The 72,089-nt window shown below is 45.1% G+C and overlaps 2 protein-coding genes across 2 annotated transcripts; one reads left to right on the forward strand and one right to left on the reverse strand.

Moving 5' to 3' along the window:
• Positions 1–27,928: 27,928 nt before the first annotated feature.
• LOC311226622 (putative G-protein coupled receptor 132) lies at positions 27,929–28,972 on the forward strand (the record flags this gene model as incomplete). The annotated part of the gene is made up of 1 exon (XM_084312040.1): positions 27,929–28,972. One exon carries the CDS (start codon positions 27,929–27,931, stop codon positions 28,970–28,972), a length of 1,044 nt encoding a protein of 347 aa, XP_084168166.1.
• Positions 28,973–45,322: 16,350 nt separating this feature from the next.
• fabp3 (fatty acid binding protein 3, muscle and heart) lies at positions 45,323–55,450 on the reverse strand. Its single transcript, XM_084312902.1, has 4 exons — positions 55,295–55,450; positions 52,669–52,841; positions 46,650–46,751; positions 45,323–46,018 (listed from the first exon to the last, which is right to left on the reverse strand). The coding sequence occupies exons 1-4, from the start codon at positions 55,362–55,364 to the stop codon at positions 45,968–45,970; spliced, it is 396 nt and encodes a 131-aa protein (XP_084169028.1). The 5' UTR covers positions 55,365–55,450; the 3' UTR covers positions 45,323–45,967.
• Between the last annotated feature and the right edge of the window lie 16,639 nt (positions 55,451–72,089).

Raw genomic sequence — 72,089 nt, forward strand, 5'->3', positions numbered from 1 at the left:
GAGTGCATCCGAACGGGAGGAGGGTACTCTTAACTGGAAGGAGGTTAAAAGGGTCAAAGCGATGATAACGCCAGTGCAGGGCAAACGATACCTCCTGGTAGTAGAGGACTGCTTTAGTCGCTGGATTGAGGCCATTCCATCTAAACACAAGAACGCGGACACAGTGATCAAGTTCCTGTGTCGCGAGGTCATTCCGAGATTTGGAATTCCCACGATATTACAAAGCGATAATGGCCGCGAGTTCATCGACAAGGTGGTTAAAGGGCTGATGCAGAAATTAAGTATAAAACAGCGCCTTTCCTGTGTCTATAGTCCCGGGTCGCAGGGAAAGGTGGAAAGGGCCAATCTGGTCATTAAAAACAAACTGTTGAAAATCTGTATGCAAACTAAGCTTAACTGGATTGATGCTTTGCCACTTGCTCTGATGGCTATTAGAAGCAGCGTAAACCGCCAAACACAGCTAACACCGCATGAAATGCTTACAGGCCGCAGCATGCCAGCACCGCCATTTAGACACCTGGCTAGGGGCCCGGCATTAGATATTTTTGAGCAAGATCTGAAAAAATATCTTCAGCAAGTGACTAAAATACATGAAGCTGTGTTTCGACAGGAGCAGAGAAAGGAGAAAAAGGGGGTGAAGGAGGCGGAGAAGGAAGCCACCAAACCGAGGCTGATCCCTGGGGATCTGGTCTTCGTAAAGGTCCACAAGAGAAAGTGGTCATCACCCCGGAGAGAGGGCCCGTACGAGGTGATCCGATCGACTGGAACGGCAGTCCAAGTCAAAGGATCAACGACCTGGTTCCACTTCAATCACTGCATAAAGGCCAGCGGCGATCTCTTGGGGGATACAATCGATCGCAATCAATCGACACACATATGCTGCACACGCTCACACTATGGTCACTTTACACAATGAAAGGTCACTTTAAAAACAAGAACAGGAGTGGTTCTTGTATATTAAATAGATGGATAGCAAGCTAGCATAAGGACACATAGTATAACTGTAGATTGTATAGTATAGCATTGTATAGTAGTGTACATAAGACCCAGTGCCCCATCCGTAGCTAACAGTGTATTGCACTATCACAGGACCAAGCATGTCTTACCATGCTTTTGAAAAACGTATGTACATAATACCTATGTCTTTACTCTTATGACTTGTATTATTGCACAAATGTCGCATTCTCATCCCTTGGATTCTTATTCTTGTATTATTGTATTACTGTACTATGCACAATCGTTGCAGGCAAGACCCCCCCGCATTTCACTGTATACTTGTATGCCGTGACAAATAAAACTCTTGACTTGACTTGACTTGACATTTATTTTTTATAGTTAACCAATGAGGTCAACAGGCTACTACCGGCAATTCATGTCTGTAATAATAATAATAAAACAAGAATAAAAGAAAAAATAAGTAATTACAAAAACTTTTTTTTTCTTTTTTTTAATCTTAAGGGAGCTAATATTACATTTAAGGGGGCTTCAGCCCCCCTAAAACGGGTCTAGAACCGCCACTGCTCCTCAGGAAGAACAGCCTGCTCTGTCCCTTCCTGTAGAGGGCCTCTGTATTGTCTGACCAGTCCAGTTTTTTGTTCAGGTGTACCCCAAGGAACTTATATGACTCCACCACCTCCACCTCCTCCCCTCGGATGGTGATGGGACTCTCCAGAAGTCCACCACCAGCTCCTTGGTCTTACTGGTGTTGAGTTGGAGGTGGTTGTGTGAGGTTCTCCTCTCCCTGGACCTTTAATTCCTGTTCCCTGTACTTTAATTCCCTGTCTCCTCACTTCACTAGCCCCCACCCTCGCGTTCGTTTGCTCTTCAGCAGCCACACCCTTGGACTACCTGTCATTATGTGTTTGATTGGTCTGGTGCCGAACACACACTTCTAGTTTCAAGTATCAATTACCTTCACGCACCTGACGTGTATTCTAATTAGTTCCCCTTTGGGCTTTAAGTACCTCGCTCTTCCCCTCTGGCCTTGTCGGGTCGTTCCGTATCATATCTCTATCACCAAGACTCCTTCGGGAGGTTCTCTGTCTAAAGGCTCCTACGGGAGTTTCGGTTTCTGTCTGTTATGCTGTTTTCATCTCCGGCGTGAGATGCGCTCAAGCCTTCGCCTCCTGTCGCCGTTTGCCTGGAAGGAGACACTGGACTGCGCTCTCTAAACTTCCACGGGAGGTATTCCAGTGTTCCACTTCAGACCTCCGCGCAGCAGACGTCCAGACGCGCATCCAGACCTCCGCGCAGCAGACGCCCAGACGCGCATCCAGACCTCCGCGCAGCAGACGCGCACTTCACTCCAGACGCGCATCCAGACGCGCATCCAGACCTCCGCGCAGCAGACACGCTCTTCACTCCAGACGCGCATCCAGACGCGCATCCAGACCTCCGCGCAGCAGACGCGCTCTTCACTCCAGACGCGCATCCTGACGCGCATCCAGACCTCCGAGCCAGACGCGCTCTCCTTACCGGCGCGTACTCCAAACAGCCGCGCACCACTCAGTATTCCGCTTGGACAACCCGTTCCCCGTAGCGACGCGCTCGCCCTGTTTGATCCTGCTCTCTTTACGCACAGCGCCTGGGTGAGTTTTGCAAGACTGTCTTTTGACCCTATCATTTTTCGTGTGTGTTAAACACTGAAGAGATCCTGCTTTTGTTCAGACTGTCACTCACCCTGTGCCTGCTTTTTGGATTGTTCATTTGGGATAATATTTGCTTGAACTTTGCTCACTGTGTGATTTCACACCGAAGATATTTTCACCTGGATTATTATTGGGACATCGCTTACTGTGTGTATTCACACCGAAGATATTATCACTTGGATTATAATTGGGACTTCGCTCACTGTGTGTATTTGCACCGAAGATTCTATCACGTGGATTGTTGTTGGGACATTACTCGCAGTGTGTATTTACACCGAAGATTCAGTCACTTGGATTACTCTGTTTTGGGACAAGTCACTTCTCCTGTCACCTGCTCTGTTCCCAACTGTACTCTGAGCTAACCCGCTCTCTCTCTCCCTCTCTGTCCCGTTTCCACCTCGGAGAGCTGCCGAGAGGATTCTGCAGAGCGGCTCTGACGTCACTGTCAGATTCCTCAGACGAACCTTCCCGGGAGAAGCTGCAGAGCAGCAACATTCTTCTAATGCTTGTATTCCAGTCCTCCTAGTCCTCCTAGTCATCCCTGTCCAGTCCTCCTAGTCCTCCCAGTTCCTGCCCTTGTCCCTTGCCCTGTCCTGTTTTCCCTTAGCCTTCCCCTTAGCCAGCTCGCCTCTTAAAGGCACTGTGCCTTTTTCCCATTTCTTGTTTTCCAGTAATTTGTGTTCTCCCTTAAAGGGACAGTGCCGTTTTCTGTGTGTTTCAATAAATGCCCAGTTCTTGGCTTACTCTCATACCTGTCTTGTGTTGTGCGATTGGGGTCGGTTACAAACCATAACAGGTTGCTGTCGCTCCACCCCACAAAGCTCTCCACCAGGGCTCTATACTCCTCCTCATCATCGTCGTGATGTAGCTTACGATGGAGGAGTCGTCAGAGAACTTCTGCAGGTGGCACCCGCTTGAGTTGTGGCAGAAGTCTGAGGTATAGAGGGTGAAGAGGAAGGGTGACAGCGCAGTTCCTTGGGGGGCGCCGGTGTTGCTCACCAGTACGTCAGACTGACTGTCCTTTAGTCTGACGTACTGCGGTCTGTCAGTGAGGTAGATGTTGAGTACTAAACCTGGACGTATCGGCAGATACAGATGTTGAGTACTAAACCTGGAAGTACCGGCAGATACAGATGTTGAGTACTAAACCTGGAAGTACCGGCAGATACAGATGTTGAGTACTAAACCTGGAAGTACCGGCAGATACAGGGTACCGATCCCATCCCGTCCGTCACTTTAGCTGAAAGCTATGGACTTGGTTTGGGGTCACGAGACCAAAATCATTGACGTTTCCATTGTTCTCCATCAGAGGCGTCTAACAGGCTAGAAGCCAAACGTGCAGAAAATGAAGCCGCTTCGATTCGACATCAGACACACAGTACAGTGACGGTTGAAAGGCCAGATTTGAGATGATCCAGGATCAGCCTCTCGAAGTGCTGCGTGATGTTGGAGGTGAGTGCACCAGGGCGGAAGACCTCAAGGCTCTCTGCAGAGGAGCGTTTTTGGCACCCGCACAATGGTGGTTTTGAAGCACGCTGGGACACAACCGCCTGGACTTTAGTGACAGATTGAAGCATGTGCACACATAGAGCCCAAAGGGGGCTCGAGCACCTGCCCCTTTGTGCCTCATAAAAAAGTGCCCTTTTTATGCCAATCTTTTTTATTTTTTTTTGCAATAAAAGTGTCTTTCAAGGATAAGTGAGCTCCTGCAATGATTATTATAGTTCAATATTTGATCACCAAAACCCCCCAAAAAGCATAAAAAGGGACCACCCCGCACAGATTGAAGCACGATGTGGGACACCGCCTGGGCTTTAGAGACAGATTGAAGCACGATGTGGGACACCGCCTGGGCTTTAGAGACAGATTGAAGCACGATGTGGGGACTTCCGGTTTGAGATGTTCGGGTAAGCGACCATAGAAAAGAGCTACCGGCTATCTAAAACAAAATAAAAAGTGACAATTCAAGGATATAAGAGAAAAGGAAGGATGAACACGAGAAAAAGCTAGAGAAAAGAGACCCCAGAAGAAGTACAAACACCGGAAGAAAGTTATCGACACGAGGAGGTGGCGCTGGAGGTAATTCAAGCTAGCATGACGCAGGGTGACAGACCAGAGATGCCCACCTGGGTAGCGGAGCTACAAGCTAGCATACAGACTAGCATACAAGCTAGCGCAATAGCTAACCAAGCTAACACGCAGAACATTCAGAGCAACACCGACAGACTCAGGGAAGAATTAAAGAAGGGTCAGGACGAGCTCAGAGAAGAAATAAATAAGAGACTCGAGACAATTGATGGAAAACTACAGGAACAAGAGAAAGACATAAGGATGCTAGAAGAAAGGACAGCTGAAACAGAGGAATGGAATACAGAAATACAAGAAATTATAACGGCTCAAACAACAAAATATGTTGAGAGAAAAGCTAACAGACTTGGAGGGGAGGTTGAGGAGAAATAATATACGAATATGGGGACTGAGAGAAGGGATAGAAGGAGACTCGATGATGAAATATGTTAGAAGTGTCAGACCTCGCCAAGATAGAGATTCAAAGGGCACACAGGACCCTAGCACCGAAGCCACAGATAAACAGACCACCGAGAGCAGTTATAGTTAATTTCTTGAAATTCGAAGTCAAAGAAAACATTCTCAGAGCAGCCTGGCAGACGAAGATGGAGGTGGAGGGGACTATTCAACAGAGGTGGCTGTAAAGCGTCGGATGTTCAGATAAAAAAGACTCTGAAAGAGAAAGGAATCAGATTTCAATCACCAATGACCACGCTGAAGGTTCATTGAAAAGAAGGCATAAAGGTGTACAACGACGTGAGGGAAGCGACGAGGGACATGAACCGGAGAGGATGGAAGGTGCCGGGAGGAGAAGAAGAGAGACCGACGCTGATGCAGAGGTTGGAGAAGGCGAGAAGATGGACCAGGGTCGAGGGACGAGGAGGAGGAGAGGAGGACGGGACGGTGAAGGAGATCTGAACCGATTCAAAGCGGATCAACTGAGAAGAAAGATGAAAAGACACGGAGAAGGAGAACAGAGAGGAGACGAGAGGAGACACGGTGATCGAAGGAAGGATAAGTACAATACACATTAGACTGGTATACAAACATGGGACACACACAATACAAGTAAAGGTAAACATGAAAAGGACGTATACAATGAGAAGATGGTAAAGTACATACGAGATAATTATACCAAAAGTTATAAAAAAGGATATGGAGATTCAAGAGATATATTGAGGCGGATATGAAAGAACCACAGGATTACACGTGACACATAATACAAATAGACGGGAACATGAAAGTGACTAATGCAGAGCTTATGACCGGGAGCTCGGAGGTCGCACACAGAACGAGCTGGACATGTATAGTGCGCATTTCTTAGCCACTAGGGGGAGTCCTCTCACTAGGAGAGCCACTACTCCCCACCCGCCAGCGGGGGAAAGAGGGAGACGACTGAGTTCCCCCAACTACCATGGAAGTTTCAAGTGTTAATGTTGAAGTTAATGTTGATTATGGTTATATGTATGTAAATCAGACAGGGATAGGAGTGGCTACAACCACAAATATTATTTTATGTAACATGGGTAGAACGGGAGAACATTTGGAAAAGAAATATGACACAAGTTAAGTGTATCAAAATGATGTCGCTGAATGTGAATGGTATGAATAATCCGATTAAAAGGAGTAAGGTGATGACGAAACTTAAGAAAGAAGAGGCGCATGTTATCTTCTTACAAGAAACACATCTAATATCACAAGAACATGAAAAGCTGAAGAGATTCTGGTATGAGAATCTGTTTTATAGTTATTTTAAACAGAACCTTAGAAGAGGAGTAGCTATACTAATTAAGAACACAGTGAAGTTTGAAATGATCAGGGAAATAAGGGATAAAGAAGGGAGGTATGTAATAGTCAAGGGGAAAATGGAAGGTCAAATGGTAACACTAGTGAATGTATATGCTCCACCAGAAAGTGAGAAATATTTATTTGAAACAATCTTTGATATCATAGCGATGGAAGGGGAAGGGGTCCTAATCTGTACAGGTGATTTTAATGTAGTACTGAACTATGACATAGACACGACAAGCACAAAGAAATGGAGGACAAACATTAGCAAATATATGAATATACAAATGGCAGAATTAGGAATCATGGATATATGGAGAGAAATGCACACACTAGATAGAGAATACACACATTATTCGCATCCACACACAACATATTCAAGGATAGACTATTTTCTCATGACAACAGGGGACAGATACAGGGTATAAGACTGCAGGATAGGGGTGACGGACATATCAGACCATAGCGCAATATATCTGACAGTGAATCTTAAAAGTAGGCGGAGAAATACAGTTTGGAGACTGAATGTAGGACTATTAAATAACAAAGGTTTGGTTAATGAAGTAAAAGGAGACATAATTAGATACAGAGAAGAGAATGATAATGGAGAGGTAGACCCAAACATTTTATGGCATGCACTAAAGGTAGTAATACGTGGAAAATTGATAGCGAAGACGGCATTACTCAAGAAGGCCAGAATAGAGACATACCGGAACTTTATAAAGAAACTGAAAGAATTAGAGAAAGAACACCAAAGCTCAAAGAACCAAAAGACACTTAGAGAGGTAAAGGAAGTTAGAGGAAAGATAAACAAAGAACTACTGACAGAAATAGAGAAGAAAGCTAGATACATGAAACAGACATACTATGAAGGAGGACCGAGAGCGACCAGACTTTTAGCTAAACGAATCAGGACACAACAAAAACTGAACACAATACACACAATAAGGGACACAAACACAAACTAAATACTAAGAGAACCAGCTGAAATAGAGAAGACATTTGAAGAATACTATAAGAAACTATACACACAACCGATAGCGGCAGGAGAAGAGGAGATAGAGATTTTTTTAGGAAAATGAGATCTACCATCGATAGGGAAGGAACAGAACGAAATATTAAACACAGAGATTACAGAACAAGAAGTGGGGAATGCGATCAGTAAAGCAAAGAGCAGTAAGTCACCGGGTAGTGACGGATTCCCCTCTGAATTCTACAAAACATTTAGACAGGAACTGAGCCCCATATTAGAAGCAGCATTCAGACACACGATGAAAGAAGGCACAATGCCACCTTCATGGAAAGAAGCCATAATTACTACAATTCCAAAAGAAGGGAAAGATAGAGAACTATGTAGCAGTTTCAGACCTGTGTCCATACTTAATGTAGATTACAAGATGTATACATCAATAATATCCAAAAGATTTGAGACATTTATGACAGATATTATAGACGAGGACCAGACCGGATTCATTAAAGGAAGGCAGACACAGGATAACATAAGGAAGACAGTGCAGGTGGTAGAGGAGATACAAAAGGAAGGAGGAAGTGAAGTATTAGTTAGCCTAGATGCAGAAAAAGCATTCGACAGTGTAAGACCAGGGTGCGAACCATGGGTAAGCTGGGTGAGCCATTAGACATCAGCTCCCCTGAAAACATGATTTGTGAATTTTTGGGGGGTCTCTAAAATACTGACAATAAATGCTATTTTTGCCATGCATTTCTCATTTTTCTGTAATTTTCTGTATCGTCATCATCGTGTATAATAATAAAATTAGGCTATTTTGATGTATGATTAATGATTTGCGTGTAGTGGCTACTGGGACATAATTCACGGCATTCTAGCCTTTTGTGGTGTTTACTACATCTCCCATGAACCTTAGCGGGGGATGACGTAGTTAAAGAGAGACAGTAAAACGGTACAAATTCAACAACTTGCATGACTGCTCCCGTGACTGCTCCCACGGGCCGAATATTGCCCCGATCCTCGCGAGATTAAATCCACGGGTACCTCTCGGCGTGCCGAAGCTTTTCCTAAATCACTTCCATCATCGAAAACGAGGGGAAAAGGTTGTCTCGCGACCCTGAAAATGTCGCGTGATTTTAAAAACGCTGTATTAAGTGAGCCTATTATGGGCTCCACGCGAGCTTTCTACCCTGGGTACATCTGGGTGTCCCGCAACTTTTACTCATTCACATGTAGCCCCGAAAATGCTTAGAAAAGGAAAGCCGAAAGCGTGGAATAAACCCCCGAAAATCGTCGTATGGTTCGCACACTGTGTAAGACCGTATAGGAGCCAAAGCTATATAGGTTATTGTATTATATGAATGTTTATATGTTTATTTTTATAACCTTACATTGAACCGGCATTAGGAATATTGATTGGATTTAGATAATCATTGAACCGTCTTATTTGTCATAATAGAACATTCTAGAACATTTGTGATGTCACAGTATGATGTCATGACCGAACGTTCTGGAACATTGGTGATGGCACCGTATGATGTCATAACCGAACATTCTAGAACATTTGTGTCTCTATATGCCTTGAGCAAGGCACTTAACCCCCAACTGCTCCAGTGGAGTTGCTCAGTGGCCAATGGTGTCAGGCCCCGTCCACACGAACGCTGGGTTTAATGTAACCGTGATTGTATGTGCGCAGTTGCACTGTTCGGCCACACACAACCGGGGATTTGCTACACTGCAACCGCGGTCTTTGAAACCGGTGGCCAGGGTGGAGTTGTGCGGTTTTGCAGTTGCGTGTGGGCATAGCAACCGAGGTTATTCCCAGTGTTTACAGCAGAGCTGTCGCAATTATTCCCCATGTTCACGGCAGACCGCGGGGTAGAGAGATTAGAGCAGAGCCAACTACACCAGTGTTTACAGCAGAGCTGTCCCAAGTAGCGTTATATGAAAATGATTGTAACAAACTTTTGTTCAAAACGTATCGTCTGTGTTGAAGAGTGTTGTGATCGACTGATGTCTGTTGACGCTCAGAGTAAACATGTAGCTGCAGCTAAACTAAACTCATGTGTTGTCAAGTTATTGTTATAAGGAACCCAGTCCAGACTGCATCCCCTTAACAATTGTTTGTATTGAGCCGTATTGTATTGTACCCATTCTGCAATGTGTTAAATAACGTTTGCATCCATTCATTATACTAGCGTTAACGTTACATTATTACGTTAGCATTTAAGCTATATACTATACATAGAGAATGCCATTGACATTAGCATGTAGCTAACAACACCGGAGATCTTTTTTGTGAGACTAAACTATCCGCTCTTGGTGGTAAATTGTGTTGCTGATGGTTTTGTTTCATCAACAAAATGAGGCAGAACACAGTGAATGTATCCGTTTGTTTATTGCAGTTTCTTTCTTTGCTGAAAATATATGTTCCGTTGGCAAAATGATCAATAGGGTCCAGCTGTGCTTCTAAACAAGAAGTTTACTTCTTCTTCTTCAGTAAATTAATGGCAGATCGTGACCCAACAGGAAGTTTAGTGAGCGTTCAGTCTTTTCTGATTGGTTGAAATGGCCTTCATGTCTGAACAACATCGCCGCCTACTGCTTTGGCATTGTATTACATTGTACTAAATGTATCGGTTGCTGGGTTCCAGCTCTGCCCGTGAGTACGCAGTTATACACGGTTGTCCACCTGTGTTCACCGTGTGGACGGAGTTTTATTTTTTCAAACTTCGGTCATATTAAATCCAAACTCTCGTGTGGACAGGGCCTCAGACTGGTTGTACTGGGCAGCTCCCAGGTATGAATGGAACTGTGTGAATGTGAAGCAGGGCGTAGCTGAAAAAGAGCATCTGTGCTCAGCGAACCTACCCTGGGTAAATAAAGGTTAAACATATATAGTCCACAATTCTCTCAGAAGAGGCTGTGTGTAGCTTGAAACAGGACTGAACAGGACTGAACAGATGGACTAAACAACATAGACTGAAGCCTGCATTTCTCAACCAAGGTGCCAAGCCTACCGTTTTGCTGTGGAAAGATCTGGCAAGTTGATTTACGGCTTTCCAGTGTGGAGGAATTTTCATTTGTCGAGTCGGCGGTGATGAAGACTGGGAAAATACAGTTTTCTTACCTTGTAGTAGTGACGTGAATATTTAGGAAAATGACTTAGGGCCACTTCTGTAAAGAAAGACTTCGCTGTGGAAAAGAAATAAACCATTTGGATATCTTTGTTTTACACTGGAGTGGCTGTGGACATTATTTTTCTTTATCAACGAACGTACTACTCACGAGTAAGCAACTTTAACCAGTAGAGTGGAACGTCGGCCCTCATAGACCGGATTAAACTAGAGAGAGCTACCAGACAGGGTTGTTGTCTTTCGCCGACGCTCTTCGATGTATTCATCGAACCACTGGCTCAACTAATTAGACAGACCAAAGACATCAAAGGGGTGGAGATAAGGGGAACAGAACATAAATTGGGACTGTTCGCAGACGATGTGATAGTATATATGAGGCAACCAGACATAAGCTTTCCGACACTGATGGATTTACTGACAGAATATGGATATTACTCAGGGTATAGACTCAACGTGACGAAGACACAGACTTTAGCACTGAACTACACGCCAACGATAGAGATCAAAGAAAAATACTAAATTAAATGGGACATGGACGGATCAAGTACTTAGGGGTGAACATTACAAGAGGGGTGGAGGGGCTATACGAGGCAAACTATACACAGATTAATCAGAAAATCAAGAGAGACCTAGAAAGATGGACAGTAATGCCCCTAGATTTCAGCTCAAGGATCGAAATCATTAAGATGAACATATTACCAAGGTTATTATACCTATTTCAGTCTTTACCTATATTAATACCACAAAAACAATTCAGGGAATGGGATAGACAGATATCAAGATTAATTTGGGGGGGGGGGGAAGACCAAGGATCAGATATGTGACTCTACAACTACCAAAGAAGAAAGGAGGAATGGCAGTACCCAGTTTAGAAGGCTATTACTATGCAGCACAGCTTAGGACAGTAGCATGCTGGTGCAATGTGAATTATGAAGCCAAATGGAAAGATATAGAAACCAAAAGAGAGGGATTCGAAGTGCAGGCACTAATAGGAGATAGGGAGCTGTTCAGAAGACAGGAACAACTACTGGACCCAATTACCAAATTCACTATAAACATATGGAACACAATAGTAAAGAAATACAAACTAGAAAAAGAATCCAAGATACTGAGATGGATAACACACAACAACTAATTCAAACCAGGGATAGACAACCATGGGTTCAAAAGATGGGGGGGGGGGGGGTGCAATGAGAGAGAGAGCTTCCAATTCTTCTCAATCAGACACTGCCGGCTGCCGGGGAAGCTGCCGGCGATGACAGGGCGGAGCGACAAGCGGAGCCAGAACCAGTGCTGCGAGTCGATGTAAAATTAATTAGGTATATTGTTAGTAAATTAGCCATGTAATAAGCGGGATAATGTATAGCTATACTCGATCATTGTCGCAAAATAATGACCTTCACTGACGTTTAAAACACCTCGCCGAGGCGGCTCGGTATTTTAAACTCCGTGTCGGTCAATTATTTTGCGACAATGACCTTGTAGCTATACATTATCCCTTACATATATACATATATATATATATATATATATATATATATATATATATATATATATATATATATATATATATATATATATATATATATATATATATATATATATATATATATATATATATATATATTTTTTTTTTACCATTATTATTATTATTATTATTATTATTATTATTATTATTATTATTATTATTATTATTATTATTATTATTATTATTATTATTATTATTATTATTATTATTATTATTATTATTATTATTATTATTATTATTATTATTATTATTATTATTATTATTATTATTATTATTATTATTATTATTATTATTATTATTATTATTATTATTATTATTATTATATATGTATATTTCTTTCTACATATTTTTTGGTGTACTGTTGGTCTGTTTTTTTTTCTTTTTTTTTGTCGGTAAGTGTATGTATGTCACGTTCGTATTGTCTACTCTGTAATGTCTAAAAAAAACGAATAAAAATATATAAAAAAAAAAAGCACAATGTGGGACATGACCGCCTGGGCTTTAGAGGCAGATTGAAGATGTCAGTAAGATCTTCGTCAGCTGCTTAGCCTGGTTCCTGGGTACATGACCGGGATGCCCCCGGGGCCAGCTGCCTGACGCACGTTACTCCTGCACAGCGCGACACGCACATCGGTGTGGGGGGGGGGGGGAGTCCTGGTTGTTTCATTTCATTTTTATTTATTCGTACATGGAATTCTTACAGTCCAACAGTGTCTTTAATACATATAGTTCACTTAATATGATCCACTAAACTCCATGGCCGAAAGGAACAGGAAGAAGAAAACTCTTATTGTACCTGCCCCTGATAGACTGTTCATAGCGCAATGTTTACCAAACAAAATGTACATACTAATTTTGCAGAAATGAAAACATCAACACAATTAAATTAACATACATAAATACATTTTGTGTATCTATCAGTTAAATTGCATATTTACTTAGGTTCATTCATTTATACACACACACACATTTTATCTATATATTTATAGTACACTGTTCTATTATATCATGTATTATTCTATATTATACTTCTATATACTATACTATTATACTATATAATTGTATTATTTTTATTATTCTATAACTAAATCATACTATATGTTATCAACCTTTGACAGGTTGTCCCTGTTAACGGGGACATAAGGGTTATTGAGTTCATTAGGGAGGGGGGAAGGTCAGTGTTTGGGGGAGGGTTGTTGGTGGGTTTATAATCCGTAATGGCCTCGATGCCCTGCCACATGTCTGGGGTCTGACTTGTTACATTTTACATTTTGTCATTTAGCTGAACGCTTTTATCCAAAGCGACTTACAAGTTCTGTACGACAAGTCAGAAGGAAGGGTACAACTCTTACAGCTGAGCAACAATGTTCATCAAACAGTGCTGAAACTTGGGTGCTGCACTGTTGAGTGCATAGTAGTAAAGACATATTAGTATAGTAGGTAATAAAATGGGCAAGGAAGATTATTTACTGGAAAGGTGCATGATAGTAAAGTTGTTAACCCTTTCACTACCACACTACAGAAGGTTAACCCTTTCACTACCACAGTACAGAAGGTTAACCCTTTCACTACCACACTACAGAAGGTTCTATTTCATTCTGGTTTCCGCTCAGCGTCATTCTGCACTAACCTCACTTCGTGCCTAGCACTGAATAAAAAACTCCACAATGTACCTTTACATACCGACATCCGTCTGGCCACACCCCTATCCGCTTACCTTCATAAGCAGGTGTGTGGTCACCTACTCGCCTCCTTCTTCACTTTCACCACAAGGAAGTGCCTTGGTAGATACCCACACTTGACGAGGTTGTTTAGTTGAAGAAAGTTGATACGTGTTTACATTTGTTCTTGCTTTTTTCTTCTCTCATATATTTTAAAAAGAAAAAAGCTAAGTCATAATGTTTACCTCGGAGGGTCGCGCTCGCAACGTCACCCTTCACCAGCGGTTCTCCATTGCCTCCTCTGTCGTGCATCTTGGAGCGGGGTTGAGGCCTCTCTCGTGGTCGGCAGCCACGCCCGGTAGGCGTCCGATGGATAGTTTGCCTCTCCAAGGAGCTGGTGCACCAGCGCCGTCTCCTGTGCGATGGCCTGGTTCCGGCTCTGGTTCCTCTGCTTCCGGGGAGTCGTCCGCTGTTGGGCGGCCGGCTCCTCTGGTTGCGGGGGATTTGAGATGCAAACTTTTTGCGTCAGCTCGCTCCCGTCGCAAGATGGTGGCTTGTAGACGCGAACGGCCTGGTTTTGGTGAGTTGCTGGAGCCGGATGAGGATGCGTCTGATTCTCCATGGCCGATGGAAACAGAGGACTACATGGTAGAAGCGGACGGGTTCTTGTTCGAAGCCCCGGTGGAGACATGTCCCCCGCCCGTCCAGGTAACACTGGAGGGGGGTGAGATGTCTCCTTGGAATTCCTCGTACGCAGATGTTGGGTTAGAACCTCCGACTCGGCGGCGGGATGCCCTGCTATCAGCCACATCAGAATGTGGCTCCTTAACCAGTAGTCTGCTGCATGTGAGGGACGCGAGCTCGGTGGGGGAAAGTATGCAGGGGGAACTGCATGCTTTGTTCCCCGAGCTCATGGCGGCGGCAGTCACAAACGGCGTGCCGCTGCCGCAGCCACTGCCTGTTCCTATTCCTGACTATCTCATAGGTCATCTATGACAACGCCGTCCGGTGAGAGGGGTGGACGTTGTCTGTCCATTTTTCCCCTCAATCTCAATGGAGGCCTACGTCCGTCAGGGACAGGTGGTCTCCCACATCATGGGCCTTACCCCCGCCTACGTGCAAGTCACGAGGGTGGTGGGTTTGGTAGAAGGCATGAAGGAGGGCGTGCCTCGGCTTGATAGGCCGATGGCGCCGCTCCTTTGTCCTGAGGTGGTGTGGGAGCCGTTACGGAAGCCGGTTCCCCAAGGGAAATCGGCGAGGCGGTTGGCTTTTTGGAGTGACCAGTCATTTATCTCTGCGACGCAATCTCTGGCTGCCACTTCTAACATCGCGCAGCTGGCGAGATTCATGTCCGGGATACTGACGGGCGGTACGGAGCTGACTGATTTGCAACATGATCAACTCGCCCAGTCGGCAGGAGCCATCCTGCATCTGATCCAGCCGCAGGCTATAACCGCTGGGAAAGTACGTGCCCTGGCCACTCTAATCCAGCGCCACCTTTGGCTGGAGCAGGCGCGTGTGCCGGAGAAGAAGAGGACTCCACTTCTGATGGCACCCCTCTCCGATGCTGGACTGTTTGGGTCGGCACTGCAGCTGATGACCTCAACCTGCAGGGAGATGCAGGAGGAGCGTTCCGTGCTCCAGCCTCATTTCCCCCCGCCCGATGTCGCCGGTGGAGTCAGACGGCAGGCTCGTCGTCGGGGTTCCGCCGCCGTAGCCACCGCTGCTACCACCGCCACTGCTGGACCTTCGGCGAAGAAGGCCAGGAGGAGAGAGGGCGCCTCCGCCACTGCAGCCGGCCCATCTACGCCCGGAGGTGACGGTAGGGATCGTCATGACCAGCCGCCGATCGTTTACCGTCCCTCCGGGGCTCCACGGGGTGGCAAGTCCCGAGCGGCTCGTGGCAAGCGTCGCTAAAAAGAATTGAGTTTTTCCCTCTGTGGTCCCCCCCTGTTCCCTTCCCGGCCCAAATATGATTTGTTAAAGAAATAAAGAGTCCCAACTAAAAGGAGGGACTGTATTTTTTGTTACAAACTGTGTGTTTATTCACCAAACATATGATGGGGATACGACGTGTGAATCTTTCGCTAGTATCGGTTTGATAGGAGGGCTAGATGCTACATTCATGTTAGAGCTTAAGCAAGGCCTGCAGCTTACACTCAGTTGAAAAAGGTTTTTTTCTGCCTCGACCTGAATCTTCACATAAAGGTAGAGGTTAGTTGTGTGCTCTGTTGCTTAAACAGTGATATTGAGCCACAACACTATTGTGTTGGTCTGCAGTAATGCTCATATGAAAAAGTACCGCGGCTCATGCCGCTCTCTCTCTCTATCAGATTTTCTGTGTCTTACAACATGGATACGGGTGTCGGGTTCACACATACATAACTTGGCCTTGTTATAAACCCTGTTCACAGATGTGTCTGTGGCTAGCGTGCATTGAATTAGCTTTGCGCTGTTCATTAGCATATTGACTACTTAAGGTATCGTATGGCTGTTTGTTGTTGTCGTATGCAAGGGTTGGGCTTGCGAGGGGGTACCGGATAAACCCCTCCTTCCCTCTTCTGATTGGTCAGGGGGTTTATTGGACTCTCTTTTCATTCGGTCAGGGCCAAGCTGTTAGGCAGCTTGGCACGGGGGGGGGGGGGGGGTTCCCTGACTCCACACCTATCACAGGCGGTTGAGTCCTGGGTTTCCCCCATCATAGCAAACGTCACTAGGCACGTTTCTATTGGATGACGGCTTCTGTGAGTTTTTCAGCCCCGTATGTAGGGTCTGTTGTTGTCAAGTTGTCGGGGCAGAGCGTAGGAACTTACTGTTCTACTACGCTCGATATGCATGTAACATGAGTCTGTTGGTCACATGACTCAATGTTACCGTGACTTTTCAATCTATGGCTCACGTGGGAAGTCTCTCTGAGGATTCCCGTCTCTCCTCTGTGGTGAGGGTGGCGGGATGTAAGAATGTAAAAATGTTGTACCCTCGGCCGCATGACGTGGGATTCATGTCAGTCGGTGTTTCTTTCTTTTTTAATAATAAAAAATAGTGAAGAATATGAAGCACGACAAACTTCTTGTCGTTCTCCCAGGCGACTTGAAGGACCAATGTCTGGTGTCTGGTTAGACTATCCATTGATGTGTTTGGGTCTCGACGCGTACATAGTGCTGGCTCGGGGTGTTTCTGATCAGAATCATGCAGGAGGCTAGTACGACTGGGTTGCTCGTTATTAAAACAGCGTTTTTATAGGGCAACTGGGATGGGGGATTTTTTCCTCTTCCGAGAGCCTGTTACTGGGTCTCGACGGATTCTCGTTCATATCTGGGGGATGTTAACGGAATAGATCAGGACATAGGTAGAGGGGTCTCACGCCCTTGGGGTGGGCCACTGAGCGCGGTACAAATGGGACCGTCTGGGTGGCGCCCTCTTTTCATGTTTTAGATTGAGCCATGGAGTGGGCATGTCGGCGTGGTTAGGGCATGGGACTGGTTCTGGTCGCGCTGGTCCAGGTCAGTTAACCCGTTGCCCGCCGGGGACGCAGATCTGCTGTTCTGGTACCCTGAGGGACTTGTGCTTTTTTCGGGGGGAAAAATGCTGGGTCGGCCCGGGTGTCACAGGGTTAGGCGTTATGGAGACCCTTTGTTGGGTACACGTTGTACCTGGCACTATCATAAAGGGGCTGGTTCTCCTTTCTTTTTCTCCTCTCTCACGCATGGCGAAGAGGGGGCTGTTGGGGTGGTCTTCTGGACCTCCTCTGGTAACCCTGTGTGCTTCCCGAGCCGCCGGGCCCGGTCCGAAGTAATGTTGCGTTGAAACCGTAGGCCTGGGATAACCCTTTTTGGAAACTGAAACACTTGTACTGCGGTATAGCTGGTGTATACCCGCAGGTGTGTTTTGGAGTTTTTCTTGAGGGTTTTTGGAACAACCACCGTATGTGGTACCAAGAGGGTGGTTGATTCCCTGGTGTGTTGGAGCAGAGTCGACTCCCGAGTTACCCGGTTGAGTGTGCCCTTGCACGTTCATGACGTCTGCCAATCGTGTCAGCCTTCTCTGCCTCGACCCCTCTGGGTGTTTTTTTTTTGATGGAGGCTTTGTCATGGTGCGCAACAATGCCAGCATACGCAAAGTTGACCCCTTTGGCGCCTGTCTCGTCCGCAGTGCTCCAGGCTCGGGTCTACAGCCTGCTGCCTGGTTTCCCCGGTGCGCTGCCTGCTTCCGTTATGGTTAACCTTTTGAGTGCTTCAAAGTTACGGCCATGCTGACTGCCTGTGTTGCAGGGTCAGTGTGCCAGGCGGCGTACTAATGGGGGGAAGGGCCCGCTCTTGGAGGGGCCCTGTCCGAATACGCTGGCGATGTGGGGGGCGGTGTCACTAAGTGACCGCCTGGTGAGGTCTTGATGCTTGGCGTCATTGACCTCTCCGGGCCCCCTTTTTTCCAGGGGATCCAGTCCCTTCAGGGGGTCTGGGTCTTCCTTCGCGCTCCGCTGCTACGGCCTTGCCACAGGGTTGAGTTTGCTCTTGGCTCCGTGATTTTGGGGGCAGTAACAAGGGTTGTTCCTTCTGTTCGTTCCCTGGTGGCATGCGGGTTGTGCGTGTGCGTAGTCGTGGGGTCAAGCCACGGTCTGCTCACCCTGTGCGTTGAGTTGCTCGAGTTCCTCTTCACACGGTCGGATCCGTCTCCCTCCCGTCCTCCAATAGGGAGGGTATCCCTCCATTAGGGAGGGTCGGGGGGCTCGGTGTTCTCCGGTCTGATGGTTGTGGGGGGCCTCAGCGGGGTACATTTGTCGAGCTTCTGGCTTCCGCTCAGCTCCTCTTGTGCAGAATGACGCTGAGCGGAAACCAGAATGAAATAGAACGTAAGGTTATGTATATAACCAAGTTCTATGAATACTGGTGACGCTCAGCGTCAGGACGCCACTGCGGCCCTTGACCTCGCCTTGTGGTGAAAGTTTGGGAAGGAGGCGAGTAGGTGACCACACACCTGCTTATGAAGGTAAGCGGATAGGGGTGTGGCCAGACGGATGTCGGTATGTAAAGGTACATTGTGGAGTTTTTTATTCAGTGCTAGGCACGAAGTGAGGTTAGTGCAGAATGACGCTGAGCGTCACCAGTATTCATAGAACTTGGTTATATACATAGCCTTACGTTAACCTTTCACTACCACACTACAGAAGGTTAACCCCTTCACTACCACACTACAGAAGGTTAACCCCTTCACTACCACACTACATACGGTTAACCTTTCACTACCACACTACAGAAGGTTAACCCCATTCACTACCACACTACAGAAGGTTAACCTTTCACTACCACACTACAGAAGGTTAACCTTTCACTACCACACTACAGATGGTTAACCCTTTCACTATCACACAACAGAAGGTTAACCCTTTCACTACCACAGTACAGAAGGTTAACCCTTTCACTACCACACTACAGAAGGTTAACCTTTCACTACCACACTACAGAAGGTTAACCCCTTCATTACCACACTACAGAAGGTTAACCCCTTCATTACCACACTACAGACGGTTAACCTTTCACTACCACACTACAGAAAGTTAACCCCTTCACTACCACCCTACAGAAGGTTAACCCCTTCACTACCACACTACAGAAGGTTAACCTTTCACTACCACACTACAGAAGGTTAACCCTTTCACTACTGCTTTCACTACCACCCTACAGAAGGTTAACCCTTTCACTACTGCTTTCACTACCACACTACAATGGGTTAAGCTGAACTCTAGAGAGAAAAGATTCCAATGATGATGTCATCAAGAGACAAGTCCTGGAGCTGCTCCTTAGACAGTGAATCGGGGAACAAATAGGACACTGTGTTACAGCCACAGCCAGGGCCCTTCTCTCCCTTGTCTGTCAGCAGGTCTCCATGGCCTTATATGGGTTTCTTCCTGTTCCCGCCTCACCATCAGCCTGCCTACCTGAGCCGGCCTACACACCTGAGAACCCTCACGTCATCACGGAGCCAGGATGCGTCTATTCGAAACCCAACCGGTTCATGCTTCCGCGTTCGCGTTTTGCTAATCGGATTGGCCACTGCCGTTTCTGGTGCGATCTGATTGGCCACTGACGTTTCTGGTCATGTGACATGTGCGCCCAATCGCGTGACGCGCCCATTTCCGCCTCGACCAGCAGCAAACTACCTAACGCCTAATTTATCACTGGTTAAGCTTAGGCGACTCTTTCGAAGTTGGTTAAGGTTAGAGTTTGGACTCAGGGCAGGCGTTCTATCGCCCTGCTCTAAGACAAACTCTAACCTTAACCAACTTCGAAAGAGTGCCTAAGCTTAACCGGCGAAAGAACTTGCGAAGAACACGATTGGTGCGACCAGAAACATCAGTGGCCAATCAGAGCGCAAAACGCGAACGCGGAAGCATGAACCGGTTGGGTTTCGAATAGACGCAGCCAGGGTAAGAGGCCTGCACCCCTGAGAACCCTCACCCCATCACGGAGCCAGGGTAAGAGGCCTGCACCCCTGAGAACCATCACCCCATCACGGAGCCAGGGTAAGAGGCCTGCACCCCTGAGAACCATCACCCCATCATGGAGCCAGGGTAAGAGGCCTGCACCCCTGAGAACCCTCACCCCATCATGGAGCCAGGGTAAGAGGCCTGCACCCCTGAGAACCATCACCCCATCATGGAGCCAGGGTAAGAGGCCTGCACCCCTGAGAACCCTCACCCCATCACGGAGCCAGGGTAAGAGGCCTGCACCCCTGAGAACCCTCACCCCATCATGGAGCCAGGATAAGAGGCCTGCACCCCTGAGAACCATCACGTCATCACGGAGCCAGGGTAAGAGGCCTGCACCCCTGAGAACCATCACGTCATCACGGAGCCAGGGTAAGAGGCCTGCACCCCTGAGAACCATCACCCCATCATGGAGCCAGGATAAGAGGCCTGCACACCTGAGAACCATCACCCCATCATGGAGCCAGGATAAGAGGCCTGCACACCTGAGAACCCTCACCCCATCACGGAGCCAGGATAAGAGGCCTGCACCCCTGTGTGGACCATCACCCCATCATGGAGCCAGGATAAGAGGCCTGCACCCCTGAGAACCATCACCCCATCATGGAGCCAGGATAAGAGGCCTGCACACCTGAGAACCATCACCCCATCACGGAGCCAGGACAAGAGGCCTGCACCCCTGAGAACCCTCACCCCATCACGGAGCCAGGGTAAGAGGCCTGCACCCCTGAGAACCCTCACCCCATCATGGAGCCAGGATAAGAGGCCTGCACCCCTGAGAACCATCACCCCATCATGGAGCCAGGATAAGAGGCCTGCACTCCTGCCACTCCTGTGTTGTTTTCACCTGCCTTGGTAGTAGGACTCTTCTCTGGACCTCTAGAAACCTTATACACTATTACTGTGTTACTCCTAGTGTTATCTGTGTGCTCAGTATCCTGCGTCGTATTAACCTCTGTCCTCCTGTGTGTAGGACCTCACCCCTCCGGCCTGCACCCCCCACCTACTAGTACGGACCTCACCAGCCTGCACCTCCCCGGGACAGCATGGACACACGTCACCCGCCGGTTTCCTCTCACTCCCAGCTCTTCACTACCTGCCTTCCTTGTCATTCTCTGGGTTGTTATTAAATACAGTAGCCTATAACCGCCTCATTCTCCTGTGCCTTGTGTTCTTCTCTTGGGTGTTCTCCCGACACCCCCAATAACACACTGTTATGACAGCACCCATTGTGATTGTACTTGGATAGGGGTACGATTTCATTACATTTAACAGTCATATTGTGGAAAATGAATTTAGCCTAGTCTTTGTATGGATTTGGCCCTTTGAAATGTTATTTAGACATTGGGGGTGGAATTACATGGGTTCTTGTTGCAGTTTGGCCCGGGTTTGAAGTCTTCAGATTGACAAGTCTAAACAAGCTGTTCAGAAGCTCAGGAACACTGCCTACCTCATGTGTTGCCCAATTCATACGCTTTTATTTCCTCTTGGGCGTGCAGCAGCAGCCAGACAGGGAGGAAAATAATTCATTAGAAATGCGGCGTGTTGCTACGGCCACCAAAAACATGTTCAAATAAATCATTAAGATTCGTTTTTGACTTGTTTCGTTGCCCAAGAAAACAACCTTCACATGTAGAAAAACAACGAAGTTCAAGGCACTCTTCAAAAAGCTTAAATTTATTGCTTAGTTCATGTTTGAACAATAAAAAACTGCCAACATGTTTCGGCCTAGCTGTCAGCCTTCTTCAGGGCATACAGACAAATTAACTCTGAGCCATATTATAAAGGAGGCAGTGCTAATCACTCAATCAAGCTCAGGTGTGAGCATTAAGTCAGCCTAAGGTCTAGCTGTCATAATAGCAAATGCCTCCAGAGGTCCTCCAACATCTAGACAGACAGGCTACCTCCTGTAATATAGGCTACATATCACTTCAATTGGAAGCTATATACACATTTTAAACCAGAATAGCATCCGACATAACAAAACACCAAAAAGACAGGTAGATAGATACTTCCATATTTACAAAAAAAAATAATAGTGATCAATAGTATCATTTAACCCTGGATAAGACATAGCTTTGAGTCTGTATATCTGAGCTTGATTGAGTGATTAGCACTGCCTCCTTTATAATATGGCTCAGAGTTCATTTGTCTGTATGCCCTGAAGAAGGCCGACAGCTAGGCCGAAACATCTTGGCAGTTTTTTATTGTTCAAACATGAACTACTATAATATATTAAAGCTTTTTTACATATGAAGAGTGCGTTGAACTTCATTGTTTTTCTATACTGGCTCCCCGATATCCAAAGAGCACCTTCTAAACACGAGATTCACACTGCAAGAATGCTGTAGCCCTCCTTCTTGTTCAAGTTAGCCTTCACTTCACAGATCCAATGAAGGTGTATAAAATAGTTGAAAAGATACCTAATATGTATATTTGACATAAAACACATTTGGATGTAATATCTCAAACAAAGGTTATTTGAGTCCACAAAGTTGGTGACTAATTTAATGTCAATGTACCAAAACTCCTAAAAGTGGTTATATGTGTTGTATATGAATTTCTTTATATTGTGATACTCGATTTAGTCATCTAAATTAATGATCAAAAGCAAATGTTAATGCTAGTGTTGGCCAATAAATATTTTTTTTAATAATTTGGTCATATTTGGTGAAATTCTCTTTACATCCCAACAGCTACTAATAAATCGAATGCTCAGAGAAATAAATCCGGTCACTGTCTGACTGGGTACCTGTCAGGTACCTGGATCTAAACAACCAATTCGTTTTTTTTGGCCTGCCAAGTGTCGTTCTCGGGTTTGTATCAGAAAACTAACACCATCATGGATGCATTTATAAAAACAGCTTTTATCCAAAGCGCTTTACAATTTGTGCCTCACATTTTTACCCATTCACTCATACATTCACACACTGACAGCGGAGCAAGGTGCCGACCTGCTCAGCAGTTAGGAGGTTAAGTGTCTTGCTCTCGCCCCCCACTCAGCAGCTAATCCAGCTCTAAACTGCTCTGGGACTCTGGGGAATCTTTTCTGGCATGTGCCACATGCCAGGCTGGAAAAGTAACGGAGAGCTTGCTCTATTTAATTTTTTTTTAATTTTTTTTTTAATTTAACCTTTATTTACCCAGGCAAGCAATTAAAGGGGAACTATCTTATAAATTGCCTTTTTGAGTGTTTAGCATTGTTTCCTAGCTATGTGAACTTATATTAATATGATCTATGTCTCAAAATTCTCATATTGGCGCATTCTTCCAATTCTCCTCTCACAATATTCACCCTCACTGAACTGAGTCATTTGAAAATGTGCCCTATATGTGATGTCAGAGAGACACCGCTGCATGTTAATGTTCAGGCGGACGACGCCGCTGCCAGTGTTGGGACTAACGCGTTACAAAGTAACGCGTTACAGAAACGAAGTTACTTTTTGCCGCAACTAGTACTCTAACGCATTACTTTTGAAATTCAGTAACGCTACTTACGTTACTGAATGGTTCGTCACTGCGTTATTTGCGTTATATACGGCGTAGATTGATAGCGAGCGGTAGTGATTATTATTATTATCCTCATCCCCACCCGCGTAGAATGATACGAGGCGAGTCTGGCCACTGGCCAATCAGAAGTGCGCAAGAAATGCGGCTACGGAAAGAAATAGACCGTCTCTATTGTAAACAAAACAAACGCTCGCTATGAATCCACATAAAAAGAATGCAGTAACAAACTAACAAACCATTTAGCAACTACTTGGAGAGATAATTAATATACAACATGGAAACGAGATAAAGAACATGTTTGAGGCGCTGCTGGAGTCAACTGGACTAACGTTACTACATCTCGACCACCGCAGACTTTGGTGAGTCAGTGCAATGTGTTCACTGAAACTCAAGTTGATCAACGGATTTTGACTGTACGAAATCTGCCAGGGAATCTCATAATACTAATCAAACAATATAAATATAGTCCTTTCATGCACAATTGATATCCTAACTATTCTAACGTTGCAATGCTTTGATTGATATCTTAAACAACGTTGCAACTTGCAAGATGGTGAATGAATGAATGAATGAAAACTTTATTTAACAGATTGCAGAATGGGTACAATACAGTACGGCTCAATACATACAATTGTTAAGGGGATGCAGACCTGAGAAAGACGTTTGTCTTGTTTCCATCAGGGTCCCCCATTTTCAATTCATATAGACATTTATGACATACACAACATACATGACATTTATGGCATAGGGACATATAGGTATTTAGTACTGATACATTTGTGACATAAACGGTATTCAAATATACAGTACTGTTACCCCTAGCTTTGGGTAGGGCGTTCCACATTGTTGTGGCATAATTGCGAAACGTTAGTCCCTTGTTTGAGCCGAATCTGGGTTTGTTGAGCTTCCTCTGGTGTAGTGGTTGTGGTATTCACTGACATTTGGGAAGTATTTTGACATGTACATGGGTACCCCGGTCGTATAGTGTATCTTGTAGACCAGGCCCATTGCAAGTTGCTGTACTCTGTCGTCTACTCTAAGCCATCCTAGGTTGTCAAAGTGGGCAGGGGTGAGGTGGGTTCTGGGGTCCAGGTCAAGTAGTAGTCTGACCAGTTTGTTTTGTGATGTTTGTAATTTTGTTTTAAGCGCCTTTGAGGTGCTTTGGTACCATGAGGTGCAAGCATAGTCGTAGTACCCTTGAATTATAATGGTTATAATGAAACGCTCCGGCGACATCAAGGCTGTTCCTTCAACCGGCGCACTTCTTATTATATGACTCGGGACAACATTTGTTTGTGTCAGATTTGTGTTTGTATCTAGACCACATTGCTTAGCAGAGTTCGGTGATGTGAATGGAAACTGTCAAGTTGATCAACCGATTTTGAGTACTATAGGGCATGGGACTCGGGAGCAATCTTTTTTTTTTATCTTTTTTTTTTAAATAACTAAATAGTTACTTTTCACAGTAACTCATTACTTTTGGGTGTAAGTAACTACTACAGTAACGAAGTTACTTTGAAATGAAGTAACTAGTAAAGTAACTGAGTTACTATTTTTCAGTAACTAGCACAACACTGGCCGCTGCACAGTGGTTTAGGAGCCCAGGCTCAAAACAGCTCGAGATCTTGAGGTAGAAAAATGCTGTTTTTGAGGACTTGATTAGAAATACAAAACAATGAATAAAAAAAATATATATATTACAGAGGTGTTCCATAGACTCACAGGAATTGTGTAAAAGTGCCCAAATAGTGAAAGAAATAGTAAAGATTTATACCATTTCAGCACGTTGCAGTAAAATAAAAAAACAAGTTAATAATAATATGTGTGGATGTTATAAGATAAGATAAGCTATTCCTTTATTGATCCCCTTGGGGAAATGTGTGTGTCATAGCAGCATGGGGGAGGGGGGGGGGGGTACAGGTATGGGCAGGGTAATAGATGAAAGACATAAATATAGGCAATAAGATAAAACATGAATATAAGAATATGAGAAAATAAACAGTGTAAACAATATAATTAACTCTAAATATAAGAATATGAGAAAAATAAACAGTGTACACTGCACCGTTTGGCTACAAATCGACTTTAAGCGGGACATTTTGGTCCATAAGGAATGAATGGCAGAACATTCTAGAACATTTGTGATGTCACAGTATGATGTCATAATAGACATTCTAGAACATTTGTGATGGCATAGCATGATGTCATAATAGAACATTCTAGACCATTTGTGATGTCACAGTATGACATTCTAGAACATTTGTGTTCTATTATATATTCAACAATTCTCTCAGATCTTTAACAGATCTTTCTCATTGTGCATCTTGGAACAGGACCACTTGGCTACAAAGCGAAATTTTGGTCCATTTCTCATACAAGATGCTTGTCTAGAAAGGTGAGTGTCCACAACGGCTAGCTAGCTGTCCTCCGGAGGAATTCAGACCCTCTCCCGTTGGCCGGCGGTGCACAGGCATCACCCACACTTTCACAATTTCCCTGTATTTATTTATATTTTTTGAGAAATGGTAACTTGGTGATCCTTTTCTGTATTTAAAAGAAATACATGATTTTCTGTTTTTGAGAAATGGTCACACTTATCCAAATATGCAATTTTTATGGAAAACAGTGCATCTGTAACAGATAGCACTTTAGTGATAATTTTCTGTAATTTTATTTAAAAATATATGCTATTTGATTTACTACTAAAAGCAGTGTAATGTCAACAGTACTAAGCCATTTAGACCTGAAACGCCGTTTAGACCTTATTTTGAAAGCAAGCACTTTTGTCATCATTGTAGCAAAAAAGACAGGACCGGAAAAGTCTTTATCGTATATAGGGGTGCCCTGGAATATTTTATTGGACACAGGGGTTGCCTTGGCAGCAGAAAGGTTGAGAACCCCTGATGTAGAGTATCCATCTCATATAGAGTATTCATACTATATAGAGTATTCATACTATATAGAGTATTCATACTATGTAGGGTATTCATACTATGTAGGGTATTCATACTATGTAGAGTATTCATACTATGTAGAGTATTCATACTATGTAGGGTATTCATACTATATAGAGTATTCATACTATATAGAGTATTCATACTATGTAGGGTATTCATACTATGTAGGGTATTCATACTATGTAGGGTATTCATACTATATAAAGTATTCATACTATATAGAGTATTCATACTATGTAGGGTATTCATACTATGTAGGGTATTCATACTATATAGAGTATTCATACTATGTAGAGTATTCATACTATGTAGAGTATTCATACTATGTAGGGTATTCATACTATATAGAGTATCCATACTATATAGAGTATTCATACTAATGGGATAACTGGGGTTGCAACAAAAGTGCAACTAGGGCTAAAAAGATAATGAAATAAAATAATAATAATAATAATAAATAATATATCCTTCTTAGCAGATTTCTTAGCTTAACATCCCAGGGAACTAATGGGATAACTGGGGATGTTTTTTTTTTTTTACACACATCCGCGACCCACTCAAAATGGCCCTGCGACCCACTTTTGGGTCGCGACCCACCAGTTGAGAAACACAGAGTATTCATACTATGTAGGGTATTCATACTATGTAGAGTATTCATACTATGTAGAGTATTCATACTATGTAGGGTATTCATACTATGTAAGGTATTCATACTATATAGAGTATTCATACTACGTAGAGTATTCATACTATGTAAGGTATTCATACTATATAGAGTATTCATACTATGTAAGGTATTCATACTATGTAAGGTATTCATACTATATAGAGTATTCATACTACGTAGAGTATTCATACTATGTAAGGTATTCATACTATATAGAGTATTCATACTATGTAAGGTATTCATACTACGTAGAGTATTCATACTATGTAAGGTATTCATACTATATAGAGTATTCATACTATGTAAGGTATTCATACTATGTAGGGTATTCATACTATATAGAATAGTCATACTACGTAGAGTATCCATACTGTGAAAACTCAACATTGGAAAGTAGTGTCTTGTGTCTGTGTTCTCTTCTAAGCCTCATGCCCTCCGCAGCACACGACTACTATAACACCCGCACGATGTGACTGACCCCCCGTATCCATCTCTGTGCCCCCCTCCAGAAACCATGCATGAGCTGGCCGTGACGCAGGGCGGCATGACGGCCGCCAACAACGACAGCGTGGCCGACTGCGTGCCGCCGTACCAGGAGGACGGCGTGGCCCTGGTGGCGCTCTACAGCGTGGTGCTGCTCGTGGGCCTGCCCGCCAACCTCGCCACCGTCTACCTGACGTGGCTGCAGGTGCGCCGCAAGAACGTCCTGGGCATCTACCTGTGGAGCCTGTCGCTCTGCGACCTCATGTACCTCGGCACGCTGCCCGCCTGGGCCTACTACGTCAGCCGGGGCCACTGGTGGCCGTGGAGCTCGCTGGCCTGCAAGTGGACGGGCTACATCTTCTTCAACAACATGTACATCAGCATCTTCCTGCTCTGCTGCATCTCCAGCGACCGCTACGTGGCCGTGGTCTACGCCCTGGAGTCGCGCGGCCTGCGGCAGCAGCGGCGGGCGGCGTACGTGGCGGCGGGCATCGTGCTGACCGTGGCGCTGGGCCACATCCCCGTGTTCACCATGCCGGAGGGCGACGGCGCCGAGGGCCAGCGCCGCTGCTTCGAGCCCACCGCCGGCTCGCCCACCGTGATGGGCTTCAACTACGCCCGCTTCGTGGTGGGCTTCCTGATCCCGCTGGCCGTGTTGGTGTTCACCAACCACGGCATCCTGGCCAACGTGCGCGCCAGCACGTGGCTGCGGCCGTGCCAGAAGAGACGCGTGCGCTCCCTGGCCGTGGCGGTGGTGGCGCTCTTCCTCGTCTGCTTCGCGCCGTACCACGTCATCCTGCTGCTGCGCGCGCTGCAGTCCCACCTGCCCCCGCTGGAGGAGTGCCACTTCGAGAAGCGCATCTACACGCCGTACACCATCTCCCTGGGCCTCTCCACCTTCAACAGCGCCATCAACCCCATCCTCTACGTGCTCTCCAGCGAAAGCTTCCGCAAGGAGCTGGTCCTCGGGCGCCTGCGCTCCGCCGACAGCGGCCGGCACAAGATGCACAACTCCAAGAACTCGTCGGACGTCGTCTTGGCGGTTAACCCAGAGGGGGAAAAGGCCGGGGGCTGATGCTGTCCGGAACGCCATGGACCCCGAGAGGCTTGGGTGGCAATCCTTAAGCTTTTAACCTGTATGGAGGCCAGGACAATGAAACAGACTCGGTTTAATCTGTATAGAGGCCAGGACAATGAAACAGACTCGGTGTAACCTGTATAGAGGCCAGGACAATGAAACAGACTCTGTTGAACCTGTATAGAGGCCAGGACAATGAAACAGACTCTGTTGAACCTGTATAGAGGCCAGGACAATGAAACAGACTCTGTTGAACCTGTATAGAGGCCAGGACAATGAAACAGACTCGGTGTAACCTGTATAGAGGCCAGGACAATGAAACAGACTCTGTTGAACCTGTATAGAGGCCAGGACAATGAAACACACTCGGTTTAATCTGTATAGAGGCCAGGACAATGAAACAGACTCGGTTTAATCTGTATAGAGGCCAGGACAATGAAACAGACTCAGTTGAACCTGTATAGAGGCCAGGACAATGAAACAGACTCTGTTGAACCTGTATAGAGGCCAGGACAATTAAACAGACTCTGTTGAACCTGTATAGAGGCCAGGACAATGAAACAGACTCTGTTGGACCTGTATAGAGGCCAGGACAATGAAACAGACTTGGTTTAATCTGTATAGAGGCCAGGACAATGAAACAGACTCTGTTGAACCTGTATAGAGGCCAGGACAATGAAACAGACTCGGTTGAACCTGTATAGAGGTCAGGACAATGAAACTGACTCGGTTGAACCTGTATAGAGGCCAGGACAATGAAACAGACTCGGTTGAACCTGTATAGAGGCCAGGACAATGAAACACACTCAGTTTCCATGTAGACGGCACTCCACACACACAGCTAAAGGAGGTCAGACACAAACATCCCGTCGTCTTAATCTCGGTTTATGTTGGTGTTCATATGATGGGTTTGACAAAGGGTCCTTCGTGTCTAAATGTCTCATCTCAAGAGGACAGACTCAGCTGTGATTTTCCAAATTTAGAAATAATTTGTGTCAAAAGACGTTTCTGTATTCAGAAAAGGGCAATGTGCAAGAAGAGCCAGTCCAATTCCATCTGTGAGCAGACATTGAGTTATACTGAAGAGGATGCTACCATAAGAGCATTAAGTGCATGTTGTTAAGTAAGGGATAATGTATAGCTACGAGGTCATTGTCGCAAAATAATTGACCGACACGGAGTTTAAAATACCGAGCCGCCTCGGCGAGGTGTTTTAAACGTCAGTGAAGGTCAATTATTTTGCGACAATGATCGAGTATAGCTATACATTATCCCGCTTATTACATGGCTAACTTACTAACAATATACCTAATTCATTTTACATCGACTCGCAACACTGGTTCTGGCTCCGCTCGTCGCTCCGCCCCCTGTCATCGCCGGCAGCTTCCCCGGCAGCAGAACACCGGCAGTGTCTAATTGCACTGAAACAGTGTGTGTCAGTGGGCTTGATTGCGAACAGCTGCGCACAGCGGTCATTATTGTCCCACAGCGGTCATTATTGTCTGATAACTGACCTCTGACGCTCGCTATTGACCAATCACAAGCAAGCATTTCGGCGAATGTGAAAACGCCATGTAATAATATTTGATATTGTATTTTATAACTTAAAAGGCACACGCCACCATTATGGGGAATGTGCTTACCGTCTTCTCCGGAGTCAGACAAGAAGATAGATACCAGTTTCCTCTCTGTGCGTTCAGTAGAAAGCTATCCGGCTGCAAGCTAGCCTAGCTTAGCACAAATGAATGGACGCAGATTTGGATCAGCTAGCCAAGCTGTTGGCCAAAAACACCTCTCCCGGATGTTTAAGCCAGGCTAGTGGTAGGCTAGGATAGCTTTCTACTGAACGCACGGAGAGGAAACTAGTATCTATCTTCTCGTCTGACTCTGGAGAAGATGGGTAAGCGAATTCCCTATAATGTTGTGGAGTGTTCCTCAGTCATGTTTTGTATGTGTCGTGTTTTGGAATTGTGTCCATAAGCAATGTAAACATGTTTTTGTATCGATAATGGATCTTTGTAAACACCTGTCACATCATTTGTAAATACACCCTTTTTGTAACTTTTAAGAACAAATTCTTACATACAAAAGCAGCCTGATCAAAAAGCAAGGGCCTTTTGAGGGAAGGGGGGGAGGGGGGGGGGGGGGGGGGGGCTGTAACAAAAACAAGGTTATGTACATGCATACAAGTAAATAAAATACAAAATTACAGTAGCAATAGTATACAAGGACAACAATAAATAAGGGAGAGAGAAGGAAAGAGAGAGAGAGGGAAAAAGAGAAAGGGAGAGTGAGAACCAGAGGGAGAGAGAGAGAGAAGAAAGGGGGAGAGGGAGAGAGGTAGGTGAGGGGGCTTAGGGGGAGGAGAGAAGAGTCTGAGGGCTATGCGTGTGATTGGGAGGCAGTCAGCAGGTGCAACCATCGGTTATGATTTGTTGCAGATTTTGTTTAAAAGCAGTGAGCAATGTGAGGGCAGTGAGTTTAAGTTTTTTTTTGTAATGTGTTGCAGTCAGATGCAGCAGCAAATTGGAAGACATTGTGGCCGGAAACCGTGCAGGCTTTAGGGATGGTGAGTTTGATGAAGTTGCCGGACATTAGGTTGTGGAGACGTGCAGAAGGGAGGAGAGGTAGAGAGATGTTTTACCAAGTATGGTTTTGTAGATGACTTGAAGCCAGTGAAGAAGCCTTCTGGTGTGAAGAGATACGCGTCCAGTCCACCAGGTTATAAAGGTCACAATGGTGAGTGGTGAAGGGTGCACTAGTGACAAAACGGATGGCGGAATGATGGAGTATGTCAAGTTTTCCGAGGGCACACTGGGATACCATTCTATAGATGGTGTCGCCATAATCAAATATAGGGAGGATGGTCATCTTGACAAGAGTGTGTGTTGACAATTTTACTTTATGCAAATTAAGGCACCCCAAATCGCTGGATCTCAAACAGTGACTCAAACAGGTTGTGACCGGGGTGCAGGGTGCGAACCATGGGGGAGCTAGGGGAGCCATGGGGGAGCTAGGGGAGCCATGGGGGAGCTAGGGGAGCCATGGGGGAGCTAGGGGAGCCATGGGGGAGCTAGGGGAGCCATGGCTCCCCTAGATGAGACATCAGCTCCCCTGAAAACATGATTTGTGAATTTTTGGGGGGTCTCTAAAATACTGACAATAATTGCTATTGTCTATATCGTCATCATCGTGTATAATGCGTAAAATTTGGCTATTTTGATGTATGATTCATGATTCACCGTTGGTTCAATAGATGGTGACATGCATGCTATTCTTGCAATTACCATTCAGAGCGTGGCGGCACTGCAGCCTGCAGGCACAAATCAAACTTCACCCGCCATTTTAAAAGAAAGAAAATACAGGTATTCAGGATAATGTCGAAAGTTAAACGAAAAATCAAAGAAGTGAGCCTTCTAACCAATTTTGGTTTTACAAAGAAGGCGAAGCAGCCAATGGACTCGACTGAGCAAGAGCCGGTAGGAGGAGCATCTACTTCTTCAATCTGACTGAGCAGGAGCCGGTAGGAGGAGCATCTACTTCTTCAATCAAACACCATTTTAAATTGACTGCTGGTGACGCTAACAACCTGCAGCGGGGACGACTTATGTGACGCTAACAACCTGCTGCGGGGACGACTTCTGTGACGCTAACCACCTGCTGCGGGGACGACTTCTGTGACGCTAACAACCTGCTGCGGGGACGACTTCTGTGACGCTAACAACCTGCTGCAGGGACGACTTCTGTGACGCTAACAACCTGCTGCAGGGACGACTTCTGTGACGCTAACAACCTGCTGCGGGGACGACTTCTGTGACGCTAACCACCTGCTGCGGGGATGACTTCTGTGACGCTAACAACCTGCTGCGGGGACTACTTCTGTGACGCTAACAACCTGCTGCGGGGACGACTTCTGTGACGCTAACAACCTGCTGCGGGGACGACTTCTGTGACGCTAACAACCTGCTGCTGGGACGACTTCTGTGACGCTAACAACCTGCTGCGGGGACGACTTCTGTGACGCTAACAACCTGCAGCAGGGACGACTTCTGTGATGCTAACAACCTGCTGCAGGGACGACTTCTGTGACGCTAACAACCTGCTGCGGGGACGACTTCTGTGACGCTAACAACCTGCTGCGGGGACGACTTCTGTGACGCTAATAACCTGCTGCAGGGACGACTTCTGTGACGCTAACAACCTGCTGCGGGGACGACTTCTGTGACGCTAACAACCTGCTGCAGGGACGACTTCTGTGACGCTAACAACCTGCTGCGGGGACGACTTCTGTGACGCTAACAACCTGCTGCGGGGACGACTTCTGTGACGCTAACAACCTGCTGCGGGGACGACTTCTGTGACGCTAACAACCTGCTGCGGGGACGACTTCTGTGACGCTAACAACCTGCTGCGGGGACGACTTCTGTGACGCTAACAACCTGCTGCGGGGACGACTTCTGTGACGCTAACAACCTGCTGCGGGGACGACTTCTGTGACGCTAACAACCTGCTGCGGGGACGACTTCTGTGACGCTAACAACCTGCTGCGGGGACGACTTCTGTGACATGCAGATTTTGAGAATTGGGCAGATCTTCACCATCAGGTGAGTGGCGAGTAATGTTAATACTGTAAAAGCAGTCTGGAATAACTACCCTGCTTTAGCGCGCCACTTTAAAACAGCAAGTGAGGACGCATCTCGCAGGCAGCTGATCCCAGGCCTTTTTGTGGTCGCTTCTGTGTTAAGGTAAGACCTGCTTTTCCTAATTACAGTAACTGTATTATTATCATTATTGCTCATTTATAAAATGTCTATGGTATGATTATTGTGCGTTGGTGGTTACATGCGCAGCTGCGCTTGTCTCGTTTGTGGGTGCGTGCGGCTCTCACCCTGTCTTTTAGTACTGACCAGGGTGCCGACTGGTGTGATAATATTGCATTTGCCTATAATAATGTTAGACTCGATGTGTTTGGTCGTTGACTTGTTGTTCGGTATTGGTTCATGTTTGTTGTTTGTTTCTGTTTGTTTCTGCGTAAATAGGACTGTTGTGTGTGAATTCTAGTGTTGGATCAGAGGGGTTAATCTGAGCATGTGTATTTCAACATGTGCGTCTTCATCATGCATGCAGACACCTGTGTGGTGTGGACTATGTGTGGTTCTGTAACGTTACTCATACCTATAGCCTATGTCAGCAAGCGTCACAGTAAAGTCCTCCCTGTGAGGCACGCGCGGCGCTGCTGCTCCCCCCCCCCCCCCCCCCCAAATATAATGAGCTCCCCCGAAGACCATGGTATGGTTGGCACACTGTGGTAGGGGTCGGCCACAATCTTACCTGCACGCTTCAGAGTTCTGGAGAGGCGTACAGGTCCTGGAGAGATGGCAGATTGCAGCCGATCACCTTCTCAGCAGAGTGGATGACACGCTGCAGCCTGCCTTTGTCCTTGGCTGCAGCGTAGTGTGATGGAGGTGAGGATGGACTCAATGTACCTATAAATACTAACTAGATAGTTGATGATAAACATTTCATTTCATTATCTGAAATATTCTAAAATCTAATTGTTTTACCCCGTGCACCCCAGACACAAACTTTGGTGAACATTTTTATAATTTTCTAGAGGTTTAAATTGCTGGGGTGAAATTTACCTCAAGGAAACCAAATGTAATGTAAATTGTAAATTTGAGGATAGCAGGATGTTAAATGCACACAAGATTACTCTAGCCTTTCCTGAGCTAGACATTATCAAACAGATCTATAAGCAGATGTATGGATGTCTGGCATCTTTATGTCATGACAGCTAAAGCTTCTTTCGGTTTAGTGTCTGTGGCTGTGCAGGGATTCATGGGAAAAGAAACGGGTTGGTACGTAATGGCTGCTGGAGTTAAAATGACTTGTACCTGAGGCCTGGCTGGAGGGACGCTTACTTTAGGCAACCAACTTGCGCCTAGCCACGCCCCCGCAGCGACGCGGCAGCAGCAGAGCGGAGCGGCAGCTCGCAGAGCTCTGCCGCGGCATTATGCAGCCGTAATCCCCCCTCTTTTAACATCGACGGTTAGCTCAACTCGTTCGCCGCCTTGCTGTGGAGCCTGCGGTGCGGTTGGTGACAAGTTTGAATCATTTTTTTTTTTAACATGCATTCTTTCGCCGGTTAAGTTTAGGCATTCTTTCGGAGTTGGTTAAGGTTAGGGTTAAGTTTAGGCATTCTTTCGGAGTTGGTTAAGGTTAGGGTTAAGTTTAGGCATTTTTTCGGAGTTGGTTAAGGTTAGGGTTAAGTTTAGGCATTCTTTCGGAGTTGGTTAAGGTTAGTGTTTGTCGCAGAGCATGGCAATAGAATGCAGCCTATTTCCGCACTGCCGCTCTCTCGCGCTGCCGCGGTCACATGGGCGTCGTGGCCAATCAGAGAAACGCTGAACGCAAGTTGGTTGCCTAAAATGTTGACGCTGCCTGGACACATGACATCAGTGGTGGTCCACCCGTTACCTCTCACTTTACCATGACTGCACATAAACCTGGCACACAACATACTTGTTCACATATATCATTTTTCTTTCACTCTAAAGGAAATATGTCTCACATACAGTAGACCCCCCCAGTACTTTGTGGAGACGAAGATGGGAGGCCCGTCTGTGGACCTGATGATGAGTACCAGTCTTCTCCTCAGACATATAAAATCAGTTTTTCACATTAGGATCTAACATCCCAACAGGCCACCTTGTTTATGGTTTGATTCAGTTTTAGTAGAATGTGAAAGACATGAATGATGTGACATACTATAAAATCAGTTTATTTACAGTGCAATGAAATAGTTCTGGATTACTGTACAGTTCAAAGTAATCTTTACCTTCCGTTTGGTATCCACAGTTTAAAACCTGACAGTCTTCCCTCTTGTCTGACTGACACCCACTCTTAATGATTTATATGGTATATATCAGTAAACACAATGGGTTTGATAAGCGATTGTTATCGATTGGACCCCACAGAGATGCAAATATTCTATTAGAATCCAGGTACTTTCTGTGTGGAGTTGGCATGTTCTCCCTGTGTCTTTGTGGGTTTCCTCCAGTGGCTCCAGTTTCCTCCCCGCAACTGACTGTGGTGTTTTACAGTTCAGACAGATCTGGTACAGTAGCTCTGACTGTGGGGTTTTACAGTTCAAACATACACAGCCTCTGTCAGAGGAGAGGATAAAGGCTCTGTCGGGCAGCTGACCATATCTCCTCCATCACACACAGATGATCAGATACACATTCCACACAGGTTCAAGTTGAAGAAGTTTAATTGTACAGAATAATACAGGTACTTAAATGAATGTTCAATTCATTAAGACATTTACAGACATACAAATATACAGTACTATGAAAAAAAAAAAGCATCAAGTCATGTTTATCATTTTGGACTAAAATAGAGGAATGTTGCTCAAGGTTATAAAATGCAGTTGTGCGCACTATGAACCGGGATTTGATTGAATAAGCAACACATTTTACAATGACGGTGTGTATTGCGGTGGACAATAACAGATAATGTGAAGTTGAACACTTTGTGAGAATGGTTCATGTTTAACATAGCTTTAACATTAGTTCAACATTAATAAAGTAGTCAAAACGTGGGCCAAAATAATAGCAACTTCACATTCACATAGCGTTAGTTGGGTGTTTACAGGTAATATTAGCTAACGTGCGTTAGCTAGCTAACGTTAGGTTAGCGCAGAACTATCCCCCAGCTGCAATCCCGGAGCGTGCGTTAGCTAACGTTAGCTCACCACTAAAGCAAATTACAGACGGAAAATAGGCCCTAATGTCCAAAATAGCGAAGGTGCCCCGGCCTAAAGTACTTACATTTTCACTGAAAGACATATTTGGTTATTTTTCAACGAAGAAGAATGAATGTTAAACCAGAGCTAGAAGAATTAACTCATATTTACTCATATGCTCCACACGCATGCACAGTAGTGCAACACACGGTACAAGCCCCGACGCCCTGCCCACGCACAGCAACACACAGTACAAGCCCCGAAGCCCCGCCCACGCACAGCAACACACAGTACAAGCCATGAAGCCCCGCCCAGACATTGGGCTCTGCGGCACTGCAGATTTATGCTACTCGATAGTCGACTGGTAGTCGACTACCCCCCTGATTATTTTGGGGGGGATCATTCCATTTGGGATGTGGGGGTGCTTAATGTCTGAAGGAGTCGACTGAAGGCTTCTTGTCCTCTGCAAAAGCATGCAATTGGTCAACATCTTGATATTTGTCTAGTGTGTAAAATCCTCTTTCAGTGCCTCTGTGCCCATTTTCTTAGGCAGTTCCCTCGCTGGTATGTGCGCCATTAGCGTTAGCCACGCTTCTCTGCCTCTTTTGGAAAGAATGATAAAAAAATAAAAAATAAAATCTCTTTTTTTTTTTGCATTCGACTAAGAGGTTGGCAGTCAACTACGGCTCATTTAGATTGATTAGTCGACTAGTCGAGGTCAGCCCTAATATCCAGCGACTCTCTAGTAAGTTGATTCAGTGCTCTCTCTCTCTATCCCCGCTGCGAGGTCAATTCCTAGAGCTGTAAAAGAAATGGAATGGAATGTTTAGACTTTTTTTTACATCAGTATTGATATGGAGCCCTGACCTCGTCTAGCCCAGACCTTAGTTGGCAGTCTGTCTCCAACACATGCCATGCCACCCAATCTATACGTTACGAGGTACTGCGCCTCATTTAGAACACACACACACACACACACACACACACACACACACACACACACACACACACACACACACACACGCACACACACACACACACACACACACACACACACACGCACACGCACACACACACACGCACAAATATCTACAGGCACTAAAACGTTTGCCTGCCTCTCACCTAGTTAGGTCAAAGGCAATCAGCTAGGATACACACACACACACACACACACACACACACACACACACACACACACACACACACACACACACACACACACACACACACACACACACACAGGGGTGTAGCTCCAGATTCTGGGCCCCATGAAAGAATGTATTTGTAGGCCCCCAGTGTATGCGAGCGCGCCATTTTTTTATTGATGAAAACGCATAATATGGTTTTTACCTATACATTCGGATCAGCAGTTCAGCACCTGCACTGTTGGTGGGTGAGCCTAGTAAAGGATGTCGCATTGCGTTCATCTTCTTCAATGAATGGACCAATGCAATAGTCTACCAAAGCCCCCCCTCTCTCTCTATATATCTCACACACACACACACACACACACACACACACACACACACACACACACACACACACACACGCACACACACACACACACACACACACACTTCAGAAACAAACATAGTATCAATGAGAGCATCAATAATACACCTGAGTGATGTCTAGTAAAAATTTTTTTTTTTTTTTTTTTTTTTTTTTTTTGGGCCCCCCCTCAGTGCTGGGCCCTTGGAATCATCCTAAGCTACCCCCCCCCAGCTACGCCCCTGTGTGTGTGTGCCAACAAGGATGTGTGCGTCTTGTCTGTCTGCACCTCGGAGGGACCCGTCAGGCTCGTGGACAAAAGACCCGACAGCCTGCTGCCTGGAGCCCGCCACTAACACACGGACGGAGCTATGCACACACAGCCACACAGAAGACAAAGACAAAGACAATCGAACCTGGGTAAGAACAGATTTGGACATTAACTCATTCCGCGCCTAGAGGTCGCTGTTTACCTTGTGGTAAGAAGGCCAACCAGGGCCGGATTAACGACCGGGCCGACCGGGCCGCGGCCCGTGGGCCTCGAGTGATGAGGGGCCAAAAAAAAAAAAAAAAAAAAAAAAAAAAATATTTTTTATAACTTTAATTTTAAATTTTTTGAGGCCACTCGTCACTAGAGGCCTTTTGGAGGCCCCTCGTCACTAGAGGCCCCAAATTATTATTATTATTTTTTTTTACTTTTCTTTTCTTTTCTTTTGGAGGCCCCTCGTCACTAGAGGCCCCAAATATTTGTTTATTTCTTTTTAATTTTAATTTTAAACATTTTTGGAGGCCCCTCGTCACCCCACATTTTATTTATTTATTTTTTCTTATTTTGGAGATCGATGTCATACTGTGACACTGAATGATTGGCACTGACTGACGCTCTCTGATTGGCCACTGACATGTTTGCCCAATCGCGTGACGAGCTGTGTCTTTGCCCATTTCCTCGTCAAACAGCCTGCAAACTACCTGGCGTTCTATCGCCATGCTCTAAGACAAACTCTAACCTTAACCAACTTCGAAAGAGTGCCTAAGCTTAACCGTCGAAAGAACTTGCCGTCAGCCCGTCACGCTCTAAGACAAACTCTAACCTTAACCAACTTCGAAAGAGTGCCTAAGCTTAACCAGTGTAGAAACAGGCATCGGCCAATCAGAGAGCGTCTTGCCAGAAATGCGGCTAGGTTTAGAAATAACGCGACTAGGGGCCTCCACACTACACACTAGTACTAGTACTAAATACCTATATGTCCCTATGCCATAAATGTCATGTATGTTGTGTATGTCATAAATGTCTATATGAATTGAAAATGGGGGACCCTGATGTAAACAAGACAAATGTCTTTCTCAGGTCTGCATCCCCTGCCTTAACAATTGTGTGTATTGAGCCGTACTGTATTGTACCCATTCTGCAATCTGTTAAATAAAGTTTTCATTCATTCATTCATTCATTCATTCATTCATTCATTCATTCATTCAGTAAAAAAAATAAAAGAGATACGAAAATTAGAAATATAGGCCTCTCTCTTATACATGCCTCCTCCTAATACAAGCCTGGTATCCACTACAGTTGAAACAAATACAAGCCGGGGTTACTATTAGAGGAATTACGGTATTCTATATATTTTTTAAAGTGACATATAAAAACTCCACTGTGCGTGCGTGCACGTGTGTGTGGGGGGGCCTCCACAAGAATCTGGCCCAGGGGCCTCTGAAGTCTTAATCTGGCCTTGAGGCCAACGCTCTGTTCAATGGGGATAATGCCGGTGTTTGCGAGTGCCATTAGACAAGCAGATACATACCATACCGCACTATTAGCCTAGCTTAACGTCATTCACTGGAAGTAGGTGTGCCAGTGTAGCCTAGTTCCCAACAGTCACAAAATACACTCCAAATACAACTCCAAAACGTTCCTGTAAACATGTTGTGACCTGTGTATTTACCACGTGAAAAAAATTATAATAATAAATAAGTAGACATTTTCATTTTCTAAGCAGATATATACTCTCTGAACTATTTGTTGCTGAACCACTGCTGCCTGGGCGCAGTGATTTCATCACCTCAAAAGGCCTTTTTTCTAAAAGAAATGCCTAATGCATGCACAGAGAAGAAAAGGGTATGTATCTGCTTGTCTAACTCCAGGGTAGATGGCAAATAAGCGAATTTGGTGAATGAGGCCCATTGTTACTCAGCTGTAAGAGTTGTACCCTTCCTGCTGACTTGTCCTAAAGAACTTGTAAGTCGCTTTGGATAAAAGCGTTCAGCTAAATGACTAAATGTAATGTAATGTAAAACATTGTATCCACACCATTATCACTGCACTATACATTTGTATATTCACACTAGTGCAGGGGTGGGCAACTTTGTATATGGTGAGAGCCACTAAATTTCCACACTCAATCTGGGGGGCCGCATTGTTTATCGGCAGTCCCGCCAGTAGTACCCCATCACTCAAATAGCCCAGACTAATAGCCCAAATAGTCACAGATGTGATAAATAAGGCATATAAACTATTATAATTTGTTGTAACTTTGTTTTTATTCCATTTCAAACGCATTTAGTAATGCTTAATTTCAACTTTATGAATTTATAAATACAGCTGAATTTGAAATATATACAAAAATGACAAATTATAATTAAGGCTTCTATTAAAATAAATGTATGAACTTAAAGCCCACTGCTCAACAAACACAAAGCAGCATTCCTGCTGCATTTCACTACAACAGTAAATCAAAAGTGCAATAATAAATGATTTTGTTAAATGTATAAACTTTTATCCTGCTACTAAACAAAACATTCCTGAGTGCCTCCCATTGACCCTTTATCAAACTGGCATGACATTCACCCTCCCCCACAGTGGGTCAATAATGGTTCTGTCTTTAATGAGACACTTGTGGTCTCTCCTGTTTGGCGCACAATAGAAGGAATGTCAACTTCAATGTTTGTGCATGCGATCTGCATCAGATGAAATAACGTTTAATTTTTGTGTGCGTGCATGCGCGTGCACATCCGTGCGCGTACTTCTGCTCAGAAAAGTGCTGGGACGGCGTGGTACCGCGTGGCATGACCACTGCACCCGATTATTAGTGACCCACAATAGATGGAAATTATGTTAGCGAACTTACCTGATGTATAATGCAGTGCAGCATTGGACACTCAACGCCACTCTGCCTTAGAAGCCCGGCGAATCCTGTGTGTTTTCCTTTCATTGCGGGTGCTCCATCGGTAACAACAGCGGACAGTTTATCAAACCCCCCATATTGCTGCACGGCACTTTCAACAGTGTTGAATATGTCCACACTAGGGCTGACCCCTATTAGTCGAATAGTCGACTAATCGATCGAAAGGAGCCATAGTTGACTGCCAACCTCTTAGTCGAATGCAAACATTTTTTATATAAATATTGCCATGGGGCCACATGGAGTGTCGGTGAGGGCCGCATGCGGCCCGCCTGCCGCCAGTTGCCCCTCCCTGCACTGTATACGGCGCCATATCCTTAATGCTACTTTTAACGTTTTTATGCTGCTACTTTGTGCTACCTCTACTACCTCTATGCTAAATAAGTGCAATTGCTGCTGTAATGTGGAGGAACCAAAACCAGGGGTGTAAAAAGTACCCAGAAATTATACTTAAGTGAAAGTATGGGTATCGTCTCAAAATCTTACTCAAGTAAAAGTCCGAGTATCTGGCTAAAAACACACTTGAGTAAAAGTAAAAAAGTTTCTACTTTTAAATGTACTACTAAAAAGTAAAAGTAAACTTTTTTTCTGAATGTCTATTCTTCTGATAGCAGGTGTTTAATCAAAGATCCACGCTTTCTAGTCTTGCACAAGGACCAATCAGCATGGGTATGGTCGGGTTCATTTTCCATTGATGGCAGGATTAATAACGTTCATTCGGCCAGAGAAACAAATATACTAATTAAAATAGTTGGACTTGCGAGATTTGTACTTTGTAGGTCTGCATTTTAAATGTAAGGAGTAAAAAGTATGTTTTTTTTCTCTGAAATGTAATCGAGTAAAAGCCTCCTGTTATCTGCACTGCACACCTTTTAGAACTGTATAGGGGTGAACCGTTTCAGTGTGTACCATACCGTACCGAACGGCTGTGTAGTGTACCGAATGAATACAACGGTATGTTAACCACTAACGACCGCCCACCGGGGGCTGTTTTTTTCACAATCTAATATAATTATTATTATAAAAAAAGAAAATTACAAGTCGATTATTAATTTCAATATAGAATATTCGTCGACAGCCCTACAAGTACAATATCCCACTCAGTCCTCCTCAAATGCCTCTCAGACAACCTTGGCATCACCGGTACAGCTCTGTCTTGGTTTAATTCATATCTCACAAATAGATCTCAGTTTGTCAGCATCAGCGGCTCATCCCCCCCCCCCCCCCCCCCCCCCCCGGCCCCAGTCAACCACGGTGTCCCCCAAGGCTCCGCACTGGGTCCCCTACTATTCACCATTTACATGCTCCCCCTCGGTCAGATTATACGTCACTACGGACTCAACTTTCACTGCTATGCTGATGATACTCAGCTCTATCTCAGCACCTCACCATCCTCCCAGCTCCCCCCACAGTCCTTAGTCAACTGCCTCCACGCCATAAAAACCTGGATGTCAACCAAATTACTCAAACTGAAGAGCAAAAAGACAGAGCTCATGGTTGTGGCCCCCAAGGCACTGCTCCGGAAGGTTGGAGATCTCCTCCTCCACGTTGACGGCTGTTCCATCTCCCCGTCTCTCGAAGTCCGTAACCTGGGCGTCACCGTTGACTCCACACTTTCATTTCACTCCCACATCAAATCCGTCACCAAGTCTGCCTTCTACCACCACAAAAACATCTCCCGTCTCCGACCCTCATTCTCAGACTCTGTGGCTGAGACCCTGATCCACTCATTCATCACCTCCCGGTTGGACTACTGTAACGGAGTCCTGTTCGCGGTACCCAGCAAAGCCCTGGACAGGCTCCAGTATGTCCAGAACTCAGCTGCCAGGGTTCTCACTCACACCAAGCCCTGGCAGCACATCACCCCCACCCTTATCCACCTCCACTGGCTCCCAGTCAAGTTCCGCATCACTTTCAAACTCCTGCTCCTCACCTACAAGTCCCTCCATGCCCTCGCCCCCCCGATACCTGTCTGATCTCCTCCACCAGCACACTCCATCCCATCCTCTGATCTAGGTCTCCTCTCCATCCCTCGCACCAGGTTACGGACTTTTGGGGACAGAGCCTTCAGCGTGGCGTCCCCTACCCTCTGGAACTCTCTCCCCCCCAAAATCCACAACGCCCCAACCCTGGACACCTTCAAAACTGCTCTTAAAACACACCTCTTCACCAAGACTTTTCCCCATCAGTTAGTTTAGATTAGGTCCATTATCCCTTACCTGCCCTCATCCCTTTTTTCCCCCTACTTCCCTAGCCCTATTTTTTGTCCTGATTGTGAAGCGACCTTGGGTTCTATGAAAGTAAAACTTTCCAAACTTTCCCCCTGTACCGAACCTCGACAATAACGGCCGCATCTTGGTTTTTGTGTACCGTTACACCCCTAGTATATAGTCATCTTATATTATTCTTATTCTATGCTAATTGTATTGTATTGTATTATTGGAATGGAAGCTGCTATGGTCAATGGACCACAACAAATAGAATGTCACTCTCTTTGCTGTAAGGTACTGAAATATGTGACAAAGGAATCTGAATCTGAACATGAAGTGACATTAAACAAACCGGAGTCTGTAAGTAAGGAAACCAACACACAGCTGGCCCTAGAATAACTCTCGCATCACTGAGTCACATGTAAGGCAGGGGTTAAGGTCCACAGACGGAGAGCTGCTGCCTGCCTATAATTACCACTCGTGATGTTCTGGACAAGTGAGTGACAATGGAAACTGGTCACAGGGCTTGGGACCGGTCACATCCTTAAAATAATAATAAGGTACTCCATTCAAATTCTACTTAAGTAATAGTAGTGAAGTCTTTTTTTAATTGAATTTACTTAAATATCTAAAGTAAAAGTATGCATTCTAATAATTTTTTTTAACGCAGGGACAGTGCACAAACTGCACATTCATCAACATCTTCAGTTTCCACATCAATGTAAATGTAGCAGAATTAGCAAATGAGCTAGTTTATCATTTGTGTATTCCAGTGCTTCAGAGCATACAAACCTTGATGATCCATTGACCTCTATAGGTTATATATGTGTTAACGTGGTATGTGGTGCAGTTATGCTGCTCTGATTAAAGGTTACGTTAAAGTGGTATGTGGTGCAGTTATGCTGCTCTGGTTAAAGGTTATGTTAAAGTGGTATGTGGTCCAGTTATGCTGCTCTGATTAAAGGTTGTGTTAAAGTGGTATGTGGTGCAGTTATGCTGCTCTGGTTAAAGGTTACGTTAAAGTGGTATGTGGTCCAGTTATGCTGCTCTGATTACATCCTCTTGAAGTTGACAGGCTTCAAATGTGAAAGTACATAATCTTCATACATTTTAACCATGTTTTCTATGCAAAATCTTTTTTTAACTAGTAACTGATGGGTTCAGATAAATGTAGTAGAGTAAAAAGTACAATATTTCCTTTGAAATGTAGGAGTAAAAGTATAAAGTTCCCTAAAATGAAAATCTCACGTAAAGTACAAGTAGCTTGAAATTGTACGTACAAATACTTCCACCACGGAGTAATTAACGGGATTCCTACCCGTCTGGCTATTCCAACTCCTATGGTGGAAATATTTGCAAAATGGCTTTTTTTTGTGTCAGCAATCTGGACTTGCAGCAAATTTGTTATATGAATACTTATTTTGTTAACCCTTTCACTACCACACTACAGAAGGTTAACAGTCTATATAGTGTGGTAGTGAAAGGGTTAACCTTCTGTAGTGTGGTTGTGAAAGGCTTAACCATTTGGTAGTGAAAGGGTTAAGGGAACCCACCACTCTCCACATGGACACAGAATACATAAATATAAAAGACTACTATGAACAACTTTTTCATTTTCCAACCAATTCTGGAAATGTATCTTTTACATATTCGCCTTTTCCCCATAAACCATGCATGAAGTATCGCTTAGAGAAGAACAAGAAATAAAAGATACTTTGAGACATTTTAGAGAAAAAGAAAAGAAAAAAAACATCCGTGGAATTTATTCAGTGTTTCATACAGGAGGAACCCTGCGGTACAAATAGAAGGACAGGGGCGATGGAGAGGTCAAAGTTCATGGTAGGGGGTTAACGGTAGGGGTGAGAAGGGGGTCAGTTAGGCGAATGGCCATCACAAGGGTATGCAAGGCCTGGACTGCGTTCAGAGAGGCAGCAGAGAGACATTTAAACAGCTTTACTCACAAGATGAACAGAGCGACTCACATCAACAAACGAGGGACACTGGCGCGAAGACATCGAGCTCGTTGAACGCACAAACTTTTTTTTTTTTTTTTGTATGTACGCTTTTCGATATTTATAGGCAACAGAGCGTCAATATTCACAGCGATCCATTTCACGCTGTGCTCATCGCAGCGGATCGAATATCTTGCAACAAGAGATGGGGTTGGGGTTACGACCTCTCGCCTCGAATCATGCCACCTAGAGCAGAGCTGCATCCAATCCACTCCGCTTGCCCCTCCCCCCACCCCCACCACCCACTGACTCCGCATGCCTCTCTAAATCGCACACAGCGGTCTCTGCGAACACAGTATTAGTGGACGGGGGCTTCGGTTGGCGCAGGTAGTGGGTGAGCTCGGCGGTCGGGGTTACTAGGCCTTCACATAGTTGCGTGTGGAAACTATGTCTCCCAGGGTCAGCGTCTGTGGAGAGAGAGAAGAGTTGGGGTGTGTTAGCAGCCATAAAACACACAGATACACAGGCAAACGCACACACAAACATAATTCTAATACAGATGCACACGCCGATCAATATATAGGCACCATTATGAAGGCTCAGCTTCTTCCCCCAGGCCATCAGAACACTGAACTCTCCACACACACACCAATCGCTTTAAACAAAATGTCACTTTAAACTAAATGGAAAAGTCACTTTAAAGGAAGGAGGAATATAAAGGTCACTTTAAGGAAAGAACCGATGTGGTTTGTGTATAGTATAGTTTAGATATAGTAAGTATAGCATAATGACGGAGTTAAAATTGTATAGTAGTGTACATAGGACCCAGTGCCTTCTCAGGAATTTAGCATGTCTATTTTTATCATGCACATCTTATGTCTTCTTATTGCCCGTTATTTTATGTCAATTTTATTATTAGTATTATTGCACAATCGATGCAGGCAATCGACCACCCGCATTTCACTGTATGCCCTGGGTATGCATGTGACAATTAAACCTCTTGAATCTTGAATGTCATCTTGATAGAAAACAAAAACGCAAATCACTCGCACCACAAATCCTCCCAACAATAGAAACACTTTAGCGGTTTGTACTGACCAGTGTAAGGGCGCTTCCGTCGACTTCCCGAACCAGAGTGGTCTCTTTGCCGTCCCACTTTTGGACGTGCACCATCTTACCACCATCCACCGTCACCAGAGACTAGAGAGAGAGAGAGAGAGAGAGAGAGAGAGAGAGAGAGAGAGACGGAGAGAAGCCGTTATAGTCAACACCAAGTTCTGAAAACAAGGGACATTTTCCATCTGGACCTCTTAACTACGATCTATTAAAATGAGATTGATGGGACAATGAGAGATATCTGCCATTTGGAAAATAGAATCGACATAAATCGCAATCCTCTGCGTAGCCAGGTCCAGATGGGCCAGGTTACAGGAATTTTTATGGGGGCCCATTAATAAAAACGGAATGTCCTTTTTCACCCAGCTGCCCACTCTCTGATGTCAGAGCGCACCTTTGGAGGTCAGAATTACGACCTCTGTGTATTCTAGTGTCCGGCTCAGAGATGCCAAGAGAGAGACCATAGACCTGCCGTTACCAGCTGGTGAGAGAGAGACCATAGACCTGCCGTTACCAGCTGGTGAGAGAGAGACCATAGACCTGCCGTTACCAGCTGGTGAGAGAGAAACCATAGACCTGCCGTTACCAGCTGGTGAGAGAGACCATAGACCTGCCGCTACCAGCTGGTGAGAGAGAGACCATAGACCTGCCGCTACCAGCTGGTGAGAGAGAGACCATAGACCTGCCGTTACCAGCTGGTGAGAGAGAGACCATAGAAATGAAAGCCAGAGACAAAAAATGCTCTGAGTTTCGTAAAAGTCAGTCAAAGCTTACCAAAAGCACGAGCAGTGAACTCCAAGACCACGTGACTGAACTCAAACTAGAAAGAAACAGACTAAGAAATGACGTAAACTCCATGATCAAAACTGCTAAAAAAAATTTCATCAATGACAAAACCGAGGAAAACAAAAATAAACCACGTGAACTTTGGAAATTACTCAACAATCAACTAGGCTGCAGTAAAAAACTCAAAACCAGGTTCTCAAACATAAACATAAAGACGGACAACACGCTCATCACAGACAAGCTGGATGTAGCCAATTACTTAAACACTTTCTTCACAAACATAGCCACAACACTGGTAAACAAACTACCCTCCCACTCAGGGCAGTATGGGGTAGAACACATAGTAGCATACTACATGAACCTAGGCGTCCACAAAGACGACTTCAAACTGGAAATAGTAACTACAGATGAGGTACTCAAAAAACTGTGCGCCCTCCAACCAAACAAGGCCACTGGCCATGACAACATCCCCTCCAAATTCCTCAGAGACTCAGCAGCAGCCATCACCCCAGTCATCACACACATAATAAACCTCTCCATAAAACAGGGACACGTCCCCAAGGACTTCAAAATTGCGAGAGTAACACCCCTGCACAAAAAGGGCAGCAAATTAGACCCGGGTAACTACCGCCCTGTTTCTATCCTTACATCCATCTCGAAAGTCATGGAAAAAATAGTATACGAACAGATCGAAAAGTACCTCGCGGAAAAAAATCTAATCTACGAATTCCAATCTGGCTTCAGAACATCCCACTCCACTGACACATGCCTTCTCTACTTGAACGACCACATCAAACAAGAGGTGGACGCGGGCAAATACTGCGGCATGGTCATGCTGGACCTACAAAAGGCCTTCGACACTGTCAATCACACCATTCTGATTGACAAGCTAAAAGCAATTGGTTTTGATAGTTTATCAGTGAGCTGGATACAATCCTACCTGGAGGGGAGGGAACAGATGGTGGAAGTAAACGGTACCCTACCCCCCCCCCCTCACAGTGAGCTGTGGTGTTCCACAAGGAAGCATACTAGGACCGCTACTATTCCTAATTTATGCAAATGACATGTCGTCAGCTTGTGACTGCAACTTGTTCCTGTTTGCGGACGACTCAGCCCTGCTGGTCTCTGACAAGAACAAGTTAAAAAAGCCCTCAGCTCGGAACTAGGCAAAATCTGCATATGGCTCGCCGACAACAAACTATCATTACACATGGGCAAAACAGAGTCCATTCTCTTCGGTTCAAATAACAAACTCAGCAAGACCGACGGCTTCTCGGTTACAGTGGGTGACAATATTATCACAAGGAAAGATGAAATTACCTACCTGGGTTCCATCCTAGAGGCTAATCTTTCCTGTGACAAAATGGCATCCAATGTAATAAAAAAAGTCAACCAACGAACGCGATTCTTGTACCGGATCTCCTCTCTGGTAAACAAGAATACCCTGAAGACTCTAGCAGGAGCACTCATTCAAGGGTACTACGACTATGCTTGCACCTCATGGTACCAAAGCACCTCAAAGGCACTAAAAAACAAATTACAAACATCTCAAAACAAGCTAGTCAGACTACTACTTGACCTGACTCCTAGAACCCACCTCACCCCTGCCCACTTTGACAACCTAGGATGGCTTAGAGTAGACGACAGAGTACAGCAACTTGCAATGGGCCTGGTCTACAAGATACACTACGCGACCAAGGTACCCATGTACATGTCAAAATACTTCCCAAAGGTCAGTGAATACCACGATCACAACACCAGAGGGAGCTCCACAAATCATGTAAAACCCAGATTCGGCTCAAACAAGGGACTAAACACGTTTCGCAATTATGCCACATCAATGTGGAACGCCCTGCCTAAAGCTGTAAAGGAATGTGAATCACTACCCACCTTCAAAAACACTCAAAAAACACCTACGTGAGACTGCAATTCGAAACTGGCCCCTACAAATGTCCTAACCTAGTTGTACAGTAAATGACCAAGTAAGGCTTTGTCAATATTCCAATGTACAGTGTAAAATGTGTGTGTGTCCCCTACCCAACCCCCCCCCCCCCCCACCTCCAATGTACAGCCCTCACCCAACCCACCCAACCCCACCCCACCAACCTCCTCCAATGTACAGTTTCTACGCCAAATGTATATACACTCCTTTTCTGGACACTTTTGTATCACAAACAGTACTGTATTTGCAAATCTGATATGTCATAAATGTATAGATGTAGCAGTACTGTCTATCTGTATGTCATGTATGTCATATATGTTATGATGAATTGAAAATGGGGGACCCTGATGTAAACAAGACGAAAGTCTTTCTCTGGTCTGCATCCCCTTAACAATTGTATGTATTGAGATGTACTGTACTGTACCCATTCTGCAATCTGTTAATAAACTTTTCAATCAATCAATCAAACCTGCCGTTACCAGCTGGTGAGAGAGAGACCATAGACCTGCCGCTACCAGCTGGTGAGAGAGAGACCATAGACCTGCCGCTACCCCGGCAAGAAGCTGGCGTTTGTTCTGAACACAGTATATACTGAGAAACTGTGTTGAATTAGTCGCCGGTTCGATCCCCCGGACCGGCAGGAAAGATCTGGGTGGGGAAGTGAATGAATAACACTCTCCCGTGGCCCAATACCAACCGCTGAAGTGCCTGTGAGCAAGGCACTTAACGCCCAAACTGCTCCAGTGGAGTTGCTCACTGGCCAACAGTGTCGGACTGTAGTTGTACTGGGCAGCTCCCAGGTGTGAATGTGTGTGAAGCAGGGAGTTGCTGAGAACGAGAATACATCTCAGTGAACATACCCTGGGTAAATTAGGTTATATATATATATTTCTCTTTTTAATCTTCTAAAGAACATGTTAAAACAATGTTTAAAGTATATGCCACCATGTTGACATGATGTCAGATAACAAAAATAAATAAATCAGAGATTTATTTAGAATTCCAACTTCCGAGACCAGAGGTTTTCCTAGTAGGTCAGGGTGGAAATATCAACCACTAGGGGGCAGCAGCTAAAGAGGCATGAGTTTCATTACTCTTTAATGCCACAGCCATTTTCTGTAGTATGTGGACACCATTCAGTCTTGGGAGGCCCCCCCCCCCCCCCCCCCCCACCATTCAGTCTTGGGAGGGCCCCCCCCCCCCCTCTGTTTTCTTCCATTTTTGTGGGAGCTCTTCTTCATTGAGGGTTAAAGGTCAGGGGTTGTTGTCCCAATGTGGGCTTTGAAGCCCATTGAGACATGTAATGTGATTTTGAGGTTACACAAATAAACTTTACTTGAAACCCTTTGAATGAAGCCACTTGGCCCTGGGGTTCCAACAAGCTATTAGTCTGCTCTGCAGTTTCTCTGGTCAGCACAATTCATTCCAATAGCCTGCTATCTCTCTCTCTCTCTCTCCCTCTCCCCAACACAGAGCTGTGTTGTCATCATTGAACTTTCAACTCCTTCATCATCCCTCACCCCCGCTGACCTCTCCTTTAGCTCCCCGTCCTGCCAAGTTATTCTCCATCCCCCCTGCATCCTCCGCTTAGTTCCACACACTGCTAAGTTATTCTCCACTCACTGAGCACAGTTACCATCTTCCTGGACTTTTAAAACAACATTGTTCAATATTACACTTACTGTAGATTATATTAGAATGTATATACTGTACATAACATGGAAATGTAAATCCCGGACCGTATTTTATAATTATCATCATTTTATTCTTATGCTTAATTTTATTTTTTCTAAATGTTTACTGCGAGTGATTAGTGCCAAATTTCCCTTGGGATGATTAAAGTATTTCTATCCATCCCCCCCCGCACCCTCCGTTTAGTTCCACACACTGCTAAGTTATTCTCCATCCCCCCCGCACCCTCCGTTTAGTTCCACACACTGCTAAGTTATTCTCCATCCCCCCGCACCCCCCGTTTAGTTCCACACACTGCTAAGTTATTCTCCACCCCCCCCCCCCTCCCATTTCTGCAGAACAGGGAACGTCTTCACAACAGGATGCGTTAAACGCAGACTAATTCTGTCTGTGGCTGGTCTGTGAATTCGACTACTCGCTTTTTGTAGGAAGTCGACGTGTGTCAGATCGTCACCATTTTCTCCTCAATTTTTTTTATAAAAAAGACTTGGCTGCTACTACATGAAGTTGGGACGGCAGTCTTTTGAACCCACTAGCTGCCGCGTTTGGTCGACGTAGAAGATTCCCGGACGTGGCACCTGCTCGTCCTCGTCTCATGGTTACAAATTGTGACCAATCCCATCTTCTTTGAACCTTTCGCTTCCAACCCGTCCGCCCATCCCCCACCCAGTCTGCCCATCCCCCACCCAACTGAAAAACAACACTAAGGACCCTTGTGGGAGCACTTAGAGCGGTGCCAAATCTTCAGCGTGACAGATGCCAGAGAGCACCCCCCCCCCGCCGATTAGCCAATCCATCACATTGGATCTTCAAAACTCCTCATCAAAACATGAACTCTGACCCGTGTCCCCTGACCCCGTCACCTTTTCTGTTGTCGTTTGTGGTCCATTGAGCCCAAGCTAACCGTTGTTAGCATTCCTGATTAAAATCCAAGAGGGTTAAAAATTAAGAAGAGGTCACGGCTGTCATATTAGATCAAACAAGTGCACTGGGTACCCTGGCTAAACACGGCACCACCACTACACCATCATGTTCACCTAAAAAGTAGTTTTTAAACCGAACCGTTACCATATAGACTATAGTCGTGCCAGTCTCCACACATTCGATTTTCAGTCAGTCGAAAAATATATATATAATTATAATAATATTAAAATAATAATAATATTAACTGGTTGATAGGCCAATGCAATGCTGTTATTATGGGCTACGATGGTGAATGGTGTCATTTTTATTTATTGTCGGTCAGCTGAGCCGATCAACGTTCTGAAGGATTATCTGAAGTGCCTATTTATGTGCAATACCCTTTGATTCTAATGATCCATTCTATTAACCCTTTCACTGCCACACTGCAGAAGGTTAACCCTTTACTATCACACTACCGACGGTTACAGTCGGTAGTGCGATAGTAAAGGGTTAACCTTCTGTAGTGCGGCAGTGAAAGGGTTAACCTTCCGTGAATTGTCGCAGTGAAAGGGTTAACCTGCTGCCGTGTGGCAGTGAAAGGGTTAACCTTCTGTGAATTGTGGCAGTGAAAGGGTTAACCTGCTGTCGTGTGGCAGTGAAAGGGTTAACCTCCCTCACCTTGACCTTCCTGTCGTCGGCCGTGGTCTCGTCGAACTCCTCTCCGATCTTGAAGCTGATCTCGGTGTTCTTGAGGGTGCTCTGTGTCTTCAGGGTCACCTTGTCTCCGTCCAGCTCGATGATGGTGGTGGGCTTGGCGAGTCCACCCAACTTCCGCGTGGCCATGCCCACACCTGTAGGGGGAGACAAAGCAGAGAGAGAGAGAGAGCCCTGGTTATAGGTCGCAGTACTGGGAGTACATCATTAAATGACAAAAAGATTTAAATCATTGCTTTGGTACATTTGATTCCCTCAAATGTACCAATGAGACAGAAAGGCAACTGTTGCACGGCCTGAGAGCACCGTTGCTGATCGAAACCTGTGCGTCTTTGTTTGCTTAATGTACGGGAGCAGGTTGGGCAAAATAAACCTGAGTTCGACAAGAATGGAGTCCTGGCTGTCTATTCTCTAACACACAACGCAGAGCTATATTGCACCGGGCGGTCACTATCAAACTACACGTTAAAACTATCAAAACTATATTGCACCGGTCCCTCAAATGTGTAGTTTGATATTTCATATCATTGCTACACATTTAAATCATTGCTGCACATTGATCGAATTGGTACATTTGAGGTAAAAGTGCAGAGCAATGAGATTCTCATTGATTTGCCCTCCCCCCCCCCTGTCTGGGTGTCTTCTCTAATCTCCGTTCTGTCTACTTCGACTGCCCGAGCGCAAACACTACGCAGTCAGTCCATTGACCCGGCAGCTGAATAATATGCGCAAATGATTAGTCCGGAGAGAAAGATCTAGGAAAAATACAAATACCGAAAGATAATCTCCACTTTAAGCTATTTACTCTCATCTGGAGTCTTTATTGTCTTGAAAATTATATTTTAGTCATCAATAAGTTTAGGATGTTTTTGAGATGCATCCCCCACCCTGTACCCCCCCCCCCCCCCATGCTGCAGTGCTTTGACACCCGAATGTCCCAGAGGGGATCAATAATGGACTATCTTATCTCATAAGAAAATGAGAAAAAGATGAGGATGTTTTGCAATGTGCAAAAGACAAAATATAGAATAAGAGACAAGAAGTGAGATTGAAGCAGAGCTCAGCTATTGGGCAGCTGGAGCCAACACCCCCCCCCCCCCCCCCTCTCCAGAGTCAGCGGGCCAGGCCACTATCTCCCCAAGGCTAAATCCATCACGCCTACTCAATCAATAAAACAAGTACACACTGTGCGAATCATCATGCGTGTGCATTTCTGTGTACAGCCAACGTCTACTCGTCTTGTGTGTGTGCGCGCAAAATGTAAATGCACATTGTGTGTATATCTACGTGCGTGTGCAGCATCCCTGTGTAGTGTGTACAGCCGTCTACTTATCTGTGTGTGTGTGCATGCATGCATAATGTGTGTGTGTGTGTGTGTGTCTGAGTATGCAGTCGCCTGAGTGATCGGGAGAATTCGGGGTCAGAGAGGTCGGGGGGGGGGGGGGGGGGGGGATCTAGGGTTTCTATGGTGACCAGAGCAGACTGGTCGATGGTGATGATGCCCCTGGAGAAGCAGCAGTACCCTCTCACACACAAATAAGATAAGATATTCCTTTATTAAACAGGTTGATGACATTTTTCGTGGCTATAAATGGGTTCACCCGCCCGCCCTCACAGATGCACACACACACACACACACACACTACTAAACTATTCACCACATGCTCCCAGCCAATCAGTGTTCGGATCCTTCAGGCGCGGCCGGTCGCGGCTCCTCCCAGAGCACACAACACCCGCACACAATGAGCAGCTTTCAGCTCATGTCACTATGCTGACGCTGTGTGTGTGTGTGTGTGTGTGTACGTACGCCTTGGTCCAAGTATGCGTTTATTGTGTGTGATGACTATTCAGAGCTGCTCACAGTGGCATTGGGCGACCCTCCCCCACTCTCTCACAGTACCCCCCATTGCCCTGCACTTATAGACCACGCCGCCCCCTCCCTCCCTCTCTCATCTTCTTCATTCTAGTTTCCACTATGCTCTTTACTTTTCCCACGGCCCGTTTTCACATCTGCATAAAGAGTTTAAAACACATGCACGCACGACGCACGCACGCCCACACACCACACCATCTCTTTGCACCATGTCTCCACCCGCAGTAGCTATAGGCACGCCCTGCCTCCTCGCCCGTTCCGGTTACACGGCACGCACGCACTCACACGCGCACTCAAATGCGCATGAGACACACACACACATTCCCTCACGCACGCATGCACAAACACACATGCACCCCCAGTAGCTATGCCTACTAGGCCGTTCCGTTACACCTCACTCACACGCGTTATCACGCACGCACGCACACACTCTCTCCCTCACGCACGCGCGCACACACGTGCATGACTCACACTCCCTCACGCACGCGCACACACACTCACATGTGCATGACTCACACACGCTCTCCCTCACGCACGCACGCGCACACACGTGCATGGCTCACACTCTCCCTCAGGCACGCACGCCGCGACACACACGTGCATGACTCACACACACTCTCCCTCACGCACGCACACACACACATGTGCATGACTCACACACACTCTCCCTCACGCACGCACGCACACACACAAACACAAACAAACACGCATGCTCACCGAGCGCCTTCATGTATTCCTCGAAGTTCTGGCTGTCCTTGAGGTTCCATGTTCCTACGAAGGTGTCCATGCCGGCGGCGGTGAGGTTCGCAACAGAGAGAGAGAGAGGGAGGAGAAGAGAAGAGATGTAGTAGCGAGGGAGCAGTTAGAGAGAATGAGAGAGAAGGGAGCCGGAGTGATAAATAGAGTTGGCGGCGCGGGGCCGGGCTTCGATCCTACTGGCTGGATTTTATACCGGCTGTTCGTGACGTCACCAGGCCGAGCAGAGAGACGGGGGAGGGAGGGAGGGGAGAAGGGGAGGGTGTGTGTGTGTGTGTCTGTGTGTGTGTGTGTGTGTGTGTGTGTGTGTGTGTGTGTGTGTGTGTGTGTGCGTGTGTGTGCGTGTGAGGGTGTGTGTGTGTGAGGGTGTGTGTGTGTGTGTGTGTGTGTGTGTGCGTGTGTGTGGTGTGTGTGTGTGTGTGAGGGTGGGTCGATGGACAAAAAGGCTGAGAGGGAGAGAGAGAAGAAAGAAGGAGGGGGAGAGAGAGGGAAGGGAGGGGAAACGAGGAGAGAGAGAAAGAGAGAGAGCTAGGGAGGGGGAACGGGAGAGGAGAGAGAGAGAGGGGGAACGGGGAGAGGGAGAGAGAGAGAGAGAGGGGGAACGAGGAGAGATAGAGAGAGAGGGGGAGGGAGAGAGAGGGGGGAAACGAGGAGAGGGAGAGAGAGGAGAGAGGGGGAACGGGAGAGGGAGAGAGAGAGAGAGGAACGGGAACGGGGAGAGGGAGAGAGAGAGAGTGGGGAACGGGGAGAGGGAGAGAGAGAGAGGGGGAACGAGGAGAGATAGAGAGAGAGGGGGAGGGAGAGAGAGGGGGGAAACGAGGAGAGGGAGAGAGAGAGAGAGAGGGAACGAGGAGAGATAGAGAGAGAGGGTGAGGAGAGAGAGGGGAACGAGGAGAGATAGAGAGAGAGGGGGAGGGAGAGAGGGGGAAACGAGGGAGAGGAGAGAGAGAGAGAGGGAACGAGAGAGATAGAGAGAGAGAGAGAGAGAGGGGGGAAACGAGAAGAGGAGAGAGAGAAGTATTGTAACAAGAAGGAGGGAGGGGGGCGAGAGAGGGTGTTGTTAGTAAAAAGAAAAGTTGCAGAAAGGACAGAAAAGGAAGGAGGTGGAGCTAAACTTGCAAGGGTGACAGTCCATTTATAATGAAGGGTGCTGAGAGAAGAAGAGAGAAGCGGGGAAAGGACCGTGTCAGAACGGAGTGTGAGGGGTATGACTGATTTGAGGTTAAAAGGAAACACTGGTATTATATTCTTCTGCTCTCTCTACTTCTCTCGTTCTCCCCCTCTCTCTTTCTCTATCTCTATCTTTCTATATCTGTCTATATCTATTTTTCTCTCTATCTTTCTCCCCCCCCCCCCCCTCTCTCTCTACTTCTCTCTTTCCCCCCTCTCTCTCTCTCTCTCTCTATCTGTCCTATATCGCTCCCTTTCTCTCTCTATCTTTCTCCCCCCCCCCCATCTTATGGCGGGTCGGGGAGTACGAACGATAACTGATTATAAAGTCAGCCCCCCCTCAATAGTGAGTGCAGATGCCTCTCTCTCTCGCGGATGAACTCAACTCCTTTTACACCAGGTTTGGAGCGAGCGGTGGCGACGTTAGCTCACCGGCTAACGGGCTAACGACGTCACCGACGCACCGGCTGCCGTGGGCGGAACACAGCGTGAGATTAGCGTTCATGGGTGTAAATACTCTGAAAGTGGCGGGCCCAGATGGATAACAGAACGAATACTTAAGTCCTGTGCAAATCAGCTGGCCCCAGTATTTACATCCATATTCAATCTATCCCTGGCTGAGTCCGTGGTCCCTGCCTGCTTCAAAATGTCGACTATAATCCCTGTGCCAAAAACTCCTCTCCAGCTGGCACTTACCTCTGTGGTCATGAAATGCTTTGAGAGGCTGGTCAAGGACCACATCTGTGCCCCCTCCCTAGTAACATGGACCCACTGCAGTTCGCATATAGGACAAACAGGTCCACTGACGATTGCGGTCTCCCAAGTACTACACAACACACTATCTCACCTTGACAAGTTCAGTTTTCAACACCATAGTCCCCACCAGACTGGTTGACAAGCTGATCGATCTGGGTCTGAGGCTCTGCCATGAGCGCCTGGATCCTGGACTTTCTAAGTGACTGGCCCCAGCGCGGTCAGGGTGGGGGGTCATACTCCAGCAAAAATCACCCCGAGTATCAGGTCCCCCCAGGGCTGCGTCCTGAGCCCCCTGCTGTATTCACTGTACACACATGACTGTGTGGCCAGGTCAGCTCCAACTCCATAGTGAAGTTTGCGGACGACACGGTGGTGGTGGGGCTGATCTCTAACAATGACGAGAAGGCCTATCGGGAGGAGGTTGATGACTGGCACGCTGGTGCCGGAACAACAGCCTACTCCTGAACATGGTTAAGACTAAAGAGCTGGTCGTGGATTTTAGGAGAATACAGCAGGTGACACACACGCCACTGCGGATAAACAGGCTATCGTGGACAGGGTGAGCAGTTTCAAGTACCTGGAAATCCAACATCACAGAGGACCTGACATGGTCTACACACATAGATTATGTGGTGAAAAAGGTGAAACAGCGCCTCTATCACCTGAGACAGCTAAGGAAGTATCGGGGAAGATACTCCACTCCTTCTATTCCGGGGCTGTAGAGAGCATTCTGACTGGAAACATCACTGCTGGTTTGGAAACAGCACGGCACAGGACAGGAAGGCACTCAGAGAGTGGTGCGCTCAGCAGAGCGTACTACGGGTATTGCACTACCACCCTGCAGGACTTATATAACAGGAGGTGCAAATCCAGAGCCTGCAGAATTATGAAAGACCCCCACACACCAACAACAGCCTGTTCAAGCTGCTGCGGTCAGGCAAGCGCCTACGGTCACACGCTGCAAGAACAGAGAGACTCCGGCTCAGCTTCTTCCCCCAGGCCATCAGAACACTGAACACTGAACTCTCCACTCACAAGTACACATGAGCACACACAGACACACATACACACACACACACACACACACACAACACTCATGCGGCAACCGCTAAAACAATCACTTTAAACAAAATGTCACTTTAAAAAATAGAAAGTAAAGGAAGTAGGTACTGTATAGTATAGTTTAGAGTTAAAGAGTTAAAATTGTAAATTGTATATATATATATATATATATATATATATATATATATATATATATATATATATATTATATTTTTTTTTTTTCCCTCAGTTTTTCTCCATCCCAATGTTAGTTGTTATGCCAATTTCCAATCCCCTTCCTGGTCGCTGCGCACTTACCCCCCACAGTCGGTCTGGGAGAGTGGAGGCTACCACGTGCTTCCTCCGACACATGTGTAGCCAATCAACCGCTTCTTTTCACCTGGCAGCGTGGACTCTCACTGAGAGGGTGTAACGTGTGGAAGGATCACACTACCCCCCTTAGATCCTTTCCTCGCTGAGCAGGCGCCCCGACCTAACTGTAGGAGTCGCTGTTTACAACGACCAGGACCCACCCACCAGCTTTCCCACCCCTAACACTGCCAATTGTGTTAGTATGAACGACCAGCCAACGTCTCCTGCGTTGGTGGCAAGTGCCTTGCCCACTACACCACCTAGCCGCCCCCGTAAATTGTATATTGTATAGTAGTGTATATAGGAACCAGTTTCTCAGGAACTTAGCGTATCTTTTTTTTACCATGCATATCTTGTGTCTTACCTATTTTATTTTTCTATGCCTATTTTATTATTGTATTTAGCTAAATCAATGCGGGCATGACCACCCGTATTTCGCTGTATGCCCTGGTATGTATGTGACAAATAAACCTCTTGATTCTTGATTCTTGATTCTCTCTGTCTCTACTTCTCTCTCTATCTCCCCCCCATTTCTCTCTACTTCTCTCTTTCTACCTCTCTCTCTGTCTATATCTCTATTTTCTCTATATTTCTCCCCCTCTCTCACTCCCCACTCCCCCCCCCCCCTCTCTCTCTCTCTCTCTCTCTCTCTCTCTCTCTCTCTCTCTCTCTCTCTCTCTCTCTCTCTCTCTCTCTCTATCTATTGTTGCTTATCGTTCCACTCCATTTCCTTAACTCATTTGACTTCTAATGACCTACTCTGTGGTCAATGCCCTTCAGAGAGAGAGAGAGAGAGAGAGAGAGCGGGGGGGGGGGGGGGGGGGTAGAGAGATTGTGTGTGAGTGTGTGTGTGTGTGTGTGCTTGTGTGCATAACTGTGTGCAGTTGTCTACATGTCTCTCTGTGTGTGCATGCATATGTGTGTGTGTGTGTGTGCTTGTGTGCATAACTGTGCACAGATGTCTACTTGTCTGTGTGTGTGTGCGCGTGTGTGTGTGCATGCATATGTGTGTGTGTCTGTCTCTCTGTGTGTGTGTGTGTGTGTGTGTGTGCGTGCGTGCATAGTGTGTGTCTGTGTGTGTGTGTGTGTGTGTGTGTGTGTGTGTGTGTGTGTGTGTGTGTGTGTGCGTGCGTGTCTGTCTGTGTGTGTCACAGTGACCAGGTCAGAGGGCGTCCTGCACCTTCAGCCCTGCTCTCTGTCTGCCAACACACACACACACACACACACACACACACACACACACACACACACACACACACACACACACACACACACACACACACACACACACACACACACACACACACACACACACACACACACACACACACACACACACACACACACACACACAGTGACGCCAAGTATCGATATTTAAAATCAATAATAGTACTAATCATTTCTTTTTTTGCTTGACAATCCAATTTTACGGCAATAAAAATGATTGGAATGAGGTGAACAGACTGAAAACATTATCTTATTCGATAAAACAGATGATATATACACTACCGTTCAAAAGTGTGGGGTCACTTAGAAATGTCCTTATTTTTTTAAAGAAAAGCACAGTTTTTCAATGAAGATAATATTAAATTAATCAAAAATACACTCTATACATTGTTAATGTGGTAAATGACTATTCTAGCTGCAAACGTCTGGTTTTTAATGGAATATCTACATAGGTGTATAGAGGCCCATTTACAGCAACCATCAATCCAGTGTTCTAATGGTACATTGTGTTTGCTAATCGCGTTAGAAAGCTAATGGATGATTAGAAAAACCTTGAAAACCCTTGTGCAATTACGTTAGCACAGCTGAAAACGGGTTTGCTGGTTAGAGAAGCTATAAAACTAGCCTTCCTTTGAGCTAGTTGAGTATCTGGAGCATCACATTTGTGGGTTCGATTATCGAGGAGGCAGGGCGTGCCTATAGCTACTGCGGGTGGAGACATGTGCAAAGAGATGGTGTGGTGTGTGGGCGTGCGTGCGTCGTCCGTGCATGTGTTTAAACTCTTTATGCAGATGTGAAAACGGGCCGTGGGAAAAGTAAAGAGCATAGTGGAAACTATAACCACAAGCTCTAATCAGAGTAGAAAGAGAAGTGGGTGGCCCCGGTGCACAACTGAGCAAGAAGACAAGTACATTAGAGTCTCTAGTTTGACAGGTTTGGACCAAATGCATAGGGATCTTGCGTGGTAGAGGTAAAGTAGAGGACAGATCGACACGCACCCTACTGACACTATTCAGAAATATAACTGTGTCTAAACAACCAAGCTGCCTGTCCTCAAAAATAACCTTTTCCCAAGACAAACATGAGCACAGGACAAGACAAGTTACCAGGGGCGATGTTTCAATTCCTCTACCGAGATCAAATGCAATGAAAATAACTGCTATGTATAGGGCCATCTCACCGTGGAATAGGTCCATATGCAATTACTCAAGCAACAAGCAAAGACAGCTTTAAAAAGCAATTAAAGAAGTTACTTTTGGGTACAGGCGCAATGCTTGACATATAACATTTTATTATTTTACATTTTGTAATATTTTGATATAATGCTAATGTAATGAGTTGGGTTGGATGGGGGTGGGGAGGGGGGGTTGTTTGATTATGTTATGTATAGTGTTTTGTATGTTTGTTATTGTTGGTTTTATTTTTAACACATTGGACGCCAGACCCGAGATAAGTCCCCATCGCTTGAGCGCCAAACCTGAGAAAAGTCGGGTTTTGGTCATTATTTCCATTCATAATCCATCGAGGGAGCCTGATGTTATCATTGGGAATGGGTCTGAGATCGCAAACGTCCAATACCGCCGCCTTGCTGCCGGTATTGCACATCCTTGGAAACTCTCTGGCTTGGCCTGTACGTCAATCTAAAAAATCCGGTCCGGGTTTTCCTAGTCAGGCATGGCGAGCGGTTATAACACATGGATTGAAGAGAATCAAGTACTCCCGATTCATGTTCTTTGGTGGATTATGTTGGCAACACGATCAACATCAATACTTGGAATGGCGATCAGATAATTGGAATATTCGTTTTGCAGTACATCCTAGTGAAGGTAAGGGCTATATGGTATCAATCTTGCATTGATCCGAGCATGCCTTCATTGTGATCCGAAGGTGTTACTGTAACATTACTCCACAACATATGCCGTTGGTGACGGTCGAAGCATAGAACCCCCCCCCCCACCCACCCTTTCATGCATGCATGATGAAACATAATACCGATAATATAGCGTTGATTTCAGATTGACTGTTGATCCAGGCGAGGAACGCCACGGTTTCTAGTGAAATGCACTAAAACGCTGCATAGCGGCGTTTCCTGCGATTACACAGAATTACTCTAAAACTATACTCATATTCACCACGGTATAAAACGGGAATGTATGGATGAAAAAATTATTTCTTTTTCACAAATTGAACGATAGATACTCGATGTCAAATGGGCAATAGTTTTATATCCATAGCTATGATATTTAATATAGTTTTAGCCCGGCAAACACCGACATGTATCCTCATTCATTAAAGCGCTGGCACACGGCCCACATGGCCCACAGCGACCTCTGGCGCTGAAAGTGTTAATTAGGTTTGTTTGTATTTATTGTTTTCTGTTGACCCCAGGAAGAGTAGCTGTTGCCATTTGTAACAGCTAATGGGGATCCAAATAAACTTAAATTTAAACTTAAACATTAGAGTCTCTAGTTTGAGAAATAGGCGCCTCACAGGTCCTGAACTGGCAGCTTCATTAAATGGTACCCGCAAAACGCCAGTGTCAACGTTTACAGTGAAGAGGCGACTCCGGGATGCTGGCCTTCTAGGCAGAGTGGCAAAGAAAAAGCCATATCTGAGACTGGCCAATAAAAGGAAAAGAGTAATATGGGCAAAAGAACACAGACATTGGACAGAGGAAGATTGGAAAAAAGTGTTATGGACAGACGAATCGAAGTTTGAGGTGTTTGGATCACACAGAAGAACATTTGTGAGATGCAGAACAAGTGAAACGATGCGGGAAGAGTGCCTGACGCCATCTGTCAAGCATGGTGGAGGTAATGTGATGGTCTGGGGCTGCTTTGGTACTGGTAAAGTGGGAGATTTGTACAAGGTAAAAGGGATTTTGAATAAGGAAGGCTACCACTCAATTTTGCAACGTCATGCCATACCCTGTGGACAGCGCTTGGTTGGAGCCAATTTCCTCCTACAACAGGACAATGACCCAAAGCACATGTCCAAATGATGCAAGAACTATTTAGGGAAGAAGCAGGCAGCTGGTATTCTGTCTGTAATGGAGTGGCCAGCGCAGTCACCAGATCTCAACCCCATTGAGCTGTTGTGGGAGCAGCTTGACCGTATGGTACGCAAGAAGGCACTTCAAGCCAATCCAACTTGTGGGCGGTGCTTCAGGAAGCGTGGGGTGACATTTCTTCAGATTCCCTCAACAAATTAACAGCTAGAATGCCTAAGGTCTGCAATGCTATAATTGCTGCAAAGGGCAAGCATTTTTTTTTATCTACTTTTTCTCCCCATTTTCTATTTTTCTCCCTTCTCCAATTTCGTATTGTCAAATTCTACCCTCCCCTGTCTCGAACGCTGTTAGGCCATGCCTCCCACTGGTCGGCTGCAATGTGGACGAAGCCTTGCATCACGTGTCCCCTCTGGTACTCGAGGAGGCAGCCGTCGCATCTTTTCACCTGCACAGCACGATCTCTCAGCGGCGAGGGTCTGCGTGGGAGGGACACGCCGCCCTTGTCGCTTCCTGATTCTACTGCGCAGGCGCACCAACCGACCTGTAGGAGTCGCTGTCCACAATGTCCGATCCCCACCCACCAGCTTCCCACCCCCTAATACTGCCAATTGTGTTAGTATGAACGACCAGCCAAGCTGGTAGCAACGCAGAGAGCTGGGCTCGAACCCAGCATCTCCTGCGTTGGTGGCGGGCGCCTTGCCCACTGCGCCACCTAGCCGCCCCCAAAGGGAGCATTCTTTGACAAAATAATTATTTAAAATAAAAATCATTATTTCTAGTCTTGACTATATTTTCTATTCATTTTGTAACTCATTTGATGAATAAAAGTGTGAGTTTTCATGGAAAACACAAAATTGTCTGGGTGACCCCAAACTTTTGAACGGTAGTGTATATATTTTTGTATTGCAGATGTTAAGGTTTTCCGTTGGGAACATAATTTTCCATTGAAAAAAGGTAGTAAATCACTATATAATAATATTGTGATATTACAATATCGTGATAATCAGGGCTTGACATTAGTAACTTTTTGGCTCACCAGTCACTGTGGCTAGTGGTTTTCCAAAGTCACTAGCCACTCAGCATTTTCACCAGCCGAAAATCTCTCACACACACACACACACACACACACACACACACACACACACACACACACACACACACACACACACACACACACACACACACACACACACACACACACACACACACACACACACACACACACACACACACACACACACACACACACACACACACACACACACATACATTCTATACAAATATCCAGTTTGTTTTTATAGTGTAAAGTTTGGTTACCTGAGACAGAGAGAGAGAGAGAGACTCTCATTACACGCAACGCAAGTAAGCGTGCACTGCGTTCCGAGAGAGAGAGAGAGAGAGAGAGAGAGGGAGAGATAGAGAGAGAGAGGAGAGAGAGAGAGAGAGAGAGAGAGAGAGAGAGAGAGAGAGAGAGAGAGAGAGAGAGAGAGAGAGAGAGAGAGAGAGAGAGAGAGACTCTTCACTACGACTCTAAAAGTGACAGAGTTACACGCCACTGCTGAATTCTACCCGCATTTGGCGGGTGGCGGGTGTTAATGTCAAGCCCTGGTGATAATATTGTATCATGGGGCCTCTGTTGATTCCCACCTCGATTAAATAGCTCACTGATTCTTGAGAGTTGGGACAAAACATGTCCTACATAGAAAAGTCTAATTTATATAAAAAAATAAAGAAATTAATAATGATTGACATACTCACGAAGTTCAATCTAAAGGTATTGTGTATACTGATGTTATGTTTTAGCACATATATTTGTGTTTTGGGGGATATTTGTTTAAATGTATAATCTGTGGTTAGAAGCTCCCATGTTAATTTCCTTGTCCTCAGCAAGGGTCACATTATTGACCAGCCCAAAAAAGATTGAAAAACCTCTCCACTTGTGAAAACATACATATCAAATCAAGGATAAGGGTTATAAATGTATAAAACAATGCATGCCATGAAACTCAAATAATATTTTCCATAGAAATCTGCCTATCAAAGTTGTGTCCTCAGTTTATGTCAACTCCGTCAGACTTTTTCATCAACCTAATTAAATCAGGCAATAGCATGGTCAGCTCTATCCCTGAGGACCCCTTTTCCTTTCCCTGCCTGTGGTGAATGCAACACTACCACACATGGTCTGGTAAATTTGATACGTTTTGATATTTTAGACAAACAATGTCAATATTCCTATGGTCACAGCTGGAACATGTCAACACCATCTCTCCGTTATTATACTTTTAAAAAACAATAGTGGATTGAATTCAAGTGTTTCAGTGAGATTATTAAGACAGCTAGCAACTGCCAAAAAACTAGCTAGCTGCAGTGCACAATACAGGCTTGGAGGGAAAATGTGTGCCTTTTTGTCAACTCCGTCAGACATCAACTCCGTCAGATTTTGTGTCTGACGGAGTTGACGTGTAAGCTGACGGAGTTGACAAATTCATCAATAACCTCATAATATGCTATTATTATACTATTTTTGAACATGGTAAAGGATTTAAATGTTATTTCAGAGTTGTATCTGCACAGAAGTGTGCACATAATAGCATGCATTACAATACACTTCTGACTTTTAGAGCATGGGCAGGCTGTGGTCTGCTTATTGAATAATTGTCTTACTTTCCCAGCACATGTGTTAATACATAAATATAAATATATCACTTGTCTGCGTGGTTGATTGATTGATGTAAAATTTCATAACCCAGTAGGGATACAAGACAGAAGAAAACAGTTATTCTTGTTCTTATACTGTTTACTTAGATCATCATAGCAAAGGTGAACGGTGGTAAACTGTGGATATTTCATCTTACTATCTTTATAATAATTCTTAATATAGGACTGGTCCATGTGTGCATTATCCTTTATCTGACTCTTTCCATCCATAGTGTAATACATTATGGTATGGAGTGATCAACAGGATAATATTTTGCTAGTCAGTTGTCTCAATCTTATCAGTTGTCACAAGTGTAGAGTTCAAGAAAAATCAGGATCGGATAAAAATCAGATCAGGATATTCTAGAAAACAATGCCAGACAGTGCAGGGAGTCTCTCAGACAGGAAAAGCAACGAAGTAAAATGCGAAAAAGGCATTCAAGAGAAATAAAAACGATGAAAGAGAATATTACAAATGTAACAAAGCAACTAAACAACCTGATAAAAACAATAATGCGCAGAAAAAAGGCTACAAATACATCACCACTGGACTCTCGAGGCACAGAAACAAAGAAGATGCTATCAGGAAGCAAAGTAAGGAATCCGAAAATCCAAAAGACCCTTCTATTCCACAACATCCCCAGAAGAGAGCTGAAGACAAACAAACTCCTGGCCCACGGCGCCAAAAACCAGCACTGAGTGTGTCATCGGGCACGATTCTTAAAAAGTATCGTCTTCTTCAACAAATGAAGAGTTTGGGTTAACCTACAAGTTAATGAGAGAAAAGGAGCAGCCTCAGAAAAAGCCAACATTAATACAGGGTATAACACAGACTGTTCAGGATTTCTTCCTGAACTCTACACGTGTGACAACGGATAAGACTGACACAATCAACAGGAACAAGATCAAGCGGCACATAATGATCCTGCTAGACTCCATGCTCAACCTCCACACTGAATTCCAGATTAAGAACCCCACTGTAAAGCTGAGCTATTCTTCATTCTGTGCTCTGAGGCCCTTCTATGTCACAGCACCAAAAGCATCTGATCGGAAGACATGTCTGTGTCAAATACATGAAAATGCATGCTTAATGCTCGAGGTCCTTAAAATGTCTGGTGTTGTGAAGTCAAACAAACTGGATGACAGTTTTCAATTAGTTTGTTGCTCTCCAGCAAGTGAGGCCTGCCTTCTTCGCGCCTGCTCACAATGTCTAAACAAAGGTACAGTTACAACCCAAGAGCAAGACAAAATCGATGTTCAATGGAGGCAGTGGGAGAGAGTTCAAGAAGACACATGCAATGGAATCGTCATGAACACTAAGCTCGTCGAACACCGAGGCAGCCTTTCATTGCTCATCAAACTCTATGAGCAAAAACTCAGAAAGGAAACCACAACACATGTGTGTTCATTGCGAAACCAGTCAAAAGAATACAGCAACACAATTGAGTCCTGTGATGAGAGTACAGCAATCGTCCATGTTGACTTTTCAGAATCCTGGAAATTCAAATATAAAGCTGAAGTTCAGGCCTGCCATTTCGGACAAAATCTGCCACAGATAACACTCCATACCAGAATGTATTACACTAAGGGTGGAAAGGCAGGGTTTTGCACACTGTCAGAGTCAAAGAGACAGGATGCTGCAGCAATCTGGACACAAATGGATCCAATCCTAAAAGATATCAAGACAAAATATCCACAGGTTACCACCGTGCACTTTTGGTCTGATGGTCCAAGCAAACAAGAACAAGAAGAACTTTTTTCTTCTGTCTGGTATCCCACCTACACTGGGGTTTAAAAGGACAACGTGGAACTTCTTCCCCACTTCTCATGGTAAGGGCGCACCAGACGGCATTGGCGGAACAGTAAAAAGAACAGCTGACAACCTGGTCCTGAGAGGAAATTATGTGACAGATGGACACATATTCTTCAAAAAGGTCTCAAACAGTCTGAATGGTGTTCAGCTGTATCATATTGTGGAAGAAGACATGCAAAGATACGACACACTTCTCATGAATCCTCTCAAACCGGTTCCCTCAACAAGACAAATACACCAGATCATCGCACATAAGGACAGGATCCACAACAGACAACTATCCTGCTTTTGCAGCGAGATGTTGGATTGCCAGTGCTTCTGCCCAGCTACCTCCTATTACCATGGCAACCCAGGAGAACAGCAGAGTGATACACGGAGGGCAAGGAAGAAGAGACCTCTGGCCATGTTGTGGGAGGAGATGGAAAATGAGATGGAAGAGGGTATGGAGATGGAAGATGTAATGGAGGAGTTGGACGAAGAACCTTTGAAAGGTCCTGAGGGTACGGTGACAGTAACGACTGTTAGCAGCCTTAGTAATGGAGACTGGTTAGCAGTAGTATATGATGACCACTGGTGGCTAGCCAAGACCATCGATGTGGATAATGAGCAACAAGATGTGAAAGTGGAATTTCTGCATCCCCATGGTCCAACAGAAATGTGGTTCAGCCCAAATGTGGCAAGAAGGATGTCTGTTTTTGCCCAGTTCAAGACATCATAGTGAAACTAATCAGAAATGCAGAAGGAAAGGAAGAGGAGAAGTGGGTGAGAAAGTGGAGATCAGGAAGTGGTGTAGAGGAGGTAGATGAAAACAGGGACGAGAAGAAGGGGTCCTGTTCTCCATTACTGTTTTTGTTGTTGGAAACGGTGCATTTTGTAATAGTTGGAAACAGTGTATGTAAAGTTTGTTGTTTATTACAATTGAGTTAACAAAATGTTCAGTATAAGACAAGGAGTATTAGTTCTTATTATTGTCACTTCCATCTGTTTAAAAAATTGAGCAGAGATGCAAATCCAATTTTGTCAACTCCGTCAGTTTCTCGTCAACACCGTCAGATCATTGTCAACACCGTCAGATATTTATTTTTGTTAATCTTGGGGAAAATACAAATTCCTTCTTCAGTTTATGTTGTTTAAGTAATAAAGGAGCATTAGATCTTCATCCTCTTGTGTCTTATTTACTTAATGATCTTTTTTTTATCATATCAAAATTAAAAACAAAGTTTGAAAATGCTAATATTTCTAACTCTGGGTTTTCAGAATAGTGTGAAATTACACCTGAGGTTTATATATTATATTTTATTGCATACCAGAGTAACTAAACACTATTACAACATACTTCAGAACTTTAGATTCTTGTTGGACTGGAATAATTAGAATTATATACTTTTTTGTGTGTCTGACGGAGTTAATTTGTTGAAAATGTTTTTCTATGTAGAGCCCGCACCTTTACATGGTTAAATAGCTCACACCTTTCTCTACATGAATATATAACTCTAATTAATATAGTGTGCATTCTCAAAATATAATATTTTAAAAGTGTTTTGTCCCAACTCTCAAGAATCAGTGAGCTGTCAATCGATTAAAATATTTAATCGCGATTAATTGCATGATTGTTGTCCCTATAGTTAACTGTGATTAATCGCATGTTAATCACACATTCTTTATCTGTTCAAAATGTACCTTAAAGGGATCGTTTTCAAATGTTTAATATTCTTCTCAACATGGGAGTGGACAGATATGCCTGCTTTATGCAAATGTGGGTTTATTAAATAAAAGAAATAACCAAAATTACGAATATTAGTCCAGAAAAACAGAGATACTGCATTTAGCATCAAATACTGCAAACATGGCAAAGCAACAACAGATGGTCATATTGACCTACTAAATGTAACATTACGTAAGGGATAATGTATAGCTACGAGGTCATTGTCGCAAAATAATTGACCGACACGGAGTTTAAAATACCGAGCCGCCTCGGCGAGGTGTTTTAAACGTCAGTGAAGGTCAATTATTTTGCGACAATGATCGAGTATAGCTATACATTATCCCGCTTATTACATGGCTAACTTACTAACAAACAATATACCTAATTCATTTTACATCGACTCGCAACACTGGTTCTGGCTCCGCTTGTCGCTCCGCCCCCTGTCATCGCCGGCAGCTTCCCCGGCAGCAGAACACCGGCAGTGTCTAATGGACCTGTCTCAAAACCCTGCCCTCTTTTCTTGATCCTCCAATCACAGCTGTCGCTTACCTCTGACTTCCACGTACAAACAAAGTTTGTACGAGGAAGTCAGAGGTAAGCGACAGCTGTGATTGGAGGATCAAGAAAAGGGGCAGGGTTTGAGACAGGTCTATTGCACTGAAACAGTGTGTGTCAGTGGGCTTGATTGCGAACAGCTGCGCACAGCGGTCATTATTGTCCCACAGCGGTCATTATTGTCTGATAACTGACCCCTGACGCGCGCTATTGACCAATCACAAGCAAGCATTTCGGCGAATGTGAAAACGCCATGTAATAATCAGTAATATTGTTACAACCACAGCCAGGGCCTCTCTCTCACCTGCCTATGGCAGCAGGCTTCCACGCCCTTATATGGGCAGCTTCCTGTCCCTGCTTCCACACACCTGAGACTCGTCAGATCATCACCAGGCCTGGATATGAGACCTGTGTTCCTGCCACTCCTCGTCCGAGTGTTGCTTCACCTGCCTTGGTACTAGGACTCCTAACTGTTGCTTGCTCTGTCTCTACACCTGCCCTGCCCTAACCTTGTCTCTCTGGGTGTAGGATGGCACGGCCCCCCGGTCTGCGTCTCTCACCCCGAGACACCACCAGCCTGGACTCTCCCTGGGAATCACATAGCCTGGACTCTCCCTGGGAATCACATGGAGTGACCTTCCTCTCTCCTTTTGCACATTCCAGCCATTCTAACCCCTGTCTGCATGGTACCTGAATTAAACATCCTAAACCGCCTCATTCCAGACGCCCCCCTAACAAATTATGAGTACTCACACAATCTAGTGTGTCCAACTTTACTCCTACCATACAAGTGCATTGGTTTAGTGCACTTCCGGTTGCTACTGAGCGGACATGTTTGTGCGGACCTGTTCTCCCAAACTGGTAAGCAAATGACTGTTTTTACGTTATTTTAATTTTTACGTTACTATTATTATTATTATTATTATTATTATTATTATTATTATTATTATTATTATTATTATTATTATTATTATTATTATTATTATTATTATTATTATTTTTTTTTTTTTTTTTTTTTTTTTTTTTTTTTTTTTTTTTTAAACATTGATCTTAACTGATCACTGTGACTTTATTGCTTTTATCGTTATATATGCCTATATTTGTGTACAGCACTTTGAGCTACATGACATGTATGAAAGGTGCTTTATAAATACTTACTTACTTACTTACTTATAAAGGTTCACTAAAACATCCCCTGTTTTTTTAAAGCATTAAAATTAGGGATGCTCGATATTGGCTTTTTTACTGATACCGATATTCCGATATTGTCCAACTCTTAATTTCCGATACCGATATCAACCGATACCGATATATGCAGGGTTTCCCCGTCCAAAAAACGGAATAATTTCAGGTAACTAATAATTTCACTGGATATATATATAACAAATATTGTTTTTTTTTTTCTTTTTTTTTCAACCGATACTGATATTTTCCGATATCACATTTTACGGCCGATATCGGCAGTAAAATGTGATATCGGACATCCCTAATTAAAATTAAGCATCAAAATGATAGACCTCACTGCATCGCAACAACAGACACACAACAGGTACATTAAGCTAAATTCCCTGGACCCCTCGCACTTCTAAAGCAAACCACACAATGTTATTTTGTCCAATCTCACATGGGGAAAATAAAGGGTCACAAAGGGTCACATCCCCTTCTACTATGTGGAATCAAAACGGTGTCCAATGTTAACAGTGTCCAGTGTGGGTTCTCTCTCTCACACACACACAGTACCATGTGAAGGTCTCTCTCTCACAACAGTACCATATATGGTCCTCTCTCTCTCTCTCTCTCTCTCTCTCTCTCCTCTCTCTCTCTCTCTCTCTCTCTCTCTCTCTCTCACACAGTAGCCTACCATGTGAAGGTCTCTCTCTCACACAGTACTATGTGAAGGTCTCTCTCTCTCTCTCTCTCTCTCTCTCTCTCTCCTCTCTCTCTCTCTCTCTCTCTCTCACGCAGTACTATGTGAAGGTCTCTCTCTCTCTGTCTCTCTCTCTGTCTCTCTCTCTTCTCTCTCTCTCTCTCTCTCTCTCTCTCTCTTCATCTCTCTCTCTCTCTCTCTCTCACGCAGTACCATGTGAAGGTCTCTCTCTCACACAGTACCATTGTCTGGACAGATTGGGCGACAGACAGACACAAGAAATGCATGTATTAAAATGTATTCAGAAATGTTAGTCTGAAGAAATCTGTCACCAAATTAAAATGTTCTTGATATATGAACTGGTATTTCCATTTTACAATAACAAAAAAAAGAAATATCATATATACGTATATATTATACATTTATTTTTTGTAATGTGCGTTATACATAAATAAATAGTGGCGTTAATATGCACTAGCTTTAAGGGCGCTGTTAATGACGTTAACTCTGACAGCCCTAGCGCAGAGTCTTTGTTTAGCTAAT

Source organism: Notolepis coatsorum (genome assembly GCF_963971535.1).
Source record: "Notolepis coatsorum genome assembly, chromosome: 4".
NCBI classification, from domain to species: domain Eukaryota; kingdom Metazoa; phylum Chordata; class Actinopteri; order Aulopiformes; family Paralepididae; genus Notolepis; species Notolepis coatsorum.

Excerpts from the sequence above, each read along its gene's own strand:
- fabp3 (XM_084312902.1), bottom strand. The coding sequence starts at position 55,364 with ATGGACACCTTCGTAGGAACATGGAACCTCAAGGACAGCCAGAACTTC. Across the intron at positions 52,842-55,294 it reads GGAATACATGAAGGCGCTCG|GTGTGGGCATGGCCACGCGG; the intron begins GTGAGCATGCGT and ends CTCCCCCTACAG. Across the intron at positions 46,752-52,668 it reads CCGACGACAGGAAGGTCAAG|TCTCTGGTGACGGTGGATGG; the intron begins GTGAGGGAGGTT and ends CTCTCTCTCTAG.